The sequence below is a fragment of the Erigeron canadensis genome, chromosome 9, assembly GCF_010389155.1.
Source record: "Erigeron canadensis isolate Cc75 chromosome 9, C_canadensis_v1, whole genome shotgun sequence".
In the NCBI taxonomy this organism is placed as follows: domain Eukaryota; kingdom Viridiplantae; phylum Streptophyta; class Magnoliopsida; order Asterales; family Asteraceae; genus Erigeron; species Erigeron canadensis.
The window spans coordinates 25152325-25224413 of NC_057769.1; the positions used below are offsets into that span (position 1 = coordinate 25152325).

The following is a 72089-nucleotide window of genomic DNA, read 5'->3' on the forward strand; positions in this document are numbered from 1 at the left end:
GAGGCATTTTAAATGGCTGTGACTCTGGAAACGACCAATTTTGAGATCCATAATTCATACGCTCTTCATGTTGAGTCATAGAAAATGTCTTTCTCGGTATTGTTCTAAAATCCACAAAAAAATGACTTATCTGCGGATTAGCTTCTTGATGTAGACGAGCAAACCCTCTTGCTGCGCACATTTATACTTTATTAACAATTTAATATTAATTAATAGTAACTTTTATTGAACAAAAAATATACTTACATAAAATTGTTGGGTAACCCCCCAGGGAGGGTATTGTCCTGGATGTTGTTCCTGACCGGGTTTACCGACTGTTAAGACGGTACGCTCTAGATACCACTACATATAGCCATCTGCAATGGTGATCCCCGGGACTCCCTGGTGGATCCGCTGCTGCCTGTTGTTCCACTGCTCAATATAGTCGGTGTGTTTTTCACCCCAATCGACAACACTACGTCTCCCCTTTCGCAATTTGATAAGGGACTTATGAACAGTTGGTTCCAACAAACCAAAATCTTCTGGAACAGTTTGGATCAACCCAAACTTCCTAGCAACTCTATTTGCTAGATGAACCTCCACCTCATCCCAAAAGACCAAGGGACCCATATATTTCCATATGGTTCGACCAGTCTTACAACTCGGGGGGAGCAGGTTCATGAAATCCTTATACGGAGTCCATTTGAATTGCATTAATAAAACAACATTATAAGATAATGTACTAATTTTTATAACTTTCAAAGTATATTAATTATTACCTGGTCATTGCTGAGCGCATTAAAAAAAGACCGGTACGAACTTAGACAGTGTGCCGGTGTATGAAAATTTGAGTGTTCTCCCAACCACTTGTTTGCTAAAACAGTCTGGTAAGCATACGGACTGTTTATTTCCTCTTTGAATGGTATGACTTGTGGGGCAATGCGTGGGAATCTTTCCCACGCCCAATACTGCAGCAACAACAAAGGCCCATAAATGCCCATTCTATCAGGCTTGGTCGCCTTAGACAAGTTTCTATACAAACAACAAAGGGTTGCTGAACCCCAACTCCTTCGACCTTCTTTGCTCAGGTCGACCAAGTTCCTCAATAAGTTCAAACTAACATCTTTTGTGTTAGCGTCAAGAAAAAGCTCTGAACCAATCAGAGCTAGAATAATCCTTTTAGCCATGCATATGCACTCATGCTCATTTTCCTCATCCAAATTGCTAAAATTAATGGACAAAGCCAAGGTGTTAAAATTGATCCGCCCCTTGCTCACGCTATCACGATCTTCTGAAGGAATAAAACCCAGATATTCCTGACACAGATTGTTCCAATAATCTTCATCTTAGGTTTCTATAACCCATACACCAGTCACCGCAGGTCCCTGTATGGGTAAACCCCATATCACCTGCACATCTTGCAAGGTGACAGTGGCTTCACCAACAGGAAGGTGAAACGTGTTGGTTTCTGGACGCCACCTCTCCACCAACGCGTTGATCAAAGAATGATCAAGTTGGCAAATACCCGCCAGGAGGAGTTGGTAAAACCCAACACTCCTGACATGGACAAGAACTGCCTCGGGCACACCTGCCTGCATCACTTTAGCCAGCCCGCCATCACGTTTTCTGCAACGTGGCACTGTCACATTACGGTCGTGGGAGACGTTGTATGAGTGATGTTCATCTGGAGCTTGTAACCACAACTAGTCTGGGTTTCTAGGAACACAGCTGACTTTAACGGATGCCATTTTTTATTATGTAAATACTGCTTTTGTTGATGATAAAATTGTTTTGAATTTTGCTGTTATGCTTATGAAAATTATATTTGCGTGCTTTGCTATGTGAATCATGTGTATATATAATACTATAGTAGCTCGATGGGTCAAAAATGCATGCGTTTTTTTTTTTTTTTTGTCTTTATTCGAAACCGGCTTTTGAAAAGCCGGTTTCAAACTCACTTTTTTGAAGCCGGTTTTTGAAAAGCCGGTTTCGAGACAACTTTTTTGAACCCGGCTTTTGAAAAGCCGATTTACCCTATTGTATAAATTTTTTTTTCTCGAAAACTTGTTTGACAAAACACCCTTCCCAAATCACTGTTTCAAAAAAAATTTCGTAACTGTTAGCCCGAGCTTTACAAATTACACGGTTGGTCCCCAAGCTTTGGACTAACTTCATTAATTGTACCTGTTTAAGAAAATTACATCAATGATCCCCATGGTTATCACTTGGTTTCATAATCGGTGTAGAACTTGATGTGCATTAGTTTAGTCCATTAAATGGTCACGTGGATGGCATATAATGGGTGATTATGAAATTTTCGTCCTTCATATACTACCCCTATGTTTATGATGGATGGTCGGAAGATGTGACCAGCAAAGTGGATGGAAAACCGAGTTTTATAACGCAAATCAATAAACGCCTAGAAATGTGTCCAGAAAACTGAAGTTGACCCATCAACTCAAATACTTAACTAAATCGGAAATACTCAAAACGGAAAACTTGAACCAATACATAGTTACTTAAATATAGATCAAAACCCAACAACTTAAACACAAACCAAATCCAAAACCAACGAACCAAATTGTACTCGAATCCAAACCCATAATAAGCGAAACCAATCTGGCCGTATTCAACAGAAAACCCATTAAGTAAAGAATAAGACAATCTAACAAATCATAGGGACTAAAAGCACTCGGGTTATGAAATGGATAGAACTTCCCCAACTGAGAAACCTCCCCTTAAATCAAAAGATTTTGTAACATATCTCGAGATTTTCTAAGTTAATAAGGATTAAGAGTTATGCTCATTCAATACTTTAAATTTCCTGACCCGAGTCACCATAATATTGCCCAATATTAGTCGTCATAAAAGTTGATAGAAGACCATTGCTCAAATATTTACACAGCCCTGAATGACCCGAGTCACAAACTCACAATCATGCATGAGTAAAACTCTATCTAAAGGACACTTGATATTAAGCACATGAGATTAAAGTTCGATATAAATGTATAAAAATATTAATGATATGATTAAGCCTGGTAGGCGGGCGAGTCGATTGTTGAAAGATGGAGTCATCGAAAACCAATCAGCTACAATGAAGATGGAGAATTGGTGTTAAGTCAAATAATAGCTCTAAATATATGGTGTATTTTGATCTACATAATTTATGAAAAATACGGGTACATGTACATAGTCGCTTAAGAAAGGAACTAGTACAACCTCATGGGTAATGTTTTCTCACATTGCCCGAATCTCCAGGCCGCATAAAGTAAGGCCAGAGAAATTTCCTTCATATGTTATCATCTTCAAATGAACAGGAACAAATTTCTCATATCGTAGGTTCAAAGTTGAATTAAATTTCCACACAATAACCTCCATCCATCCATCTTCCTCTTTTCTGGAACATGGTTAGATTCATGATGATTATAAAAGCTTGGGGATCTAAAATAGACAATTCCGGCTTCTTTCTTTTTCCAGTAGTGTGGATCCCGTACTATCACCGGACAATGGAGCCCAAAACACTTTTTTGAAAACTTGAACACAAGATAACATGCATATTCTGTATTAGGTTGTAATAATCGACTTTTAATCCTGCACTTGATATGGAGTACTTATTGTGACAACAGCTCAACCACCTCTGCAAATCTGGATGTATATATGATGTATCATGTGATCAAATAAACCTTACAGTGGAAATACATGCCAGGAATCCAAGAAGTAAACCGAATTTCGGTCCATAAAGTGACATGTCTTTAGTGTTTTGTTAGACAACATACGAGAATATAAAGTTTTCAAATGACATATTCAACTATTTGAGTCAATCAAGCTAAATGAACCATTTATAAAGGTCTATGTGGGAAACAGTTAAAAGAAAAATTCACATTATACCAATTAACATAATGAAGTTAGTTCAAAAGGCAAACCTGGATCAGGCTGAGGCTTTCAAATATATAAGCTTTACTTTTGTAGAGATGTACAGAATCTTCTTTGCTGATATATCAATAGAGTATAAACTAGATAGATATTAATAAGGACCTCTTCATATTCGTCATAGTTTTCAACTCCTTTATGCAATTCTTCATAGTCAGTTTCAACCCTGCATGTATGATATATCATCAAAGAATTTATTTAAGGCCAATGAAACCAAACATCTGAGAGGTGATATTTTAGTCATCTACTCATCTGCCTGATTGATGTGTCTTCGGTCCATATAAACATATAAGAACAGGGTTTCAAATGATGATAATAATATGAACAGACTTGATAACAGAGAGAAAACGACCACATATAAATCTTCATTAAAAAATATAACCACTCTTATATATGGGGTTCATATCATTACTCCCGCCACGAAAAAGCATATTTTTGATACAAGGTGTTGCTCCAAGCTATCTTATTCTGAACATACTAAAACCGCAACGCTGGGTGAAACAGATTTCACCACTGCTGTCAGCAAATGGCTGCACACCTACTATCAAAATTTATATGTGAAACCTTTTTGTTACTGAACAAAAAGCCCCGCTATGGTTGATATCATGGTATTCAATCTCAAAGAAAAGCCCATTGTTAAACCTTTGTTACATTGCACTTTGACTGACTTATATCTCCAGCTTTGTCTTTGGGCCCTTACACATCATTTCTACCACCGTTACAAGTACTTAAATGCACAAGATATATAGAATCAACTGGCATAAATTGAGTGAGTTTCATGCCCTTACTCTTTTTTACCATCTCCATGATGCGTGGTCATCATCCGTTGAGTAAGATGATTCTGAACCCGATCAAATCTCCATGTTTGTTGAATTTTTTCCGGAGCATTTAAGAAGTTCTTGCTAATCCTTAAATAACCTTTCAATAAAATTTGTTTCTTACTTTCTTCAGGATGTCAATCTGCTTTTCCATAGGTCACTTTTGGATAGTACAATACCCCAAATACTTACTAAACTTTAATAATTATTAAACTTTCTTATCATTTAACCCATTATTTTACCAAGGTTATAATCAATTACACCATAAACCTTAGTTTTACTTTAGTATTACTTGTAGGACACTTTACCATCAACTTTTTATTTTCCTAATAGAACTCTAATTCTTAGTATCTCTATCTCTATCTTTACTACATTATAAACCATTTATTCCCTGTAGTTTTTTCAACTCGGTAGTTGATAAACCCAAAACCCCTTTCTTTTGTTCACTAATTTAAACATTTTCACATAAAATATCTATAATACCTTTCATGAAATTATTTACAACATACACCTTCAACCTTTAAAATGATTATACCACCCCCTTTTACATCAATCACTTTTACATTGATACCCACACCGCTACCACCACCACCGCCACCATCCGTCGACGCCGCCACCACCCGTTGCCGCCGTCACCACACTGTCGTATCGCGCGGGCATTTGTCTATTCATTTATAAAACAAACAACCTACCGTACCGAATTGGATAATATAAGGCTTATTTAATACCAAGGGTGTGTTGGGTTTGTAGTTGAGTTTTATAATGGGTATGTGAAGATACATGTAATGTATCTAAAGAAACAACTTCAGTTGACAAGCATGAAGATTTGAAAGTGAATGCTTGTATCACTAAGATGGATCTCAAAGATGAAACACAAGGTGATTAAAAGCCTTCAACAATGCGATATGATGTAGTAGAAGTGTATTAGCTAGACATGTAAATAGTGATGAGAGGGTCAAAACTGTAAGTTGATAACATCAGTTAGAGTTGTACATATAGTTGTCTGCTTTATACTATCAGTTCAAAACAAAAGTATGCAAAATTTTCCAGAATTCTCTCTGCACCTTGCATTCTATCAGTATGAGATTGATAAGGCAAAAATTTTGGAATGAGAATTAAACTTAAACCCAGCCCCTTTGATGAGTTTGAAAAATAATCAATTTTATTGGTTTCATAGTTCCTACCCATTTTTTTATTCCAACAAGCAAGGTTTAGATCAAGTGGTTAACACCCTTTTCTTTGGAGACAGAGGTTAAGAGTTTTATGTTTACTCCTTGCAAAGCAGAAGTTCCTTTTCTACTTTAGGTGGAATTTGGAAGCACCTCTTTACTTTAGGTATGTAACATTGTCTACATCTAAACCTCTCCATATATCATCAAAGATGGTAGAGCATTAATTAGATCTATAACCCATGGATACGGTATTGAGAGTTACTATTTTCCATTTTTAGTCCCATATCAACGAACCAAACAATACCTATCACTTTCATTCTCATTTCTTCATTCCAAACCCTCAAACCAAACAATAACATATGATTTGATATCAAATTTCTCATGACTAAAATTCCAATTATATGTATATGTGTATATTTGAGAAATTTACATGGAAAATTAAGGGTAATGAGAAGAATATCAAAAAGCATACCTGGATTGCGGTAATGGTTCAAAGTTAGGAAGCCCCTTATGGGAAGAGTCGGTAAAGGCCTCCTTTACAGAACCCAAATGATCTTTCACTTTATTTACCAGATGTTCCTTCTTTCTTTTCACTTTACTCAGAATACGGTTTTTCTTTGTGTTTATGTTATCTACCAGATGATCTTTCTTTGTGTTCACTTCACTTAGCACATAATCTTTCTTTTAGTACATTTTGCTAAGCAAGTACTGCAATAATAAAGGAAACTAACAATTTAATATATTTAATTCTAGCAATAATAAAGGAAACTAACAAAGAGCACATATCTATTAGTATATCTAGTCTACTTAGTGTACACTAACAATTTAACCATCATCATTTTTTTCGATCTGTTAAAACTAAATCAGGAGTACTTGGTTTTTGTTGCACCTTATCTCTCTTCCTGTTAAATTTCCAGATTTGCTTGAATTGATTAAGCTATCTATTTCATTTTTCACCTGCATAAACATTGTAAAGACCATGTTACATTTAAAAGTGTAAAACATCATAATCTTTCCCACATATGTATGTGTTACAAGCTTCTCATTTTAACTATCATAACTCGTATTTACTTCATGCAACTCTGTCTTCTTGATTTCTTCATCTTTCAATATCTGCACATAATTCGTAGGACTTTTCAATTTAATGAACATGTAATGAAGAACATGATAATGGTGCCCAGATATTTGGTTCAGCATGAAATGAAGTAAAGTAAAAAAAATATATATATATCTGTAATGGGAACTAAAAAGTACTTCAAAGCTAGCACTGTCAATTGCTTCTACTCCCTTTAACTTGTCATCTAGTTTTTCATGTATGGCCTGCAAAATGATTATGAACCAATTTATAAATCTGTAATGTTAAGTATACAAAAAACCCATTCAGAAAGAAAGCGAGTCATTTTAGTCTGTGATCTTGTAAAAGAGGGTTTCAACTAGACTACGGGTTGTTATTCTAGTAGACATAACCTGAAAGTCGCGCAAACCAGATCACTCTATACTTTTTACATTTGCTCAATCTCTAAAGCTAATTCGGAAGCATTTAACCATATTCCGATCTATGTCATATTAACCAATTCACCGACATTAGCCTCCGAAGACATGATCCATAGTAAAGAAGTAGACATGGTACGAATGGGATTGAGAAGGAGCTCTTACCTTTTTGGGGTGCATTATAGGACAGTCCGTGACTACATTTTTCCGTTGGTTGATGCTGCGTATTGCACACTTGTTATATTTGTTTATATAGTGTTAGTTCTATAATGAATTTCAAATGTATAAAAAATCAAAGACTTTTTCAAAACTTGCATCATCAATGGCTTGAAATTCAATTCCTTCAAGGCTTCAACATATACGGTGCTACTTCCACAATAGCATCGTGAAAAGCTTTCTAGTAGAACCCCGAAATCGTTATCATCCTTACAATACAAGAACTCACATAATTCAATCATCATCCAGCCGTCATCTCTCCATGTTGCAAAATGTGCATGTAAGGTTCCATTCCCCTTTTTGTACTTCATATTCACATACACCTGTTTAGCTGGAGTTTTTGTCGAACTACAAAATCTAAAAATGAGATGAACCCTGTAATTGACGCCCGGAGATAAAAATTGTGTTTTTATCTTGATTTGAATAATTTGAAAGGTCCTGCACCAAAGCTACTTTTGGGAACCTGCAGATGGTTTTAGACATTTAATTCAAATACGTCATTTCTCTTAGACCCAAAAAGTAAATGGTTTAAAGACTTCTTTTCTAACATGGGATAGGAGACTGCCTGTTCATACAACACAATAATTACTTTACTTCGTACATTATAAAATGATAAATCTTTCTTAAAAGAATAAAATTAGGGATATATTTTTCCCTTGATTTATTTTGTGATGTATAAATTGTATCCAATATCATAAGTCACATCCCTTACTTTATTTTGACCGATATATATTTAGACATGAATTTTCTTTTACCTTCTATTACTAGATAAGTAACCCCGGTTCAACCCGGGCTTAAAAACTAAAAAATTGTAAAAGAATATATATAATTTTTGTTATCAATATATTATAACTTGATATGAAGATAGTGAATTAACTAACACAATGATACGTAACATAAGAGTACATGTTGCATTAACAAAATATAAGAAGACATTTCATAATATATTATAGAAAAAATTAAAATTTATTTGTTTCAAATAAAAGATTAAAAATTTTAAATAAGCATTAAGTGAGGGGTTTTTTTTTGTTAAATATGACATCATAAATGAAAGAAAAAACTTTTTAAAAAATATGTGATCTTGACACATCATAATCTTTCTAAAAATACTTATAAAAAACAATCCTTCTTTATATAATAATAAAATAATATAAAGATAAAGATTTTACTTGCTAAAATAATTATCAAAGTTCATATTAAAAAGTGTGAACTTAGATTTTACTTGCTAAAATAATTATCAAAGTTCATATTAAAAAGTGTGAATTTTTAGTTCTACACACTTTTTTGTGTGGAGAAATTTATACACACTTTTATTTCTATATATTTTTACACACAAAAAAACGTGACAAAATTTTTAATTTGTTCACACTCATTAAAAGTGTAAACAAATGCAGTATTGTTTGTAGTGCCTATTGCATTAACAAAACATAAAAAGGCATCTCATGATATTATATTAAAAAGAATTTACTTTGTTTCTAATAAAAGAATAAATTTGTAGACATCATAATAAAATAAAACATTTTGAAAATATTTAATGGGCTATTTACTTTTTTGTGTGAAAAAATTTATACACACTTTTATTTCTATATATTTTTACACACAAAAAAGCGTGACAAAATTTTTAATTTGTTCACACTCATTAAAAGTGTGAACAAATGCAGTATTATTTGTAGTGCCTATTGCATTAACAAAACATAAAAAGACATTTCATGATACTATATTAAAAAGAATTTACTTTGTTTCTAATAAAAGAATAAATTTGTAGACATCATAAATAAAATAAAACATTTTGAAGATATTTTATAGGCTATTTATCTTTAAAAAGATTATTAACTAAATATGACATCATAAATAGAATAAAAACATTTTGAAAAAATTTGTTGACATGACACATTATAATTGTTTCTAAAAATAGTTTAAAAAACAATCCTTTTTTATTATATATAAAGATATTACCATTAGTACGAGTGCTTGTTAGTAACATATATACTAACATATCTCAGGATTTTCTAAGTCAAGAACATATCGATAATCCTTTTTTTTCCCACAAAGGATCAAGAGACATGCTCGCTGAACACTTTAAATTTCCCATATACGAGTTACTATAATACCATTATATTGCCCAATTTGCATCCCTAAAGGAGCATGGTTGGATCTTGGTAAACACCCTGGCCTTTGGAGACAGAGGTCATGGATTTGACCGAGAAATTAACTTATTGTGTTGGAGATGATTAGCAATCCCGATTTTTCACAGCCTTTTAGCAGCGGCAACACTAGTTTCAGTCCCGTCTTGATTATGATTCCCTCGAGTACTCTATCATGATTCTATTGAGAGTAAACGAAAGCTTTAACAACAGATAAAAAAAATATTGAAGAATTAATTAAGGTCCTATTAAATCAGTAGGCCTCAATCCTATACACTCATTTAACCCAACCTGTCCTAAAAGAAATCTATTCCTGGGTTTAAGTACAATCCTATGCCTCATAGAATATGGTTCACTTCTACTAATTAACAGGTATCTAATGTGAAAAACATTCCATTTTTTATAAGAATCGTATAAGTATACTTGTTTTTATTCACAAATGTCTTTGTGGTGAATTTTATAAAGAACTCCCAATATATAAAAGAGTTCAGAGCACATTAAATCTAGCTTCTTTGTTTGCAAAATTTTTCAGTTTTTCCAAAAATGTAGCCCCCAGTGGCTCGAGTCACATTCATGCATGAGTAAAACTCTATCACGCATGAGAATAAAGCCCTACCTAAATATATGAAATATATTGATGATTAAGCCTGACAAGGGATGTGTCGATTGTTAGGATGGAGTCATCAAAAACCAATTAGGTAATAATGTAGATTGGAGAACCGTTGTTAAGTCAAATAATAGTTCTAAATGTTGTATTGTGCTTTACAAATACTTTCAAATACGAAGAAAAAAAACATAGCTGCAGAAGAAATTCATAGCAGTTGTCACCGAAGCTCGAAATATTCTTTATTTATGTAGCAGCCAACACCTTTTTTACGATTATTATTTTATAAATTATGCAAAATCCTTATCCTTATATTTTCTAAATGATTCTTGTTTCATCTTTAATAATATAATTGTCTATAAAGATGATTCTCGTTTTATTTTCAGGATAGTATTGAAACAAAAGAAACTCAGGAAGAAATTCTTTGTTGCAAGTACTAGATACCACCAACAGTGTTAAAAGTTATCCATTAGAAAACCTGATACAACATATATAGGCAACTTTGGATCAGCATATTACTTTTCTTTATCATTCAAAAATATGATATGTGACGGTATTAGTCATCTCATAAATAGAATATGCTACAATCAGATACCTTCAAATACTATTCTCCCTTTTCCATTAAAGGCTGTACAAACAATAATGCCACTACACCCTGCAAACATCAGTATCTTCGCGTGCATCTCGACATTTACGTTTACGCACAGTAATCGCCAGCACAGGAGCTTCTATGACATTTGATTTTTTTCGTTTAAATGCTAAGGTTTTGTCTATACAGGTGATCGACACACCAAACTTGAGAGATTGCTTACTTGACACGAAAATCATGTCTGAATACTGTTAAATTTTGAGTGAACTTGTCTCGGTTCTTCGAATCTAGGCTTCTGGAGATGTCAGCCATTAGCTTGTCAAAACACAAGGAAAGTCGTTGATGCTGATCTGCTGGCTGCAATGTCACATATAGAGAACGAATTCAGCTATAACAGAAATTTGTTAAACTCGGGAGCTGAGTTTCCAGACACAAATAATACTAGACATAAAAGTTGAGATTACCAACTTTAGTTTATACATAAGAGTTGCATAATTCACTTTCATGATGTCTTCCATATTTTGCTAGTAGCTAATAAAAACGAAGTCGACAACTATATACATCATGCCCTTTTGTATGGAAGGTGATTCATCATATTCATTGGCAAGTAAAACTGACGTGAAAATGAAGCCGTAAACACGAGTTCAAATTTCAATAGTGATATTGTTGTGTCTTATTGGAAGGTAACTCAGAAGTTATCCCATTAGAAAACTTAATGCATAGACAGAGAGTCAGAGATGAAGGCACAAACCTGTGACCCTAAAATATGAGCTTTCAGATCCGAAAATATCTGCCAATTAAAATGATGGATACTTCAGTTAGAAGCCTCAATCAATACCAAACATACTATAGTGTAGCATATTAAAATGTATTAAAAGGAGAATCTATATACAATCCAACCATTGTTATCTATTAGTTATAAATATAGAAAAAATAAACAAATAAAATGATAATCAGAGGGCATCTTGTCACCTGTTCATTAATCAATATCAAGCTTAGCATTGGTCTGCTGAGGCTCCATTGATTCCCACAATCCTCAAACAAAACAATCTCAAACAAGGTCTTCAGTATCTGTTGGATTAAAAAACAAATAGATGAGATATCCACTCAAGCTAACTGTAAATCATGTAAGGTTTGAGTATATAAGAATCTATATTAAAGACACTTGGATATGAAGCTTTTAGATAACAACGGCATAGGAGCTACACCAAAAAATTTCATGTCATTTTCAGATTCTTTGTAAATGAACATTTGGTCATATCAGATTGGCTCATATTACCAAATGCAATTGTTAAGGTCAATATATCTTACTTCTGGAAACAATGTTGGGCACTCTGCAATATGCCGACCAAGAGTCACTGCAGCGGGTGAAGTTGGTGCCTCCGCAATGGTGATGTTGTTAAAATAAAATGCAGCCAAATTATCTACTGCCGATGCAGCCTGACATATGAAGTATCAAAATTTCATGAAAAACTTGTAAAAAGTTTAGAATAATGTAATTATTGTTACAGATTATGTAAAGAAATATTGCAAAGATGAGTCATCGGTTGGGACAAAAGATAGGCTTCAAACATATACATTCATATATGCTTATCTATGTATGTACCCAAAACAAAGAACCACATTCATATTCTCGTTTTGAACTAATATTATGTTTATATACCATAGCATGTATGCACAAGATTTATGAAAATTGGTACTTCAATGTTAATGAACAACAAAGAATAATTATGTCTTATTTCAGAATGCAAAACTGAAAGGTACGGTGTTCTATTAGATCACTTTCATATAAAAAATGAAGAGGAGCGGTACTACAATATAAAATGTATTTGTTACAAGAATGTGTTGATAGCTCATTATTAACATCATATCTCCTAGAGGCAAACAAATCAGTTAAGGAATATAAGTCGCTTAATAAATACCTGAGTTGAGATACTTGTATCAAGGCCCTTTAACCCAGACTCTAACGAGCCAACTATATGCATGAACATGTTCATATCCAGGTTCAGCATGTAAACAATATGGCTATTGAATAGAACCTCCAAAAACGCATAATATGCCTTTGTAAGCTACAAAATACACATCAAATAAGTTTTAGGGTGATATAAAACCTGAACAAACCATGTGCAGCAAAAATGGTAACTTTTAATCCAATATCAAATATCCAATATCTACAAGTTTCTTTATCGACTAACATTCTAAAAATTTTAGATAAATAAAAATCTACTTATGTCAAGAACACAGGTTTCCCTCCATAACCTTTTTTTTACTTGCGTCAAGAATTTGACACCAACAAAAGATTAACAATTTAGCTATTCAGCTTTTACCAAATAGATCCACATACCTTCCTGTAAGCCAAAATATCAGCCAAGGGAACTGAGACGGTCATCTTTAAAGCAATTTCAAGTGCATCGGCTAGGGCCCTATCTCCATATAGTTCGAACACTCCAAAATTTACATAATTTCCAGCAAGAGCTGTCATTAGTTAAGAGCATTAGTAACAAAATCACATGAAAGTGACCAACACCGTGCCAAAATCCACCAGAGTACAAAGTGTTTGAAACATAAGAAACATGTCAGGGGAAAAAAAAGAACGAGAGAGACATATCCAAAAATATGAACATGCCAGCAGCAACAAAAATCCAAACAGGTATGAAGAATTTCGTTTTTAAAGAATACTAAGTCAGCAAGCGATGCATGAATAAGAAAACATCAGCATAACACATTTACTAAGCCAAAATAGAGCATAAAATCAAAAGCACTAACGCCAAATGCCACAAAATAATACTTGCAACTAAAACCAAGCCAAGAATGATGAGAAACAAATAATCTGAAAAGAATCAATATGCAACACATGAAAATGAAAAGAATCATGCAATCTAGATTGATAATTAATGATGGAATAAACTATATGAAAGATTGTTTACCCCTTGAAAGAATGGTCAATGCAATCCATATCCCCTTGTATTTGAAGGCGTATATATCCGCGACATTGGGCATTGATAAGATCCTTGATCCATATGCCACAAGAAGTTTACTAACTTCTCGGAAAAGAAGTATCCCGTTGGGTGAAGAGGAATCAAAAGTTAAACGTTGAGCCTTGTTCAATACAAATTCAGCCATAAATTTCAGTAATGGGGTAGTGACCTGCAAGATTAAACTTTTGCTCGAGTATCTTTTTAAGAAAAATAGAATGTACATTCTATTGTCCATCAAATTCACAACATAAAGAGGAAGTAATGAGCAATAAACAAATCGTCACATCTCTTGGAAAGTATGCATCCTAGATATACTACACAGTGTATAACTATGTGAATATATGATGCATACATTTATTGTATATGGCAAAAGGTTGTGTACATATCTCAAACCAAATCAATGTTAGGAATATACTTCTATTTACTTGGGTCATATTCCTAGATATTTACTCTTTCGATCCAACGAACCTCTCTCAAAAACTAATAGAATTACTCTCCAAATGTTGATTTCTAATGCAAGATATGAATGTTTTTTCCAATAATGTTCCTTTCATTTCCCATCTCATAGAAAAGTACACATTTCATATAGGGACTTATATGAATATTTTACACGTAGTATATCCCAATAGATTTAGATGGAAGTGACTCGTGAGAATTAAAAAAACAACCTAAGACCAACAATTATTGGTTACGTTGATCGATGAAGGTATTTGTGAAATTACCTCCGGTGTGTCTGCCCAATGTGAGATCCCTTTTAAAAGGATTGGCATGTGAGAAGGATATAACCAGTCAAACAGAAGTCCATAAGTTCTTCGACTGAAATTGATCAAATACAGCGCCATTTATAATCACAATATAACTCAAGATATATATATATATATATATATAGGGGAAGGTTCAGGCGATAACCATTCACATAAGAAAATATGTAATATTAAGTATAACTTGATCTGTTCATATGTGAACGCATTTATTCACATATGCCATTCACATACGAACATGTCAAGTTATGAAGTTATAGTCTAAAGGTTCTCATGGTACTTCCAAATCAAATGGTTCTCACATGAACCTCTTCCTATATATATATATATATATATATATATATGTATACATGAAACTATCTAGTAAAGATAATCCAACCTATTAGTGGCCATTGCAATTCCGCGTAAATCCCTCATCAGTCCAATTAATGCATATTTGACCGTATCAGTGCGAAACATAGCATCAGGAATCGACTCCAAACTGATAAATACCTAGAACCAAAAACATAAACAAAAACTGGAAAATGACAATGGACAATGAAGAAGATATTGTCAGGATAAGAAAAAGAATAAAGACAAGCGTGGTTTGTAGTAACCTAGAACTATCTGTGAATATCTGGATTTGTAGTAACAGAAATATAGAATTATAAACACAATATTGAATACAACATGTAACAAAGGTGTGCTCATGGGTCAAGATATGAAACATACAGGAAAAAAGGACATGTAATACTAGTTATATTTCTGACTATAAATTTACATAGAAGTGCCTGATTTTATACCATGCTCCCCCAACACTAGTTTACTTCCATTGTTGAATTGGTCAAAAAAAAAGTAGCTTTATTGTATTCCTAGTTTGTAAGGTAGTGGGTAGTTTTGAACTCATCATTTTGTATGTATGCAATTACGTCAATGAAAGTGATAGTTTTCTTTGGCTTAATTTTACTCATAATTCTCTTTTAACAAAATTGTTTAGAGAGTAATTTTCCATTGCTAGCCTAAATTGTGGCAGATTTAGGTGGTAAACTTCGAATCTAGTTTTGTAGTCACGTGGTGTAGCTGTGTCATGATTGCAAATTGGAATTGCTCAACGAAAAGATTTGAGGGATGTGTCTGTAACTCGAGTATTCGTAGTAATTTCGCACTTTTGACATTTTGGGGCAGGAACAATCCTATCAATATGTTTCACTTATGTGATTTCCTTCAAATATTAAACAGAAAATAAATAAGCATTGGTTACTCATTAAACAAAAAACAGTGCATCAGCTCACACAGTGACTGGTGGTAAAAATATAGTCAGAATCATATTATTCAAATGAAGCTTGTTAGGAAATAGTTCAAATCCAGACAGAAAAACATAATGATAATAAGAGTGTACCTGTAACAGTGGATCCATAGAAGACTTAAACTTAACAGGACTGTCCTCCATGAAAATTAGCCAGCCAATAGTGTAATAAAATGTAGTCCTACTGCGAGAGCATCTGTATTCATGGAGAAATGGGAAGTGTTCCCTCTGCAAATAAAAATGGCAAATTATAAATGTTTAGTGTGAGAAAAGCACTATCAAGTTATGAAAAGAAATCAAAAGAGTTCTAAAAGGAATCAAGATGAGTTAAGCTGACAGGTAATACTCTACTGCTTATTCACCCAAGCAGCGTATCAAAATTGCATAAATAGATTCATAAATTCATTTTAATTTATTAATTTAAACTATTTTATAATTACAGACATTATAATCAAAACTTTGATCTTATGTCAGATGGATACAATTATTTGTTTGAATGCCTAATTAATTGTTGCAAAAAAACTAACTACATGGTAATGACAAGAAAGAATACTTCAGAGTTGCCCTTTTTCTTATAGATGAGTATATATTATAGAATATCAAATTGCTTCTTTTCAAATTGGTAGAGGTTGCAGAGCTGTAACACCAATGCTGCCTATTAGTGTCCCTAACTAATGGAAGATGTGCAGGCTCTATATGGTTAGGTCGCTTAAGGAAGCCTAAGAAGAAGCTTTGAACGCTATATAAGTATATAACAGGTAGAGAATTACTGTATGATTCGCAACAATAAACTTCACAGTGTCCAACTTCATAAGTAGCTTTCCTGTCATATATCTGCAATAAGATATAATTAACTCACGAACAAGTATAATTCCTACAGACAAAAAAAAAACACACACATATACACATTTCATAAAGATAAATCATGAAATACTAGATAAAATAACTAACCCAGATGCCAGTTCCAAAAAGAGACTTAAGGTGTGGTCAATAACTTCCTCACTCTGTAAGAAAGAATTAATAAGAAACGGTACAAATTTTCAGAGAAGCAACCAAAACGGAGAATTAACTACCTCTGTGTAACACCTGAGGTTTGTTGCAATTTTCCCAACAATCAAATTTAATGCTTGAAGATGATCTTGCAACCCCAGCAGCTCAGATAAACGTCCATAGAGCTGCTGCATCATAAACGGAATGCATTTTAATATAGATATATCATGAAAAACAACCTAGAGCATCCACCAACGGTCACTTGCTTTACTTACCTTAGATGAATGCATAGCTTGGTCACCTACGTAAGACTTTCTGAAGTGTTGAAAGAATGTCAAAATTGCCTGGTCGAGCCTCTGCTTGCTAAGTTCACCGTATCTCTGCAGATATAGATTAATCCATCATCCTCAAATAGAAAGTTATTAAATCTATTAATTACAGCGAAAACATAGATTAAACTTGGTTTCCTAGACCGTGGTAAAATAGAAAGTTATACACATCGAACTCCGATAGCTCCAGTAAGAGATAGTGGTTCAGGATGCAGTTCGCTAGGTCTCCAAAAGTTCATTACAGATGGGGTATGATCGCTCTGGATGTCTTCGATGCAATATACGATATAATGTTGTAAATTTTACCCGATAATTGATTTTATATAATCGAAATGTCCAAAAAGTTTACATCAGTAATACATAAATCAAAATTAAAAGGTTCTGTACAGAACATAGCTCTACTATGATTCAGTACATAACAATCAGAAACGTGGATCATGGGTGTTTTTAATACCATGTGACAATTGCAAATACTTATAATTTTCGTTGGGGGACCAATCTGACTAGTGACTAGATGTGTAGATTATTGTGCACTTAGCTAAATTACCCGACTATGTAATCCACTATCAGTGGTATTTATAATACGCAATACACGAGCGGATAGCTCTGCATCAACAGCCTCTTGGGAATCCGTGCTGTGAAAAAAAAAAAGTGGTCAGTGGACAACAAAGTTTCCCGGTCATGTTAGCAGAACTTTTAATCTAGGACTTAAACTTGGATACCTGCAACCACTACATTGTTTAATCTTTAATATAGCAGCAACAATATGAACTATCCAAGCTAATTTGGCTTCAATGACTGATAATTCATTATTATCACTAATCTGATGCTGTGCTCTTTCCTATTAAGAAACACCGCAACAAAACACATTAAATATCACTAAATAAGTACAAGGAAATATATGAACGGAAAACAATATGCACTAAAGAGTACCGTATACAGTTGCAGGATGGGCTCCACAATATTTATAATAAATAAACTACTCCTTTCATACTGAAATGCAAAAGAGCAACTGATCAAGCTATCAGCTTTTTAGCCGTAATTAGATGATTGCAGATAACAAACATCAAATTTTTATGATAGCTCCTAAACAGATAATACCACCAAGTACATGAGCATTTAGACCTGAAATCTGCATAGATACGGAAAGCAGTCAAGCTGATCTTGAAGAAGCTCTACATTATCAAGAGGATTTTCAGAGAGGTCATCTTGGGGAGTAGCCTACATTTTGGAAATGAATAAATGGAAGCTTGTGGTAATTAAAGAGGAAGACGTAATTTCTCTTTGCAAAACATTAAAATATAATATTCATAGACAATGCACCACATACCTGCACAGAATCAAATCGTGAGGTAATAAAACCTTCACTAATCTTCGGCACAAATTCGTCAAGCAAGCTAGGTGCATCAGCTTTCAAGTAGGGCACAGATGTTACCAACCGTGACCACAGCCCCAAAAGATAGTATACGCTGCTACTAGCCCACTGCAAGGGTCAATCAATACATTGAACTCATGACAAGGTTCAACATACTAACTATGTTGTATTATATCTAAAAACAAGTATAATCTTTAGCTCCAAATATATATGCAGCATTATCACCTAAGAACGTCGTTGAATGATCAATGTACACTGATGTTGTACTTCTTAATCAAATACATAATCCCCATGGCCCTCACGGTTATTATTAATTCAGATTAATATACAATGATGTACTTTTGAACATATGGTTCATGAGTCACTGTTATCTGTTTCCTCACATGTATGCATGAAATTATATAGAAGAAACATGGCTTCGTCTATTAGAATTAATACTTCAAATCCAAAGGAACTATTGGAAGAACTCTGACAATATACTATTTATAACATGCATGAAGAATTCACTACTGAACTAAGTACTAAGGCTAGCAGGGCTCATGTTTACTTCTTAAGAAATAGTTTAAAGAACATTGTTATGTCAACTTCTCAGATTGTTTAAGTTGTAAACACCAAAAGCAACCTGCCATGACTGCAACGATTTTAAAGTAAACTCTGCAACCAAGCGTATCCAATCACTGTAGCCTTCAACATTCACAAGTTCTGATAGCTGCAACCAAAACAACAGATAATATTACCAAGAGAGAACAAATAACAGTTGGCCCAAACAAACAACCCGAGTTCCCAATATGGTGCTACCAATCACAGATGTCATATTCAAATATAAAACCTCTGTAGGTTACTATGATTACTTCTTGCTCTTGCTGTTAAATAGCAGATCACAGATGTGAGTTTCAAGTGCAATAACTATTTTGCTTAGTATGATTACTTTCATAATCTAGATATTAAGAAAGAGTGAGCATGTATGTATGTAACTATCTATCAATATCTATCAATGCTTTCACTAAAAGCATTAAGCACCACCAACCCCTACACCAGTACACCCACCCACAAATCAGATTCAACTCTACCAATCAAAATGTACCACATCACCCTTCCCCACATGATAAAAATGTAAGACATCACCCTTTCTTGCCCTTTCCTACATCATCACCACCGAAACCACCACAAAAAAAATAAAATAAAAAACACCCAAATACCAAAGGGTGCCTGTTGGTATGAGAGACGATCTTTCCTAATCAGATACGCTAATACAAAAACATCATGACATGTGGCATCCACTTATTCTCACTACTTCTCTTATCTCTTGGATTTGCCTAGTGTCATGCTTTTGTTACTAAATATGAGGATGTTTTACGTGGATGTACCATTAGTACACTATTACTTGTGTAAATATAACGTAAACATAATATACGGGTCAGTTCATTTGGTTTCCCCGATTTCAGCCCTTAGATCAATATGGATGCTCAAGAACTCAAAACAGTGCAAAACATGTGAAAAAAAAAACGTGAAAAGTTTGGGTTTTTTCACATGTGAAAATACATAGCACACATACATGTGAGTGTGTGTTGAGATTCATTAAAAAGCAGACATAATCAAGGTGCTCATTTTTTTGTTTTATGCCCTCACTTGTTATTTACGTGTATAATGTGTAACTGGTAGAAGAAATCAAATCCAGGAAGGATATGAGCCCTAAAACCATCCATGATGCTAATCGACAAGATGCTTCCCAAAAGATAACTTGCTACAGGATCCTATTTATAATAAAGTTTGAACCATACCATCAACTCAGGCCACTTAAAGTATGACCTAAATGTCTCACCACTAGAACGTAATATCACATGGCAAATATAAAAAGAGTTACATTGTAGAAGCTTGGAAAGAAAAACAAGCAGTTATTTACAAATCAGAGGTTTAATCAATAAACCATTCTTTTTCTTGTTGGGCAAGCATGTTATTTCAGAAAAATTTATTAAGAATATATGATATCTCATCAATTGAAATAATTACAGTAGTATCTTTACTAATAGTTTGAATAAAGACATGTACATGTATGTAAGGCTAACACTTAAAGACATGAAGAAACTCAACACGACAACACTGGTAATTCAGAAAAGGAGTTATTAAAAATGCAAACAGTTACATAAATCACCTGATAGTTAACTCTAAACCGTCCAAGAAGACGACAATATTCATGGTAATTATCATGATCAGCAAGACCTGGGTCAGAAGTCATAAACAAACTTTTAGATCATGTTAGTCACAGAACATAAAGGTCAGAATAAAACAGGAAAAGGAGGATGATATGCACACCAAAGTTATAGCCTTATAGATAACATATCTTGAAGCCATATAATATAAATATCATATATTAGTAACCAATTCAAAGTTTGGGTCACACAAGATTTTAAATATTAAAATATACTTGAAGCAGACATTTAGCAGAACACTTCACCTAGTTGTACTGAGTCTTCAACCATGAGTACCAATGATATTCCTTCTTTAAGGAAAACATTTCAGCATTATTTACTAAATCAAACGTGCTACAGTTGGCAACTCCACCCTCCTATTAAGGGCTTATTGTGACAATAGCTCTAATATTATATCATAGTATTACTAAAATTGTTGGGCAGCAAGTGCCTCAATATGCAAGGCCAAATGAAAAGAGACATTCACAGGGAATCTTAAGTAAAGTCTAGAGTAAAGAAAAAAAAAGAAGATTGGCTCCCCAAAATTAATTCCCTGTGCAAGGGTTGAGAAGGTAAGTCTAACTATAAAGTCTTCCTGTTGCGTTTATTCTCAGTACAAAAGAGGTCAGAACTCTTCAAGAGAAAAAACAATAAAGTCTTTTTCTGAAGTCAACCCAATATATATATACACATACAACAAAAAAAATAAAAAATATACACATACACATAAATGCATACATATGTGTATGTATGTATGTACGTATGCTCCTTGCCCTTATAGAATTGAGGCAATTGACAGATACAAGAGATCTCTTGGTATGAAAAACTAAACCACTAGTAGTTTATATGTGGGACAACTGGCATCACTAGACTTCAATTAGAAGTATAAAAGAGAACCATGTACCTTGACCTGCTTGTAAGATCTCTTTGGTTCCAGTCATTAAATGTGCTAGAAATTTAGAACGTGCGGCATCATTTGAAAACAGAGAGCGCCTTACTGAAGCCAATCTTACTAAGCATTCCAGGGCCTATAAATACATAATAGATTAAGGATGCTTCCATATATTATGCTGACGAGTAACGAAAAAAGATATCAGGCTGATGGATGGCAGTATGTTTCCAAATGCACTTCATTTATAATAATTTTCTTCTTGGCTGACGACAAGCAAAAGATTAAGAATTTCTAGATTCTACTTTAAATATCAATAACGTTCACATAATGACAGTGAACAATATTTTAAGTATTAACATTCACGGTCAATGCAACATTCTTTTGACATCATGACATTTCATAATGTATAAAAAAAGATAAAAGTAATGTAGGGTATGGGGATATGGAGTAAAAGACATTACTTCAGCTAAGTTTGAACCGTCATAGAACAAAACAAGCTTTGGTGCTTATGCTTACTACTTTATGCCCATATCAGGAATCTATGGCAATTGCAAGCGAAGGCAGCGAGCCATGCACTAGTAATGAGAATTTGGAAGGAAGATGAATCTATCAGTTGCCAAGTTGCAAATGGGGGGCGATATAAGGCAAGTGTTGAACAAGTACAACAAAGTAAAGAAAACAAAAAAAAAAACACAGAACAAAAGCCCAAAGTGCAATATAGCTAATATAGTGGAGCTTAGACGGATTTCTTAGTGAAAAAATAACATCTTAGGATTTTTTACAAAAGATTCAAGAACTCCTTCATGCATTTGATTCTAAAAGATCAGATGTAAGGTCTGGCTACTCTACAATTGGTTTAAAGTAAACTGCACGCAAAATTTAGGTCCCGTATACCACTGACTCTCATAAATTTTATTTAGCAACCCCAACTGTTGATTACATTTTATGAAATAAATGTAGTATAAGGCAGCAGATGAAAGAATACTATTTGTACTGTAAAGTCTTAGGAAAACTTTCACCGCTAATATTAGTCAATTTGAGTCTTCAGTCAGATTTATATGGATAGATAATGAATGAACGTATCAGCTCTCTCCATCATATATGTTCCTCTTCTCCATTTTAATGAAATATCAAGTACATAAACATCTCCCCAGGCTTGCATTATATTGCAAGATCTACATATATGGCACACTGCTACCAGAGAAAAAATTAATAGAAAGTGATACTAATTAATGAGGTTGGATTAACTGTTGGTTAATAAAAACTATTATTGGCAGGAAAGACTTTCAAGGCACACATCACAGCTATTGAATTTGCAATCTTGGATTCCAGCACAACCGAGCCCTAATAGATGTCCATTCAACCTTTTATATAAACACACAAACACATTCCAATGTAATGTGTGCAAATCCTTATATCATATTGGTCGTTCCAACGGATTGGCACATTGGATGGTTCATGTGCTCATTTTCCATTTTGAATAATAATAATTACATCTTGTGGGTCATAGATGATAGTTTTACAAGATTTCCCATAAAATCATGTACACATTAAAAGCAGGGTTATGATACTAATCAAGAGGCCCATTGGGTTGGGCCAGACAAGAGGGCGCATATTATTATTATTATTAATAATTTAGTATCTTGTGCACCAAGTTAGGGTAAGTTGTCAGCTTGGTTAAATAAGGTCATTAGGTCACCGTTTCGAGTATGGAGATTATTATTATTGTTCTTAGGAACTAGGGATGCTAGGGCATTAATCCAGATAGAGCCACTAGGGCATTAATCCAGATTATCTATCGATTGTCTTCCCTTTTAATTATTTTCTGTTTTATTCTTATTGTGTTGCTACTTTCAGGTCTGATACACATCAGGTTATCACTATTCCTGCAAAGAAAGCTCAAGTTCATCTTCTATTGAATTCTCACAATGTAGGGAACTGAACTGGAAACCCGAGCATGTTTCAAGCAATGGAATAGCTAATGCTGGTGGGAAAAGAAAGAAAAGCAAGCATGCAGAAACTCACTTTATGGCAAAAGCCTATACCAGTTGCAAAATCATTTATTTTCACTTTTCCATTTGAAAGTCATACTGAAAAGTATGAACTCCCCGTGTTCCATTTCCCATTCCTAAATTCAGTTTATAAATGACCATATCCCCTTTACCAAATAAGTCATTTTTCATGACTTTTTAGATTTACAGAGATGGTGAAATAACGCTAGGAAGTTCAGAATTAAATAGAACCAATTATCAGCATATACAAACATGGTGAGAACAAACTCAAATAGCAATGGTATGAAGTTCAGAATACAACCAGAATCACCTAAGAAGTTATGAGATGCATTCTATAGATGAAAACAGTGACTCACCTCTTTAGATAAAGGAGGCTTAGTGATTGCATAGTAATCAAAAAAAATTTGTAGTGTCGAAGGATCTTCTAAAAGCGGCTTCCACCCAGATGGAATCTACAAATTCACCAGAAGTTTTATTTGTTCGATTAATGGCAAAGCACTAAATTGGATATATATCTTTGAGGATATATACAGTCAACTTGTTTTGCTTCATATATGAATAAAAAGTATACTAATACCTGAACAGTACCGAACTCGTCCGAGCTTTCATCAATTGACGATGCAATAAAATCAAATGACAGACATTTCAATGCCAGAGACAGTGCCAACTCTTGCAAGCGACTGCCAACTGCAGGCGAAAAATCAACGTTTAGAATGACAATATAAATAAAACCAGTAAGATATCTACCAGGAGTAAAGCAGAAAATTACTATCATATTACCATCACTTTTCAGCTGTTGCAGGGATGTAAGAGATATTTGGAAAATTTGAAAAAGAGATTGATCCCTAAAGTTGCAAGAAACTCTTCGATGATGTGTAGAAGGCAACCCCGGATTTGGCTGTATAGTAAGCAGGGAAACAGTTGGGAATGGGGGATATGAAGACTGATAATGATGATCACAAAAGACTGGAAATTCAATAATGTATCAACCTTATCTAGCAAAACGTTGTACATTACATTATGCCATGAAGTGATCATAGGGCAGAAACATATTAACCAACCTGATTCATCTCGGAAACAAGCTGATTTAGTATCTTTAAACCAATTGAAACATGACCCGGTGATGCCTGCCGAACACAACAATTATGTAAGAGAAGTATGCAAAGCATTGAATTCATGCGCGTAAACTTAAGATTATATTGCATGAACAAAAAGTGAACTTGCATCCAACTAGAGCAACTCTTTTACAAGAGCAACTCTTTTACAAAAGCAACTTATCAGCTATACTCTATGTTATGGATAGCGGTGCTATAGCGGTTAGGGATCCTCAGGTAAAATAGAGGTCCCACTATTATCGGCCCTATTTTACCGATATCGGTCCTATAACGATAGCAGTGCTGTAGCGTTTATTTATTGTTTTTTTATTTTTTTGGCCCAAACTTCAAGAAACAGTACGTTTTGCAAGTATTAACACTAATGTTTCAAATATGGACACTTTTAAACTTGACTTTTCATATCTATATTAAGTATTACGTACTGATTATTATATGTATATAGTATTATTAAAATTACCGCTATCTCACCCCTATTCCACCGCAATAACCAATATCTTGACCGACATTTGATTATGGACCGCTATAACTACTATACTTATATCGTATTTTCTTGAGAGTTGAGATTAATTCAAGATAGCAATATAATCTTAATGTGCACAAGAGCCAGGCTTCAACAGTGACGAGTGACTATTCTGGAGCAATTCCTACTGCACTCTTGAGTCTTAACTTAATGCTAATTTAAGCTCCCAACTCTTAACCTGTACAGCTTATGAAGATAAATTCTAATCCACATCTAAAAAAAACTTTCTAGCTTTCTTGAACAGAACAGGAGAATTAGAAACAAAAAAAAAACAACGCTATTGTTTGTTATATGCTAATCTAAAAGAATAATGGAGACTGATCTTTAAATCTTCAGATTCTTAATTCTTCATAACTTTCTAATAGCTTGAAAGTTTTGCCAAGCTTAAAACCTGACTAGAAACCAACTGCCCTTCACCATATATGATATAAACTAAAACTTATAGTTCTTCATTTAGATTACTTTCCATTTGTATGTTAAGTGACTTGTAACATGGTTCCCAAAATAAATAGAAAAAGATAAAGCATAAAAAGATAAAGGAAAACTTTGTGCCCAAAGGACTATGAAGAACATGAGAAAAGAGACTTCATGGAGCAGGTAATATAATACCTGGATCAAAAAATTTGTGGAGTCTTTGACAGCATCTCTGAACCTATCATCGTCAAACCAACCGAACTTGGTCACCCGACACAAGAGCTGGACTAGAGATCCGATTACATACGGCTGCAGTTCGTGTCCCCTTTTTGCCAAATAGGTAATAATGTAGTTCCCTTCATCAGACGTTCGCATGATTCATATGAGAAGTCAGAATAGAAAAAAGCTTTTTTTTCATTGGCAATTAGGTACAGATATAAGATAATGTTTAGCAATAGGGGAGCATCACAACTTCTAGCATATATGAACAAGCATAAAGATAACCATGCCGGTTGGTGAACCACATGAAGATATTATTAATATTAAGAAGAGCTTGTATAAAGCAGCTATAAGATGTATGTTGATCTACCAACTAGAAAACACAAGCGCCAACCAAGGTTCATAGAAGAATTACGTAGATCAAGACGTAGTTGCAAGGATAGGGTATGCTCGGTCACTTGCTTCAATAGACTTGAACTAGCCAGCATTAATGCATAAGGAGTTGAAGCATTGTCAAGTATGTACTGACATTGTGAAATATAATCAGTATTTGCTGAAAAGCACTTTAGAGTATTCTCAGCATGAGCTCGTTCAACGGAGTCTTGTGAATTGTAAAGTCTCTCACACAAAGCTTCCAATTGTGCTAAGCTCTCCATTCTTGTTTGGAATTAATGATCAGATTTCACTTGTCAAGAACCAGCAATTATCCAATTTAGGTCTACAAAACGACAAGCAGAGGTCATGCATCCGGATAGAGAACTATACAAACATATAAGACTCAGTTGAATACTTAAGGTAATGGCATGAATTAATAACTAAAAGGACAACATCGGGTCGCAAAAACATAAACTACAGCATATGACGTCCAACCACATATTATATTATAACACATAGATATATGATATCATTACATTGTTCATCATACAATGAAGCATCTTTCATCATCAAACTACTTCCTATTACACGTGAAAGGTCAAAAAGAAAAAGAAAAAAGTACATATATATAGGCTATGGATAGAACTCCATGATATTAAACCATGAGCCAATGGTCACCAATCCTTGCTATACTGAATACTGCAACAATCCTGTAAAAAGAAAATAATCAGCAACAAAACTAAAAAAAATTTCACTTTTCTTATATCGTTTCTTCGACCTCTATTTTCCAGTCTAATACGCTATCGTGGAAACGAACTAAAAAAGACGCATTTACGCAATCAAAAACTAGGACCAAAACCAACTGCTTGAAATCTTAACTAACCATTAAACTAAGACCGTAAGAAACTATAACAAAAAAATGTAAATTTAAATCCTTTTAATCTTCTGACAAACAAATACACCATGATATGAAACTTTTTAACATATTTAAGCATCGAAAATCTCATAGTTACACGATGCAGTTGAATACAACAACACAGCAGTAAAGACCTCAATCAATAATCTTTCTTTGCTGATATTATATATATATATATATGTATGTATGTATATATGTTTTGTGATCTTCATATTGCAGTCATGGATTCTCAACATCATAAAAATCGAGCTGAATAAATCGTCGAAATGAAGATCAAAGTAACTATCTTTGATAAAAATGCAAAATGCATAATGCAAATCAAGATCAAACTAAAATCAAAGTTAAAATGACGTCATTTTCCGATTTCAATTCCTTCAAACTTTATTATTCTTAATCACATTACGTCTAGTAGGAATGATAAGTAAAAGAAAAATCTTTATAAAAAAAATCAATTACAAAACCCTAGAAAATCCAAAATAAAGAAGAAGAAAGAAAGAAAGAACCGGTGATTGAGGGCGGCGGTGGTTGATTGCGGCTAGGGTGTATGCGGTCGTCGCTGTAGATGGAGGTTCGCCTGAAGTGGATGGCGGCGGTTGACTGCCGTGGTGTTATATATAATATATGTATGTATGTAGAGATAAGGCTATGAGATCTCAAATTGTTGAGTTGATGATGATGATGAATGAATTTTCAGGATAATAATATTTATAGGATTCAAATCGAAATCGAAGTATATCTAAAGATATAGATAGAATAGATACAGATGATATATATATAGATGATATATATGTATGTAGAGTCGTAGAGAGATGTACTAGCAGTAGTATTATATATTTAGATTTAGATAAATAAAATAAAAATAAAGTAATAGATGTAACAGAGAAGAGGTGGGTTACGACTAACAATATACAAAGAAGAGAAGACGAGAGAAAGAGATGAGTTTGGTTTGGTTGGGGTTGTTAGTTAGTGAGAAGCCCAAAAAAGAAAGGGAAAACAGAGAAGAAATGTGATGTTAATTTCTCACAGGACTTAAACCGATGGCCCAAAACCATCCACCATGTGCTTCTTAATTATTACATCCACAAATTTACCTCCTTAAATATCAATTCTTCATGTGATTTTACAAAAAGTAATCAGCTTTTAACATGGACAACTAAGTATCAAAAACCTTTGATTGATTACATAATCAAGTTTATAAATAGAATCAACTAGTAATTTGTACCATAGCATTGTCGTGTAAGACGATTTTACACGATATAGTTTTGGATTACTTCAATACATAGTAGTGTACACTAGAGAGCCCTTTCACCCTTAATGCCTAGTAGGAGGAGAAGCTCCCAACTAAACCGCCCAAAGGGGCGACATTTAATTGGGATAAAACTCTGCCTCCTCTGCGGGACTCAAACCTGCTTCACTGAATGACTTTATTTGTGAAATATCTTAGAATGTTCTTCTCATGTCTCGAAGTCAAGACCTCCAGCATGAAAAGTCGGTGTTCAACCATTGAGCTATCGGGGGAAGTACACAAATTCTTAAGAAAAGACAACAAAATATGAAACAATAACTAAAACAACATATAAGAACTATATGAATAATACTATGTAAATAAGGTAGAAAAAAACAATAAGCATATTAATGCAAATAATAATAATCTGACGAAAGTGATGTAATATATTGTCTTGATTTAAATGTTACATAAATATAAGACGTAACGATGCAAATGTTAAAAGATATAAACTTTATGACATAAAAATGAAAATAAGCAAAACTTAAAAAGTATTGTATAATTCATGCACATAAAAATATACTTTGTTAAAAGGTAAAAAAAATAAGATATTTAGTGGGTAAAAGTAAAAATTAACAAAAACAAAATAAAAATTAAAAAGTTACATATAAAATGCTTGTATAGTTAAAGAAAAAAAAAGTTATAAGCTATACTTGCACTATTTGCTTCCAAAGTTGTAAAAAAACCTGTTGTTTTTTAGTATGTATATAATTCAACAACTTAATTAAGTATTTAGTATTTTCTCTAAGGACTTTGGTTAAACACCGTCCTAAGAGCTTTAGTTAAGGTTTTTTAAATAGTTCTAAATTTACTATAAATTTTAAAGGTGAGCTTTTGATATACATTTAATATTTTCCTTTCTTTAATATTATATATGTAACAATGTCAATTTACAAATTAGGATGATGGCCTTGTATACGGTATGCAACCATGGTTTGGCTCATACCGCATAATAACATTGTTGCCGACCTCATGATGTGGGCACCGACTTTCTTTAACGGTATAGATGTGTAACTGTTAAATTGGTTAACGGCTTAATTTTCAAATTTGTATTTGCTTTAAATATTACTCAGAAGGATGCCACCCCAATAATCCTAAGCATAACCCGTCAAGGAATCAATGAATCACGAATCCAATAGTCAAGCCCGAATCCTAGCAAATGTCATGCAAATCATCCATCACGTTTTTGATTAACTTGATTACCGGAGGAGTGTACTAAAACGTGTCAACATAAAGTTGGTGAGTTCGTAGGTTTTAACATTAAAATCATAGCGCCAGGATAACAACCGTTAACGGTACATAAGAGTTAGGATACTTACATCATCAGTAAACCCACTTTATGGGTGCACATCAACACGTTCATCACATGATATCATAACGACTTATCCATACGTTTACACAACATAGCATCAACGTTACATTACAACAAAACGATTCAAACACATCCGACAATATCGTTAACAACAACGTTATGCCACTAATGTGGGCTTTATCATTATGCCACAATCGTGGACTTAATCGTTATTCCACTATTGTGGACTTAATCGTTATGCCACTATTGTGAACTTAATCGTTATCACCATCACATACAATACACATGCAAAACATTAATACATTAACGAGGAAATACTATCATACAAATTCCTATGTCTCGTTCCATATCAAAGTGTTTCAAATCAACCGACTATTGGAACCACGTTAAATGTGACCGTCACTGATCATTTATCATTCGTGATATGATAATTGACGATAACTGAAATCCCTATGTCTAGTAAATATACGATGGGCGTATTTACTCTTAAAGACATATTATAGGATTTCCCATTAAATAACTGGAACTACGGGGACTTATATTGTACATAATAAACACCAGAGGCTAAAGTTGTAAATGCTCTCTCTATAAATAGAGAGGCATGTACAACATTCTAAGGCTAATCTTGCACCCTCTTTGTGTGTTTTTCTCTCCAATACTCATACCTATCTTTAATCAATCATCTCGTTCTGGGAACCCGACATCAATGGCAAACATTCTTGCTATCACAGGGTCCTCTAGATCGTCAGGTACACATTATTATTATCATATTTTCATTATGTTTACAATACGAATCATATTAATTTTAACATGTGACATCAGAGCAAAAATCTATTGATCTCATGATTCGTATTATTATGTTTGTCCGGAAAATATGATCGGCAATTAAAAGTCCTTTCCGTTTTCTTATGCCATCACGAAACAAATTTTTGTTCAAGCAATAACATATATTAATTAATTATTGGTTTCTGTGATGATTATCACATGAATGATAATTTAATTTAAATATTGATGAATTAATATACATTACATGATTGACATCTATGTTTCAGCGGCTGCGAATGAAAGAAAAACTAAAGGTATTATAATTGTTTATAATACCTTATTAATGTTAATTATGTTTCGCATCATCTTATTCAAGTATTACATATATGTCGAACTTCTAATCGTCGGGTTTGAATCTTTATCTTAATTTTAATGGTTGATTCTTTATTGAATTCGATATTATTGTAAGTTGATTTTGATTTAGTCTTTATTGAATTCGACATTATTTCAAGTCGATTTTGATTTAGTCTTTATTGAATTCGACATTATTTTAAGTCGATTTTGATTTAGTTTTTATTGAATTCGACCTTATTTCATTATTAAATCCGACCTTAATTACTGATTTTGATTTAGACCTCATTGAATTCGACGTTAATCTAAGTCGATTTTGATTTAGTCTTTATTGAATTCGACCTTAATTATCAATTTTAATTTAGTCTTTATTGAATTCAACCTTATTGAGTTGATTTTGATTTAGACTTTATTGAATTCGACCTTATTTCATTATTAAATTCGACCTCATTTTAAGATTTTGATTTAGTCTTTATTGAATTCAACCTTATTTGAAGTTGATTTTGATTTAGACTTTATTGAATTCGACCTTATTTCATTATTGAGTTCGACTTCATTTTAAGATTTTGATTTAGTCTTTATTGAATTCAACCTTATTTTAAATTGATTTTGATTTAGTGTTTATTGAATTCGACATTATTTCAAGATTGAGTTCGACCTAAATCTAGTCTATTTCGACCTGAAACATGTCTAACCAGACTTTACATGTCATAACATGTCGAGTTCAATTTTAATTTATTTATTGAAGTTCGACTTATTTATCTAACTTTGATTTATTTATCAAAATTCGACTTACTAATCAATCTCTTCTGTTGAATTCAACTTACCTTGTCAATTTCTTTTAATTGTTGAATCTTAATTACTTGTTGAATTGTCGAGTACGATTTCATCTCAAAATTTTATGGAAAATTTTGTAACTCAAATTTCGAAAATAATTTTTTCTAAAACATTTTTTTACCATAACACTCAAAGGGAAAATAAAAAAAAATTAATAAAAAAAAATTCAATAATGAAGTTTGATTTGGTCGCCAGAGGCTGCCGCCCCTTGGACCCCGTAACTTAGGGGCTTCGCACTAATATACATGGTCTCATTATTTGTGCTCAAAGGTCAAATGTGATTCTCATGTTGTGCTTTTTTTTCCTATTGCATAATGAACACTAAGTATATTAATTCTGCCCAAAGGTGATTTAATATGCTTTGTGTACCCAAAAGGACTATTTTCATACATAATATACACGATTCTTAATTTTGTGCCCAAAGGTCAAAAGATAAGCGTTGTGTTGCATGACCCTAATGCTCATATACACTTAGATATTAGTTACTTCTGCCCAAAGGTGATGTAAAATCTAAGTAGAGCCTTATTTTAACATATTGTTTTGGTGTTTACAATACGCTTACCATATCACTAGCTTCATTACTATAATAATGGTCATAGTCTCATTACTATAAGGAACATTACTATTAGGTATTACTTTAGTTCCACTACTTTAAGAGGCATTATTTAGTCTGCTTTAGATAGTTAATCTTGTCACTATATAAACATTACTACTAGGCCTACTTATTTTAGGCAATACTATAATAATCTTCTATTGCTTGTATCATAAATTGATATCCTCCTTATCTCCACTCTAGTACCTAACTTAGGCATTGAGCCACTTACCACTACAAACTTTGTTTCATGCAAAGATTAATTACCTCTACCTCTGAAGACTCTAGACTTTGACTATGTCATTCGCCATAATGAACCCACTGCTATTACTGCAAACTCTTCCGCAGCTCAGAAAGCGAATTTTTTAAAAAGTGGGATAGGGCGAATCGTTTGTCACTAACGATGGTCAAAAACTCCATTAATCTCAGTATCCGAGGAGCTATCACTTCAAGTAAACGTCTAAGATGCACGCGAGTAGCTTAAAAAACAAAGGAAATAGCAGTGTTCGTGAACACATAATGAAGATGACTGGCATGACTCATAAGGTTAAGAGTCCTAAAATGGAAATCTCTGACAATTTTCTTGTACACTTTATAATGAACTCATTGCTTGCTTGTTTTGACACCTTCAAAATTAACTATAACTCTATGAAGGATAAACCGTCAATGAGTGAATTAATCGCAATGTGTGTGCAAGAAAATGGTCGCCTCAAGTTGGGCCAACCATGAAGTTGTTTATCTAACTATTACTACCAATTCCAATAAGAGGAAGGGTAATAATAGTAATAAGATTGCAAATAAAGTTCAAAATGCTTATCATGGTGCAGTTGCCTCTAGCTCTAAGTTCTTGACGAGCAATCCTAACTATCAAAAGGCACAGTCAGAAAGATTGCCATAATATCAAGAAATGGCTAGCTAAGAAAGGTAACTTAATGTAATATTTGATTCCTTTACTATTGATGTTCAAATTAATACATGGTGGGATGACTCTCGGTCATAATTTCTCACAGTCTTTGGTGTCTCCTAATATTGATGACATAACTAAAACAAAAACAAAATCACCTAAACAATTAGAGAATTCCTCAATGTTGTGGCATAAACGACCTGGTCACATCTCACGAGATTGCATAACACAACTCGTAAAGGATGGAATCTTACATTCTCTTGACTTTAGTGATTTTTGAAATATGTATTCAGTGCCTCAAAGGCAAAATGGCTAAAGGGAATAAGAAATGAACCACCAGAAGTCTTAACTTGTTGGAAATAATTCACACTGATATTAGTGGCCCATATCCCGCTTTCATTACAGGACATACATCATTTATTACATTTATTGATGATTATTCACGTTACATGCACCTATATCTGATTAAGGAAAAGTCTGAATCCTTAAAAACTTTTATTGATTTTAAAACTTTAGTTGAAAATCAACTTGATCGTAAAATAAAAGTTGTAAGATCAGATAGAGGAGGTGAGTATTATGGTTGACATATTGATGTTGGTCAAGCCGCTGGTCCTTTCCATGACTTTTGTAAGGATCATGACATAATTGATCAATACACCATGTCTGGTTCTCCTCAACAAAATGGTGTTGCTGAAAGGAGAAATAGAACCCTAATGGACATGGTGAGAAGTATGTTTGCCAACACTACTTACCTACTTTCCTTTGGACTAAGGCCTTAAAAACAGTCGTCCATATAATCAATAGAGTTCCTTCTAAATCTATCCCTAAAACTCCTCATGAGATCTGGACGGGTAAGAAACCGAGTCTTAAATATATGAAAGTATGGGGCTATCCTGCCGAAGCTAAAGTCTATAACCCTAATTTAAAGAAACTTGATCCTAAAACTATTACATGTTTCTTTATCGGTTATCCGGGTCACTCAAAAGGTTATCGGTTTTACTGTCCTTCCCACACTACTCGCGTCACTGACACGCAGCATGCCACGTTCCTAGAGAACTCAGAGATAAGTGAGAGCACGACAAATCTAACTTCGATATGCAAGAAGTACAAGAAGCGAGGGGAACCACTCATCGGTTATTATCACTCCTCTAATAATTCCTCTTGTACCCAATGCTGCTCCTAATATCATTGATCCACCTTGTCCTAAACAAAATCCTCCTAACCAGGATACTACTAATGCTGAAGCATCTTTCTTACTAAACCTGAAAATCAACTCTGAAGATCTTCTAGGTCATGCAGGCCACAAATTTTGATAATTCTTAATTATTTCATTGGAGTTGAGGATATTGGAAAGCTTACCGATCATACCTCTTATTGAGAAGCCATTAACAGCGATCAGACCACTTAGTGGAATGAAGTCATGATATAAGAGCTTAATTTCATGCAGCATAATGACGTTTGGGATTTGGTTGAATTTCCTGAAGCATCCAAACCTGTAGGTTGTAAATGGATCTTCAAGAACAAATTAGACCCGAATGGAAACGTCAAACACTATAAGGCCAAACTAATTGCGAAAGGCTTTAATCAAAAGGAAGGAATCGATTATGAAGAGACTTTTTCTCTTGTCTCTCATAAAGATTCCTTAAGGATCGTCATGACATTCGTAGCTCATTATGATTTAGAGTTACATTAGATGAACTTAAGACTACTTTCCTGAATGGAAACTTGCAATAAGACATTATACATGCAGCAACCTGAAGGATTTATTCCAGAAGGTAAAAAGCACATGGTATGCAAGTTGAATAACTCCATATTTGGGTTGAATCAAGCATTACTAAAATTGGTACCATCAAAAAGTGATATTTCATGTTTAAGGACATGGAAGGTAGCGTCTACAGCATGCAGAAATGGTCGGCCTAAGATTAAGGGTGTCACTACTTCACTAACCGAATCAAGAACAACAAACTCAGTCCAAAATTCTAAATCCTTAACCATAACATGGACTCATTCGACAATCCCCTTGGGTTGTCGGTAAGTCTGATCGGCTAACCGAGTGCTCATGTTGGCGGGTTTTAGCAGACAAATGGTAAGTTTCTCATAAATCACAGTAGGCATAACATTAATACTTAACCCTAAATCAGCTAATGCACCCGAAAAATATTCATTATTAATAGTGCAAGGGATAAGAAAACTTCTTGGATCCTCAAATGCTTGCGGTAGCTGTGTCCCGTCATCCCGTGTCGGGATTCTGACTTTCTTCAAATCTGTTCGAATCATCTCCATCCTTGATTTCACATTTGGATGTGAGTAGGGTACCGAGGTCTCCTTCTGAAAATGAAGCTTCGCGCGAATCTGAACTGACGAACTCCTGAGCGGCGATGGACATCTCTGAGCGGCGCTGGTTGGCAACCTGGAGGCTCCCAGCGGTGCTGGTTTGCACCTGGAGGGTCACTAGCGGCGCTGGTGGTTATCCTCAGCGGCGCTGGTTGCTCCTGGACAGATTCCAGAATTGCGTTTTTGTCCGTTTTGTCTCCAATTTGCTTCCGTATGACCTGTACCTGATTGGAACTTTCACAAGAACTATTAGAAACCACAGTAGAGTCATTACCTTCGGTGAACACGGCATTCACATTCTCATTTCGTCCGATTGGTGGTTGGTACTTTTGACTTGAGCTAGGGTTTGAGTTTGAGCTTCCTTGCATGACTAGTCTTGGCGTCGGACTGTTCTCCTTCCTTGTATTCTGCTCATTCCATCTATCTATCTTTCTTTTAAGCTAGAAATACCGGGATTTCTTTGGAATAGTCCTCGTTGAAAGCCTCCTCGGTATTGGTTTTGAACAAAGTTGACTTGCTCGGTAGCCTCTTCTTCACAATCTTCAGTATAGTACATTCCTCCACAATTGTTGCACCCGTGTGCAATCACCTTGAGGTCTTTGTCCATAATGTCCAACCTATCTTCAAAAGTAGAAAAACGGTTAGATAGCTTTAAGTTCATGAATTACCTCATTGTCGAAGCTGCTTTCAATGCTAGCCATGGTCTTTCTCGGCCTCCTTTATCGATCCTTATCATCCATATCTCGAGCTAAGCTAGCTGGCACCATATCCTCCATCATTTTGTATGCGGCATTTGTAGTCTTGTACAGAAAGTTACCACCGCCAGCTAGGTCTAAATCCTTTTGGGAACTCTTGGTTAAACCATAGAAAAAGATTTCCATGATCTCGTCCTTGCTAAGTCCATTCCTGTGACAGTTTCTGATCATTTCCCTAAGCCTTTTCCATGCATCAACTAGTGATTCTCCCTCGTCTTGCTTAAAAGCCTTGATGTCTCGAAGCATTTTCCTAGCTAAACTCGGGGGAAAGAATCGCGAGACAAACTCTTCGCGAAGTTGATTCCATGAAGTGATGGTACCTTCATCGAGCTCATCGAACCAAGCACGTGCCTCTCCGGTGAGAGACGACGGAAATAAGCTAAGTTGCATGTTGTCATCGGTGACATTTCCTCCGTATTTGAACATTTTGCACAAACTGGTGAACTTCCTTACATGCTTATGGGGGTCGGATTTGGCTCGAACGTCATATTGGTTATCCTGAATTAACTTAAGGTGGTGTCCTTTGACTGAAAACGAGTCTCCTAAGTTTGGTAAGACTATGGCCGATCCCGGTGTTGGTGCTACGACCCTCGTCCTTTCCATCATGGGTCGGTCAAATTCGTCTACTACACCTCTAGGGGAGTTTGGTTGAGATAGTGTCGGGTGATCCTATGGGGTCTTCTAAGTCGAAAAGATTTGCTAAATTATCTACGGGTGTGGAGTTGGATCTGTTGAGCCTTCTCCTACGTCTGAGTCTACTTAGGCTTGTCGAAACACGTCTTAAAACTGTTCCTGATCTAAAATGCATCAACTAGCTAAATATCCTACAAAACTCAAGAAAAAAGATCAACGCACCAATATAAAGCTAAAAATGAAAAGCTAAATTAAACTACTTAAACTAAAAATGAAAAATAAAATATTTTTGGATTTTTGATTTTTAGGAAATTGAAAATACGAATTAACTAAGCTAACCCTAATTTTAACCTAATTTGACCTAATTCACTACTTAACCCTAATTTGACCTAAAATGAAATACTGAAAAGTAACTACTTCGTGCCGAAACACAAAGCAGGTTCGAATTATACTAATAAACTAAGAATGCGTCGCGTCCCCGGTAACGGCGCCAAAAAGACTTGATGCTGGTGATTTTTTATGTCTTTTAAATTTATAATATTGTACAAGTAATTATCTTAAAATACACCACACTAACGAGCAGAGATCCCGATCAATGCAGTATAGTCTAGTGATAAGCTACATGATCATTCGCAGGGACGCGTTGCGTTACCTAATCTAGTAATATGTGTAATTCTAGTTTGTTTTGAGGGTTTGTCACTAACTCCTAATAAAATATTACCTAACAGTAACTATCCGGAATTACCGGCACAGGCCGTGTCAGAAGACGAAACGTAAATCAAATTAGGAAAAAAAAAAGCAGATAACAGTAATAAAATTAAAATACTTGTTTGGCATCTTCGATCTGATGGTACGACCAAATACTATCCTACTAGTTTGTTAGACTGTTGGAAACTTCATCACGACTCAGATTCTCGTTAGATTCACTTCGCCTAATTAATAGTGTTGTCGCTAGACTCACACTACCCTATAAACAAATTCTCGCTAGATTCATTGTTTAAGCATTAATGACTTAAAGTTTGTGTTACTAATTCATCTTTTAATTACCCAGCTCTTAAGCCATGGCTAGATATAATTCTCTCCGGTAACCACAGTGCTCATTTCCAAGTCAAAGGATCGCGTTTGACATTGTTAAGCTTCATGTTCAATTCATCCTAGTTACAATGGTTCTGGATTTCTCGGTTACAAGTGAATAACTTTTTACTTCTAGTTATAGACTGACTAATTGTTTTCTGTCCTAGCATATTAGTCCTAGTGTATGATCATAGACAACCATCAGAATTAAACTAATATGTTCAGATATAAAACCAATAGCAACATGAATTACTAATAAACATGGATCTATGATAAACAGTAAAACACATTCCAACGGAATCTAAACAAACACAGTAAAACAATAAGCGTCTACATGATCACATTGATCCAAACAAATATACAGCCTACTAGCCTAGCATTATTAAAGGAATAACAAAGTCTGTAAAGATAAAAGACATTGTTTGATAATATAAAGTAAATAGAAATGATAAATCTAGACCGAGGATGAAGATCGGAAGGCGTTAGAAGCTCCAAAACCTTCTTGGAATCTGCAAAGTCAACCTAGGGTTGTTGCTAGGCGTCTAGGGCTGCTGAATCGGCTCTCTCTTAAGGTTTTAATGGTTAGTTCGACTTAAATAGGTGTTTAAGTCGGTTTTTGTTGTGTGCCGACCAGCAACGCTGGTTGTGGGTTCTAATGGGCTAGCGGCGCTGGTCTTCAGGGAGCGACGTTGGAGGCTTGGCCAGCGGCCTTGGTGGCTGTTGTTCCTTCTTTTGCGTCTTCATTTGACTCCTGAATCACATCCGTGTGTCTTGTAACTTCATAGGACTCCTTCGTGAGTCACTTGATGTCATTTACCCTATCTCGCATCTTCAGTGAACCTGCATAATCATACGATTCATTAAGTACCAATAGTTCCGGATTAATAACTCATTTAAGCATTGACGCTCATCAATTCCCTTCCGGTCAGAGGGCTATGGAGCAAGTTTACGCCATTGTATCGGAGCTGTTTGTGTTGACGGTGGATGATTCTCCATAGAAGAGAAGCTGACCACCTTAAGTGTTTTGGGGGTGAAGAGAACATCTATTCATCCCATCATGAGGACCTCTATTTGTAAGGGTAACTCATCTTTGGAAATAAGTTAGGTTTAGGGTTTTTCCTTGATGTTTAGGAAAAGATTCGTATGACATTTTTAAGGGATTTACATGCCTTATAATTAATATAATTAAATAAATTATAATAGTAAAATATATGGAAACGTACCTTTTCGTTAGGAGGAAGAAAATAAGAGATTTCCTCCATATTTGGCGGAGCTTCGTTCTGTGGAATGAGCTTCGTAATTCTGAAGGAGGTGAGCTCCGTAATTCTGACGGAGGTGAGCTCCGTATTTCTAACGGAGGTAAGCTCCGTTCTGACGGAGGTGAGCTCCGTATTTCTGGCAAAAAACATCCTTAAGCAGCATTCATAATAGCAGATTTACATACGGAGGTAGAGCTCCGGAGTGGTATATCATCAGTAGGGTTCTAGCCTCTTTGCGTCAGCAATTTGTATGTATGTGTGTGATCTATTGTGATCGTGCCTTTGAAGGCTTTGGAGTTCTCCTTTTCTAGGGGAGAATAATCTTGGAGAAGTCAAGCCTCTTTAGGGTTTTCCAAAGTCTTCGACAGTAAGTGCCCAGGAGGATTCTTTCCTTCTTTATCATGTATAATGGATATGATCAAATACTGATATTATAGGAGAGCATATATCAGCTTTTTATCTACCGCGGGAGGCTTTGTTACGGAGTGACTACTATCTCGTAGTGTATTTGTAACACCCGCCACTTTGACTGGTCAACGCTAGCGAACTTGCAAAACAAAAATTAGTTAAATTCAAGTAAATAAATTTTTGTAATGAAAAGGTAAGCATGTGAATAGTCATTAGGAACGTAATTTCAAAATATGTTTGATTTTGTTGAGGAAATATTTGAACGAGTCTCGTGTCAAAAGTTTTAACTAAGCGAATAAATTATCGGGAGTAACTGGAACTAGTCGCGGGAGTATTAGTGGGGAACAAAACCTTCCCTCCATCCTTTCTTCCCCTCATTTCTCACACCCTCTTCTCTCTCTACTCATTCTTTTTCTCTCTTTTCTCTCTATTATCCAAGAACACTCTCATCATCATTTTTCATCCTCTTTTCTTCTTTAAATTTCAGATTTCTTCATCATCATAATAAGTAAAATTGACTAGTAACTTGTATAATAATAGCTAATGGTTTCAAGGGTTCAAGTTTTCCATTTTATCAAGTGTGTTTTTCCTTTCTTTGTCTCAAATTCGGATTTCAACTCAAGATAACGATTCGGCATGTAAATTTACTTTCTACGTACTTAGTTTATGTGGTATTAAGTCTTGGATATGTAGATTACATAACACTTAGTCAATTTTTTTGAGTTGTTGATAATAACTAGTAACTTAAGCTTTCAAAAGAGGGGTTTTTGATTTTGGAAGTGGGTTTTGGTTTAGAGTTGATATTATAGCTTGTTTATACTTATAATGCATTGTGGTAAAGTTTAAAGCTTCAATTTTGACGTTCGGTTCATCAAATTCATGTTTAAAATTCGTAGCTGAGATTTAACGCCCGTTACAGGCGGTAACGGCCGTTAAGGACTGTTTTCGTCAACATTTTACAACGTTTATAACTTTTGAACCGTAAGTCCGTTTTTGACGATTCAAGCGGCCACAGAAGCGTAAATGAGTCTACTTTCCAATGGTATAGGCCTCTGAGTTCAAAACATAGTTTGAACAAATCGTAAGTGTTGATAAAGAAACAGTGGTCAAGTCCCGATGGGTCATTTTGAAACAAAACGTAATGATTCCACCTTGGTTGGATCAAAGCCTTATAAAATGGATATAATAAAGCTTTTATAGTAATATTAGGTCAATATTTAGGAGACCTTAACTTTGAGATGCTTTATGATTAATGTGATACGTGTATGATAGGTTTTCGCTATCGTGGGCATCAGTTTTACTTCCTTTCATCTTGGGATTGTATTGTACGCGTCAGGTAAGTTCCGTAGCTCCCTACTCAATTGAGATTCGGGTTGAAAAGTGTACACATACGTGCTTATTTGATTGTTTGGTTAATTTGATTGACGACTTATTGTTTGATTGAATGATGGATAGTTTTGATTGATTATTTGATTGATGGATAATTTTGATTGATTGTTTGATTGATGGATAGTTCTGATTGATTGTTTGATTTATGGATGGCCTTGATTGATTGTTAAATCGACGGATGGTCTTGATTGATTGAATGATGGATTGATTGACACATTTGGTTAATTATTTACATAATTGTGATATGTATGGTTCTATTTAGGGTAGTTGTACATACATGGAAGTCGATTATACCTTCAAAGGGTTTGAGATGTGGTGGGAAGGCTGCGGGTGACCCTATATATAAGCATCAAGAACTTGTTGAAAGTAAAATCCTCCTAAGTGTATGTACGTATCATTTTGGTTGGTTTGAATGTACTTGTGAATGAGACACACCCCCAAGAAATGGGAAACGTGAGCGGGAACGTACGCACCTCTTTTGTATAGGAAACGTGTGCGAGGTCGTTCGCTCCCCGGGGAACTTAAACATGCGTATGAAATGTTATGGTTGTTGATGAGACGAATGAGTACATCCGAGTGTGTAGATGTATGCACTTGTGTTGAATTGATGAGACACACACTCCCCAAGCTATGGGAAACGTGAGCGAGAACGTACACATCCCTTTTGTATGGGAAACGTGTGCGAGGTTGTTCGCTCCCCGGGAAGTTTTACACTTTTGATGATTGTTGAGAGACACAAGATATACACTCATGCATTGCTTGATCATGTCGCATGCACATATACTCTATGCATCCTTATTGCTTCGCATACTCATTGATGATGATATTACTTATGCATAATTGTGACATGCATTCCTCATTCTTGATGATATATTATTGGCTTGTTATGTGTCGAGGTTTACTATCAGTTTACCTATCTTGATTGACTTTGTGTTTTATGGAGGTTACTTGTAAGACATTACTTACTTCTTCTTATACATATTGTGATTGTTGTCGATGGTTCTTTGTGAACCATTACTACGAACTCACCAACCTAGTGTTGACTTTGTTTAGTACACCTTTTAGGTTATCAAGTGAATGCATGGCATGATGTTTGATTGATTGATGCTTGTTCTTGAGCATGGACTTACATGGATCCAGGATTCATTTGCCCCTTATTTTGCGTTATGCATTTTGTGCTTGATTGCTGAGGTTGGATTCTCCGAATCCCTTTCTTTTCCATATAGTTCATGTTTTACGATAATTCCATGCATATGCTATATCTTTTCGGTAATATTTCGATCCTAGCTCGGGGTGTTACAGTATTAATGCTGCTTCGTATGACAAGTGTTGCGTACAACTGGGAGGGTATATCATCATTCACCACAAAGAATCACTACTCACATCATGACCATCAAATAAATCAAACAATAACAATATAAACAACAACATTAAACCATATTCCACGTGTTGGTATCAACATCACCAAGTTGTCAGAGACGTAACCCAAGGCAACTTCAACACATAGCAACCACCACGACGCAACCCATTGAATTGTCGGGGACACAATCCAATACAACCACATGGCTCTATCAACACACATCGGGACGCAACCAGCTAAATTGTTACAAATGTAACCCAAAACAATCTCAATACATTGCAACCACCAGGACGCAACCCATTGGATTGTCAGAGACGCAACCTAAGACAACCACATGCATCTATCAACACACACCGAGACACAACTCTCTAAATTGTTAGGGATGTAACCCAAAACAATCTCAACACATAGCAACCACCGGGACGCAACCCGTCAGATTGTTGCGGACGCAACCCAAGACAACCACATGGCTCTATGAATACACACCAAGAATCACCATATTAAATATATTAACATCCATTATATACAATTAAGCACCAGTCAAACCTCGGTTTTGATATGCCCTTTAAGTATTGACAGGGTATGTATACAGGTGATACCATCGTCTTTCTCTCCACCCAATTAACACCCATTAAGCATACCAGATACCTACTAACCCTAATTATATAAGCACATCAACAAGTATCATATGCAACCTCCAAAGATCAACTAAGCATATGTTACAACAACATATACATTCAACAACATTCGTACTGTTACCACCAAGATACATGTCTATTCATTAACATGTGATAACACAAATACATATGCACGTAATATTAATACAAGCTTAATCTCTGACATAACACATTAGCACATAGTAAGTATCTTTCTACCCACAAGGCATGCAAATAGTAGGGGTGAGACGAGCAACTCTAAGCTTCAAAGATTGATGAGCGCAATACCAAACCCAATGACGATCACAACATATTACATAACAACAATTCATTTTACAGTATCCCAAATGGTAAGGTCTAACTAGCGACATGGTGTCACAACCCCAAAGAAAGCTTGAGTAAATTCCCGCAACCCATTGGCACCCAACCAACCAAGTACGGAAGTTAAACGATGCGAAAAGATGGATTCCACATAGTGAGCCTCACCAGAAACCTACTGGGGCGCACCAAAACAACCTTGATCACACACCAGAAATTTGGTGGGGCGCACTAAAACAACCTGGCCATAAAAATGAACCAAGTGGGTAGCACTGGAAACCTATGAGCCTCACTGACCCAGATCCAAACCAAAAACCGGTTTTGACATCAAAATCGACCAGCCTAGGAGCCAAATCGAGTTTCCAAACTTTACCACAATTGAAATCAAGTATAACCATACATGAAAAGCAACTTTTTTCACAAACTCACTCCCTAAATTATAAACCCCTCTTTCAAAACCTAATTCAACTAGTTTCACCCAAAACCTCAAGATTCGACAAATAAATGATGAAATCTAGTTACCCACGACATAAAACAACATAATCTACGTATGTAGGAAGTAAATTTACATACCAAAACTCACTTAAAGCTACAAATCCGAATTTGAGACAAAAAGGAGGATGAACTCTCGAATCTTGGAACCCTTTTAAGATTATTATTATTATTACACAAATTAATAGTTAATCTCCTTACCAAGATGATAATTAAATCCAAAAATTCAAGAAGAAAAAGAGAAAGAAAGTGTTCTTCCACTTTCTAGAGAGGTGAAGAAGAGAATGAGAGTGTAAAGAGAGAAAAGGAAGGGATAAATGATAAGAAAGGGAAAGGTGGGGAGGTTTTGTTCTACCCGGATACTTTCACGACTAGTTTCAGTTTCTCCCGAGAAATGATTCGTTTGGCTAAAACTTTTAACTCAAGACTTTCTCAAATATTTATCTGACACAATAAAACATATTTTAAAGTTACGTTCCTAATGTCTATTCACATGCCTACCTCTTCTTTACAAAGTTAATTTATCAATGTTTGAATCGCTTCAAATTTAATAGTCCTGTAATGTTGACTAGCCCAAACGGCAAGTGTTTTATTGGATGTCCCTTGTCACTTCGCATATACTGCCCTTGCCATGCTACTAGACATTTCCTCCAACTTCAATGCATGAAATCTATGCTACCAAGCATACCGGGAAACCATGAACCTCAGAATGTTTAGCAATTATCCGTTTGATATCTGCTTCTGTTGGCTTTCTCAAGTACTCATCGCGATAAAGTTGTATCATACACTTACAGAACTGATCTAAACACTGTTATCCTGTATCTTGCGCCATTTGCAAGTATTGATCTAAAGCATCAACCTTAGCACTATACGCTAGTTGGCGTATGGCAGAAGTTTACTTCTGAAAAATATTAAAACCAGGATGACCACAAGCATCTATCGCGCCTTTGGGAGAAACGCTAAATGTTTTGGTAGCGGTTGAATGCTGTGAAAGGAGCTTTTATCTCGCACTATGCGAAGAAACATCTCCTTTCGCATTTGAAATCTTCTACGAAACATGTCGGGTGAGTAAGTTAGTTCAGGCGCAAAGTAATGCTCGTATAAAAGCTTTGCAGCACCAATACGATCCCGATGGATCGCCATTCTTGTTAACTTGACTCTTGAACTTGACGCTTCTTGACTATGTTTTTCTTCTTCGTCAAAAATAACATCAAGACAAGCGCCTATGACCTCAGGATTGAAAACTAAATTCACTTGCGTAACAGCCTTATGGATTGGGTCGTAATCTTCGCTAGAGGATGAGGAACTTGACTTTTTTGTGGTGGAGTGTGATTGAAATGCTTTAAAAATGATAGAAATAGGTATATTTAGATTGTTGTGATTTGAAATGGCAGTGTAAATGGGGTATAAATAGAAGTAGGAAACTTAAAAAATAAATAAAGAGGATCGACTAGCCGTTGGTTTTTAAAAAAGTGGTTGAAATTATTATTTTTTTATTCCCCAACGGTTCAAACAAATTCGAGCCCCACATGCCAGCTTGAACGCACGTCCGAAAATGGAACAAACCCCTCCGACGCCGCCTTTGATGCACCTCGTGCTACTAGCGTCTTCCGCCTCATGCCTTGGATGGGTAGTTTGGGTAGATCAAGTTCTTTTTAAGAAAATAAAATGGTCATAAGCTTTACAAGGTATAAGGTAGTTAAGATTAAGATAGTTTGGAAACTCAGTATACCAAGGAGCCCTTATGGGTCACATCCATGGCCAATGTTCAAACTCACAATCATATATACAATTAATTATTAAGAATCAGAGTTTATTTAGTGAGATAAAATTATCAAAATGTATACAAAAACAGAATTAAGTACCACAATAAAAATTGAAACAAATAACAGGAACCGTGCAACGTTTTTATTAGCCAAATGAACCAACTAAAATGAACTCAAAATCATTGTCTGTCTTCTACCTTGGATGGACCTTCTTTTTCTTCTTCATATGACAGTTACTGTTGTTAAGGCTCGATATGCACCCGAGTTTCCTCTTCATTTCTTTCCAAACATTTGTTTTCTCCTTTTCTGTCTTTATTTTCCTCAACTGTCCTTTATGAATTTCCTTTCTCATCACAAGACATTCTTTCTCCAATTCCATCACTTTACTACTCATTTTCAACAATTCTCCCTTCACTTCCTCCTCCTCCTCATTGACCTCCGTTGACTTTGACATTTTTGACCCGTCCACGGATCCTGCCACCTCTTTTTTGATGGTTTCTCGCAGGTGCAACTGCCCAACAAACAACACTTGTACCGACACACGAACAGGAAGCCTGTCATTTCTTGCTGCATGCTCACAGGCCTCTGGTGACATCTTGTTGCAATCCAAAACAGAACAGATTTCTTCTTTTTCAGCATCCGTTAAGTATCTGTGTTTCTTTAAGTAAATATCTATAGCTCGATATATCCCGTCTGAGGTTCTTTGTGTTCCTTCTGATGCTGCAAGTGACATTTCAGTAAGTGACATAAACGAGTGCTTTTTCAAATCAATTTCGTGTGCTACTTCACTTAAGAAATCTTCAAGAAGATCAGCCACAATGTAGAGCCCAGATTGATCTTGCCCGGTGAAATTTTTGTAAAAATGTTTCAAGATTCTTCTGATACATTCAGTATCATACTTTTCATCTCTAGAATAGCCTCGAGATGGTATTAGCAAGTCATTAACCGTTGCTAAATCTAATTGTCTCCCGATTCTTACTTCAAACCCTTCTCTGCAGCTAGCATTAGCTTCTAAATCAATTGTGTACTGCAGCATTTCGGATAGTAATGCACAAGGGAGGATTGCTCTATCATGAGGTAATAGTTTTTCAATAGTTTCAATGGCAACTCTTTTTGAGTTTGAAGAACCACCTTCAGAAGAAGATGTGTCTTCATCAGAGTCTTTTCGGTCAAAAAAGACCCATCGTTTAGCATATTGATAAAGATTCGATGCAATGTAGTTTGAACCCATTTTGCATTGAATCATACCGCAAATTATAGGCTCATAAAATTGAAGATGAAGTTCTGTCAAACTTAGTGAATCAGACTTCCAATCAAGAGCAAAGAGTTGCCTCTTAGCATTCGGCCTGTAAAAATCCTGATCATCATCGTCATCATCTTCAAAAACCGGATTCCTGATTGGTTCACCAAGTAGAAGAGGATCATCAAGAGCTTTGTTGATGATTGCATCCATGCAACCATCAATTAAACCAAGTTTTGCTGCTTGTTGAAGAACGATGTCATTATCTATCGCTTTTAATGATCTTAATGATTCATTCCAGCCTGTAATGACTTCATGTTCAAAGAAAGATAATGCCTTGTTTAATAGATTGTGGGGGCTGTGGGTATCGGTCATACCCAAGTAGCAAGCCAAACAAGATATAGGAATGACATTCTCTGGGGTGATGTTGATTTGATAACCATAGCAGAATCTTCCCATGATTTCAAAGATATTTGGGGACGTAGGAATATCACAAAGAAGATGAGAAAGATCTTCATCAGGATTTTCCTTAAATAGCTTGCAAAGTTTTGATGATTTTGCAGCAAGAAGATCCTGCAGCCCATAGGACAAAAAAATAGTGACTTTATTAAGGTCAAACAAAATAGTCTTTAAGACTCGTTTTATGTCAATTTGTCCATGTTTTTTCCATATATTATATTGCTACACTAAACTGTATAGCATATAAGGTACTCGGATGGTGTTGGGTTTTGTGGATTTGTAAAACATCATACTAATTTTCTAAACAAATAATGACATAATTGACCTAAAAAGTCATAATGTATCAAAAATGAATGATTTGACAATTCGCAAAGGTGGAGTGGTTTACCCTGTTTAAGTTGAATGGCATTCCGCATACCAGGATCTGGACATCCTTCGAAAAAGAATATCTTGACATCTTCTGAAAATCATACAAAAATATTGTTAGAACACTGACACAAAATGAAATTTAAATTAAGAAAAATGAATAGAACTGATGCAATTATAGTAGTTTCTGATGAAGAAAGACACCCTTTCTAGCATTCTTGTTACAAAAAGTGATGCACTAAATAACCATCAATAAGTCAAAATAGAATGTCAAAGGCAAGCATTTGTATAAATATGTACATATGAAATATGATATTACACATACATGTCACAAAATCAAAACTTGGCATTATCAAAAATTCAAAAAAATACACTTCTGATCCCAAGAATGAGTTTTGCCATCTTAACCTATAATCATGGTCTAAAAGTTAATAACAATAGCTAAACTCAAATAAAGCTGATTTGTCATTCTAAAAGTCACAAATAGAAGATCAACTTTTTTCTATTAAAACACATCTACGTTTACATTTACACTATACTCAAATACGAACATGAAAGGACAAAAGTATCACATACACTAGCTCATGATCTGATAGTTTTTTTATTTAACAAGAAAACGATATTTTTGTATATCATTACAACATGCCTTTGGCCTAGATATATCGAGTACATATACATTACCAATTTACCATCTAAGCCTCGTGTTGAGCTATATGATACTTAAACTTTTAATTTGTTAAAAAAAAACCCATTAAATCTGTACGGCTGTACCCGCATCAATCAACAACAACAAAAGAATGAGTCAATCTCATATTTGGACTCTTCCATAAACAAACATTTTGGTTTTCAAAATCTTAATAACAATACAAAAATAGTCATCATATAATGTTTTTTTCTTTGAACTGCAATAATTTTATTGTAAATAAAAAAGGCTAGTAAGAAACTTACAATAATCTGAAGAAAATCGAGCTTTAAAGTGTAGTTAGTATTTTTGTGTTTTGTTTTCAAAGAGAGAATTATGGTTTCTAAATTTAAACGTTGAAGTGATGTAATTATGCACATAGTGCATTATTATTAATATTAATTTTCTACATAATAAGAGTGGAAGTGAAGGAAAAAATCATATATTTTGAGGATATTAAGGAAAGTCGTTATTCAAACACGACTCATTCAATTATATCATGTGTTTCTAGCTAGTAATGTAGCCCGTATAACAGCTTCTTTTGTCACGTGGACCAGTAACAATATTTGATTTAAATTTTGTTTCTGAAATCTCGTTAAATATATATTTTTTAATTTAATATCGAACTTGTCTTTGAATAATAATTAGCTGACCTCTAAAAATATATTAATAAAAGAATTATTATTATCTATAATCTTTTATAAAATAAACTGACTCTCTATAATAGAAAATTTAACATTTTTTTTTAATATTCTCAAACTACCCTAAGTAACCCTAACAAATATATTTAGAATGATTAATTTTGCACCTTATTATATTTTGTATCTAATCATCAATTAATATTTAGAATGATAACCACGGTTAGATGTCTCATCGTCGTATCCATGAAAGTATCCTAAACAGCATGTATTACTGTTACAACATCTCACGCGTTATAACTTGTTGTTGCTGTAACGCGCGGGCACCTTTTTAGATTTAAAAAGGTATTCAACTTACTCCTTATTAATCTTAAAACTTTCATAAAAAAAAACCTTATTAATCACACCATCGCAATGTGAGGAGTGAGATTCGAAACCAAATAGATTCATCCAAACTCAAAGACCATAACAATGGATTACCAACCCTATTGACTTATTAAAAGAATTATTAGTATGTTCTTGTTCACTACAAGAAATTCGGTTTTTCGGATGACAAATGTCGTCCCCAAATATCCCGTTTTTCATACCCTAATACTTTTGGGGACGATATTTACGATGACATGGATCGTCGTCTGTGAATGTCGTCCCCAAATGTCCCGTTTTTCATACCCAAATACTTTGGGGACGACATTTACAACGACAACATGGATCGTCGTCTGTGAACTTTGGTCACCTAAGGGTGGAGGGAGCCGAAAGGCTCAGCCTTTTCATCTCCCTTCAAATAAACAATTAAATTACTCCACCTCATTTCAACCCTCCAACCTTTTTTTAACCTTTTTTTAGTGGCAACCGAAACTCTCAACCTTTTTTTCACATTTTAATAATTTATCCTTAACATTATAAATTTTATATAACTAACCCTTTTTAATTTATATCTTTTATTAATAACCAAATATTACATAACACTTAAAAACATTACATTTTAAAAGTAAAAACACACACATACGTAATAAAAACACACAATGCATAACTTAAAAAAAAAAAAAAAAACATAACTACTATTCATTCTCATCATCGTTGATTGACATATTTCCTAATCCACGGTAAACGCGTTCCTTGAGCCACCATTTGTCGTGTTCCGGGCATTTGACTTCATCAGTTGTTTTGTCTTCCTCGCAATTGTCGTGGTACGATTTGGCACAAGTGCATTGGTCACCCAACATGTGACCCGCCTGAAAAACATCATCGACCACCCCCTTGACCCTCTTGATCTCATCCTGCAGAAACAAAAAATATGTCTCTTCGTGCTTCGAGACCTTGCGGCCTGGTGCTTCTATAATAGCAACATGTTGCTCGCATTGTTGTCTTTTCTTGCGTAGGTAACCCAGGACCCTGGAGAGATCAGTTTGAAGGATGGTGTCCTCTTTGATATCAGTCATGATTCGTGTTTTCATCTCATCTTCAGTCAGATGAGGTCGGTGACCATTGTGTTTTGATGATGAGGACGCCATTTGGTTAGAATGAGTGAGTGACTTTGTAAAAGAATGAAATTTAGAGTTGTTGATGAATCTAAATTGTGCTGTAAGTTTCTATTTATAGAGTGACAATCCAGGTAGCCGTTTAGGGACTATAAGTGTAAATGTTTTTGAATTCAAACGTTACAGGGACTAATGGTGTAAATATTTTGAATTCAAACGTTACAGGGACTAGTGGTGTAAAAATTTTGAATTTTGAATGTTGGAGAAGCGTCTTTGTAATCTACCTATAAATACTGGGACCTTATAAAAGATTTCTGATCAAAACTCAAACTTCTATATATCTGAAATGGCTTCTTCATCAAATGCCCCTAACCGAAAACCACCAATGACTGTCGATCAAGTGAATGACAGTATCATGGCTGTTATCCTCGACCACCGAATGTTCAAAGAGGAACTTGTTGCCGTTGGTCGAAAACTAAAAGCGAAGAGACAATGGTGTAAAAAAGAAGTCGATTATATACAAACCGGGCATTGTACTAATCTTGAGTGTCAATACTTTAATTATTTGCATGGTAAGATCGAAAAAATTGAAAAATTTATGGAAGAACTTGCTGATGCGGTCATCAACTTGAACCATTTGATCATAAATGTCGAAGTAGTTTACGAACAAAAAAAATGAGTGTTTAATATGTTGTAATATTAAGTACTTTTAAATTAGTTTAAGTAGTTTTAATTATGTTGTAATGTACTATTTTAATAGATAAAATGTCATTTTAGGAATTTATATGGAGTGTGTGTTGTGTTTTTGAAAGTTTAAATGAGTAATATAAATAAGAAAATTAAAAAAAAAATAACTTTCATCAACTTGTCACTTTAGGTCCCTGGCTCCATCTTTCTTCCACCTTTAGTCCCCTCCAACGGTCACTATAGGTTTCAAAATTTGGCACCTTTAGTCCTTGATGACATACGCCTTCTTCAACCTCTCATGAGCTCCTAGCTCACGCCCTCCAACTCGCGGCAAACTCGCGCAGGTGGCAACCAGAACTCGCTCATCCCTCCGCATCTCGCTTCCATCTCGCGGCCAACTCCCATTCGGCTCCCTCCCCTCTAATGTTTTTGGGATGATATTTGTGAAGACACAAAATGGGCCCCATACATAGAAAGAAAAGTGGAAAAGTAATTAAATTATAAAAACATTTAGGGACATCTTAAAAAAAATTTTATAAAAAAAACATTATAATTTAAATTAAATTTGTAAATTAAAAAACATTTGGAGATAAAGTGTATGGTCTGTAAAAGTGATACATATATTAATATATTATTTCTTGATTATTATTTATACTCATAGATCACATTATCAATATATCTAATTATAACAATTAAAATAAACTTGTGTCGCTTAAAGATTTTGTTAAAGAATCTTTCAATCATGTTTTAATCAAATTAGCAATTTTATGCGTTCAATGGTTTAATATTGTTGGATACTTAGCTAGTTAACGTTATGTATATCCTCTTTTCACTTGGAATTTGGAAGTTACCCCATGGGTGTAACTTAAATGGAAGGAAAATAAAAAAGAACGAATTACATTTTTTGTCCCTGTGTTATCATATCATTTACAACTTTGATACAAATATGTGAAAAGTGATGAAACGTATCCCTGTGATATCACAACTGTTGCAATTTTGGTTCAAAAGTAACGTGCCATTAGAATTCCCCACCATCAGATTAAATCAAAAACATCAATCACAGTTATATTTATCATCAAATTTAACTCACAAAATCATTCAAACTCTAAAAACCAAAAAATTAAATCTTAAAAAAATAATCCAATAATATTAGCAATAAGAACTAAGCTCTAAATAAGTCTTCATAGAATCATCATTTGTGTGTAAAAAATTCTAAAAATAAACAACTCAAATTCCGTATATCATCATCTCGGAATGCCGACAACCAAATAAAAAATCCTTTACCAAGACCAATCCTACGAACAAAATAAATTCTTGGTTACCCAAACCAAACTAAATTTCACAATCACCTATGATGTAGTATTTAGTTTGTCCTATCTAATTTATCAAAAAAATTTCCCGTTCACCGTATCATTCTTTCTTTTTTCTCTCTAGCAACTTAATCTAATCTTAACTCTACATTCACCATACTATCGTAGCAACACAATCTTATCTTAAAGCACCCATACCTTAACAATAACATGTGTGATTGAATCTATTTGTACTAATATTCGAGAAGACGAGTGGTGGCTAACGTGATTGGATTTGGGGATGAGAAGTTTCGGAAAGAGTAGTAAGTGATGCTGGTGGACGGAGGTCTTGGCAGCAATTGGCGGTTCGTTCCGATTTAGGGTTTCAAATGGTGGCAACCAGTGGTGGTGGTGTTGCTCCGTTGATGATGATAATATAAGATGAAACATAGATATATGACCAAAGAAGAAGGTGTGGAAGTCGCGTTTGTTTCACAGAATTTGATGGAATCTGATGGAATTGGAATTGAAATTGAATTTCATTCCTTAGTGTGTTTGATTGTTCAAAGAAGGAGGAATCTCATTCCGTAGGAATGCAAACATTCCATCATTTGATGGAATCTCCATTCCATGGGGATGGAAGAAGGAATTTCATTCCTTCCGTTACTTGAATTCTCAAAAAATCAAAAACATTTCGTCAAATTCCATTCCTTCAGATTCCAATTCCTTCGAAAGATTTGATTCCTTCCAAAAACATTATGTGAACCAAACACGCCGAAGTTTCCATGTTGTGAATTTGACGCTCACGATGTGATTACTTATCTACCCACGGTTTCATTTATCCGGCAAAGATTTCCGGTGAGTTCTGGTAGTATTGTTTTTCCAACGAGGATTTCCAACAACCCATAACCCTATCCGATTGGGTGAGTTTTTGGTTCCCACTACATTTAGTGTTTAAGAATAAATAAAGAAGTATATATTTAAGAACAGAGGTAAATAACATAAGGAAGAAAAGTATATAGATCTAGATGGGTATTAGTTTTTGTGTTTAGCTGTTAAATTTAATTAGATATAGATATATATAAAGTTAGAATTTGTTAAATTTTTTTGTGTGCAGAAATGGTTCTATGAGCAATAAATTGACGAAACTACCCCCATGTGACAAGCACATGGGGCATTAACGGCTGAATTCTAACGGTATGTTACTTTTGGACCAAAATTGCAACAAGTATAATATCACAGGGATACGATTCACAACTTTTCATATATTTGTATCAAAGTTGCAAATGATATGATAACACTAGGAACAAAAATGCAAATCATTCAATAAAAAATGTCTTCTTAAGCAGAAACTGATCGAAACCCCCACTTGCACGATTCGTTATTCACAACACTAGATGTTAGTTCAAATATATGTGATTTCGTTGATAAGAAGTTTTAGTGAAAAAAGTATACTTTTAATCATAAAGAAAGTGACATGATGTTGTTGCCTCCTAAAAACCATCTACTTTGATGCCTACAAAACTCACTACATTGTTACAAACTCTCCGACAATCCTATTACTTCCACCGAGAATCCGAGAATATCTCTACTATTAACATATTGCTTAACTAGGTTACAGTAAAACCTCTATAAATTAATAATGTTGGACTATGATATTTTATTAAATTATTGAGATATTATTATATCGATAAATTAATAAATTATTAATTTAAAGATGTTTATGTATCACTTTTAAAATTTTCATATCTAATGTATATTCACACATTAAATGACACAAGAGTCCAAAACAAATTGCTTTCAACGATAAAACTCGTTTCATTAATTCAATCGGCTCAAGTAATTTAAACGATGTAAACTATAAAGAAGACATTTGTGAGCTTGATTACGGGTATGCATTATTAGCACAAAACGGATGTGAATGAGTTGCGGGATTATCCTGGTGAAAATAATGAATGTTATGAGGTTCAAAGCATTGAAGAACTTGTGATGGACTCTGTTCAAAATCTAGTAGATAATGAAGTTGAGGATGATACATTAATTTAGAAATCAATCACTCAGAAATAAGCATTATAAGCGGCTAACAACTCTTCACACCTTTTGTTGCGACAATGTCTCAACTCTTAAGTGCAATGTAGAAATTTAAGGATAAATTCAACATAGATTTAAAGTAAAAAAAAGACAAGTGACTATAGATTCATTTTTTACTAAACAATATTAAAATTTTGGAATATTTAAGGAATTATTAATTTATAGTTTTGATAGGACCTATATATTTACCTTGGGGTTTCAAAATAATTATTATTTTATTATTTTATTATTTGGTGTCTAATTTTGTACTGGTCCCAAGTTGGGACCGGACAAATTATTAGTTTTATTGATGTTATTAATTTATCGAGTATTAATTTATAGAGGTTCTAGTGTATTACTAATGGGGTTAGATAGTGAGAACGTTGTTAATACTAATTTATTACATACAAAAAAATGAGTATTTATGTATTAAAAACCACCTTTTAAATTTTCACATAACAAAATATAATCTTTTAATGCATTCAAATAACTTATAAAACTCAAAAAAAAAAAAAATCTCATATCGCTAACTGTAATAAAATTATTATTTTATATTTGTCATAATAATGTCGAGTTGTTCATAAATCTATATATAATCGTTCATACATAATTGAATGTTAATGATAATTTTCGAAAGTTGCAACTTATTATAATCGACAAACATTATACATTTATATTGGCATCTCTATTGTTAAGAAAATCACAATATATATATACCAATAAACTAAAACAGGAATGACATATTCTTGATACGATACGTGGCGTAATTTTTGATCGATACATGTCCTTTTAATTTATTTATTTTATTAAATTAGCTTTTTTTAAATTGTATATAGATTCAATTTTTTTATTAGACTTGGAATTAAAATCTAACTCTTAGAGTATACATACAAAACACGATATAACTTTATTTAATTGATCGTTTTGTCATTATTAAATTATTTTTTTCTTAATTTTTCAACTCTTATTACTTATATTACCTATAATATTAAGTTATTAACATGAATACTTCAAAATTTTGATTTTACGATTCGAAATCATAAGGTTATTTGTCATCATCTACTATGCTTACAAGTTCTGATTTTGATGTGATTGTAAAATTTAAGGTAAAATCTATTACTATAACTAAACATATATTACATTTATAATTACTGTTTATAATAATTTAGATCCGATTATCGGTTTACTTTAACCACAATTTAATTTATACTCATTAATCATGTATTGGTATATTCGAACTTCTTATGATACAACCTATATAACTACCGTATATCGTATGATAGAGTATCAAAGAATAGTATACTATATATACTTGTTACGTATGTAAGTTGGCTTTTTTATATAAATTGTTCAAAGGTGGTTAAATTACTTAAACTTTAAATATGTAATATATATGATAAACAGTAATCAACTATATATATATCTTAATGAACACTTATATAAATTGCTGTAATTAATACATTATTTATAGATGTAGGTATGAAAATTCAAATATTTCTTACACAAAAACAAAAAAAAATTATTCATAATTTATGATAGAAAATGTTAAAGGAAGCTTTTAAGGTTTCATTTAACGTGTATAAAAAATTTTTACCTTTTTCATATCAAAACCAACGCTTTGAATTTTATGGTAATTGTACAACTATTTAATGCACATTAATAAAGACTTTCGTTTAGAGAAACCGTTTAAAATATACATATAACAATTTTTTCACTAACTTGTTTCTTTACAAATTAAAATATAGTAACGTATAAAATTACATTATCTTCTCAACCATTGACTCTCCCAATCTCCCATAGGATGGGTACTATGCTAATTATTTTTTAAGTTTTGATGTGTTTAACAACTCTAGACATAGATCAACTTTCCATGATCAAATTAGTCTATCCAAGTTCCGATTGTATCTACTTTTGTTCGTATGTTAGCAGCAATTCAATAATACAAATTTGATGGTCTTCAGCCTCTTTGACAAAATCTATTCAAACAAATAGGGTTAAGTTATAGCGAAAGTTGAAAATGTATCAAAAGTTAACAAAAGATATAGCAAAAGTTATAAAAATATATTAATGGAACCTACGAACAACCAATGAGGAATTATCATGATAGAGTTTACAAGTCGTTCTACTGCTTCACCTAGCAGCAAGGCACTTGTATTGCTCTCCCACAACCCTCTGTTTATGGTTTACGTCGCTCCCATTTTGCTCGTCATTGTTACGGGAAACACTTTTGTTTTCTTTTCCTGGTTACTAAAATGTATCAGTTCACATGTATATGTTGTCTCTTGCCTGCCCATGGATTCAACAACAGTTCGAAAGATTAACCTATTCGGGAATCACCAGATCTATGATTATTTCCAACTCCCCGAAACATTTCATCATATATACATAAGGTGCAAAGGTATATATATATATATATATACTCCAAATAAGGTTTAGGGTTTAAGGTTTAGAGTATATATTATGGGTCTATTTCATTCAAATATGGAGGTTTGGCCCGACAACGACTCTAAACTGTGCGGAATTGATTTGAAAACAGCGTGAAAAGTGAATTGAACTGATATTTTTTTTGAATTGGAGGTGTGTATTATGGTAATAAGTTATATTAAGGAAAAGTGAATGTAGGTTTATCTCACACACAATTTAGGTAAAACACTTTCATACAAAGTGAATAAATTTTATTTTCTTATTAAACATATATTAATGAAGAAAAAATGTAAGGGATTTTTCATACAAAATGAGTGTGTGACAACTCATATTCAACCCGGTCTTATCATATTTGTTATATGGGAGTAATTATTATTTGTCTAAAACATAGTATAATCTTTTACTAGTATTTAATATTGAAAATGATTAATCTTCTTAACAAAATAGTTAAAAATCATCTTAACTATTACTAGTATATGATAGCATGTGCAAACATAGAAGGATAATAATTGAAAAGAGATTTAGTGTAATCTACATATCTCAATTTCATGATGTTAAGAGTTTAAGCTAATTTTTAAGGGGGAGGGAGTGGTCGCGGGGAAAGAGGAGTGGGGCCGCGCGGGCACACTGAGGCCGGCGGTTCACTGCAGGAGAGAGAGAGAGAAAATGGGAGAAGAACCCCGATGTGGGGAAGGAAGAAAGAGAAAGGGAGAAAGGAGAGAGAGAGGCCGTAATTGGTTGGTCAAAGCCGTGGGGCCCCCCACCAACAGGGTCTCATGACCGTTACTTTAAAAAAAAAAAATTATTTTATTTTATTTAATCTTTTACTCAATAAAACAAACACCACTTCACCATTTTTATACAACAAAACACCATTCTTCTCCATTTTATCTCCTCTTTATTTCAAATTATATATCAAAACTCTATACCTTTTATAAAAAAAGAAAAACATGTCATCCGATTCTTCTTCGTCGGAGGATTTAAATTATCCTACTTCTTCCGACGAATCCACGAGTAGTTCTTTGCAATTTTTGCTTAAAGCACACAAATATCTTCAAGACACTGCAAGCGCTAATGAATTCCGACCCCGTTAAAGTGTAGATCGTCGGCGTGATATTGGTCTTCAAACTCTAATGAACGATTGGTTTGTTGAAGAACCAAAGTATGACGAAGCTTATTTTCGTCGCAAGTTTCGTATGGATAAAAGTATGTTTTTATCCATAGTAGACGACATTGAAGCAAACTTCCCATATTTTTAAGAAGAATACGACGCTCGAGGCAAGAGAAGTTTCTTGACCATATCTTAATGAGTAGTTTGTTTTTTTAGTATGTCGTAATGTTTTAATTTTTAAGTATGTCGTAATGTTTATTTTTTATGCAAGTCTTTTTTTTAGTATGTTGTAATGTGTTTTTAATATTTTTAATAAAATGTGATGTTTTATGAATGATTAATGTTGTTATTTTATATAGTTTTTAAAATTATATAGTATTAAAATTAAAATGAAAAATAAATGAAATAGTATTAAAAATAAATGAAAAAGAAATGATAAGGTGGAGAGGGGGAAGATGAAGAAAAGTGACGCCAGTGATTTGGGGAAGATGAGGAAAGAATAGGGTAAAATGAAATGACAAGATTTTATTAGTTAGTGTTGGGGGAAGAGACCACTCCCTCCCCCCTAAGGGTATGTTCTTGAGTTTTTTCTAAAAGGCAAAGGAAAGGATTATGAAGAATATTAAAATTTTTTGTGTTCTTTAGTTTTATTTAAAAGAAGAAGAAAAAAGAAAGGAAAAGATATGGAAGGAGAATTCAATAGATTTTGTTAAGGATATTTTCTTCTCAATTTTGGGATGATTTGAAAGGAAAGAAAATTTACTCTTTCTCTTTCATTCATCTCTCTTCTCTTCTTCTCTCTTCCTTCATAAAAAAAACTCAAGAACACAGACTAAAAGATATATTTTTTTCATTTAATATTGAATAGATATCTTGTTTTAATTGTTATTATATTATATTCTTCAAAGTTTTATCATAAAAGTCAACGTTTTAAATTTAAGATTAAGAGAAACAAATTATTCATCTAAATAAATGTACTTTTCTGATTTTCTTTGAACGGCAAATGTACACTAAATTTAAAGTATTTTAAATAATCTTAAATTATCATATGTCTCTTAAATTAGCTCAAGGGATATTGAAGTCTTTACAAATGTACCTATGTTAAATCACTTATTACTTTATCATAAAAATTCTTGTTATAAAGATGTTGATTTTTGTAATCAAATCTTAATATAAAATTTTTTGTGATAACCATAAAACTAAAACAATCATCTATATGAAGTGAAGGAAGTAAACTCTTTGACTCGTCTCAAATTTCTTGGTATGATGAATTACCAATTTTTCCTGGTGTTAACAATTTTTATCATTCTCAATATCTACTTTGTACAATCTTCAAATTTAAATGCAATCAACATGTGGGAGCCATATAGACTTAGAGATTATAGACAATGAAATTGAAGATCTTGTTGTTCATTGTCATTCAAATGATAATGATTTCGGCAATGAAACAATGACTATAAACTCTGAAATCCATTGGAACTTTCGTATGAATTTTAGTGAAAAAACTACATTTTTCTGTCGATTTCACTGGATGACGCCGGACCATCTTATATACAAGGAGACCGAGTTTTATGTTTTTGATATGCATGTTGTAGACGATTGTGGCAACAATTTGTTCAAGAAGAATAGATGTTTTTGGTAAGTTAGACAAGATGGTTTCTATTTTGCAAAACATAAGCCATCTGGTTGGAATTTTAAGCGTACATGGTAACAAAAAAATCTTTATGAATAGTTGTTATATTTGAATCGAATTGTTTTTGTTTTTCATTATATACACCGAGCTCCATTAAGCATATATATATAAATATCTCAAAAATCAAAATTGATGTCTTATATCATTTTACAAGAGCCGGTCTTGAATTCAAGAGCCCAAAACGAGTGTGGAAATTAAAAAAACCTATAACACTTAACTAATTCAAATATATTAACAGGGGCGGTATCATGAGTTGAGCAACTGGCCTTGAAAATTTAAATTTTGTCATGAATTTATTTTATCATAATCTTGTATTGATTTTTTATTTTTGCTACTCTTGAATAATATTTTTCCCATTAGTTTTTAAATATTGCCCTTTGGATTTTTTTTTCCAGATACAACCAACGAATATATATAAACAAAAAGTTCTGTTACGACTAGCTAGTGTTATATAAAAAAAATTGATTTGATGCCTCTTGAAAAAATGACCAAAACAGACCAATTATGGCTTGAGTTTCCCCGGCCCATCTCGATCCCCAGGCCGTCTGCCGGTCTGAGTACATTACGAATTATTATACGAAATTACAAATATATTCCTTGTGTACTATATATCTCTTTAATGCTGTTGATTAGATTAGTTAGCTTTGTTAGTTTGTATATATAATAACGCGCCCCGTATCCCGACCAGCATTTTTAGTATTTTGACCAGCCAGATTTTGCAACGAGGGTCGCTGCAAAAACCCATGCCACGTCAGCATTCCACTAAGCCCGCTTTAAATGGTTTGTTCGACTTTACTCCACTTATTGCAGCGAGGGTCGCTGCAATAAGTTAAACCGGAATGAATTCGAATAAAAACCGATCCACCCATCCATTCCATCATTTTCCTTCCTCCACCCATCCATTCCATCATTTTCTTACACTTTTTCTTCCGATTTTGTTTAACAAAATTTAACAAATCCATCCACCAAAACACCTCCGACTACTAACAATCCAGTCCCCTTAGTATAACAATCCGGGTATCATGAAGTGTCGGGGTCATCACCCCCGCCAGCCACCACCGGGCAGTACCGCCAGCCGCCACCGCCGTCCACCGCCACCCATCACCGTCTGTCTTACAGGGAAGTAGTATTAGCAGCGACATCTGGACTTTTAAGTGCCCCCATTATTTCCCGTCCGCCGTTTGATTATCCGGCTATCCTCCCCCAAATTCCGGCCGGTCGTCCTCCCCCAAATTTTCTGACCATTTCAAATCCTGGTATGTATTTTATGCTTTTTGATTTTTATTATATGTGTTTTTGATAGTTAATTTGTTATATTGGTATGTTAGTATAGTTTTTGTATATATATTAGTTTTGTTAATTTGTTAGGATTATTAGTTGTTTATAGGATTTTATAGGTTTGTTAGTATATTGGTATGTTATTATTAGTTTTGTTAGTTTTGTTAATTAGTTAGTTTTGTTAGAATATTGGTATGTTAGTATAGTTTTTGTATATATATTAGTTTTGTTAATTTGTTAGTTTTGTTAGGATTATTAGTTGTTTATAGGATTTTAATAGGTTTGTTAGTATAGTTAGTTTTGATTTGTTGATAATTTAGTGATTTGTTAGGAGCCACTAATTTGTTTTGTTAGTGATTTTTTAGAATATATATCGTTAAATGCAAAATTACGTAGATTAAAATTTGTTAAAAAATTGATTAAAATAAATAGGTAAGATTGTGATCAAAATATATGTATTGAACTAAATACCCAAGATTATGTAAAAAAATTGATTAAAAAAAACGACTTAAAACTTATAAAAAATTAGTTTAACAAAAATATAGATAAAACTATATATAAAGATTAAGTTAAAAAGTATGACGTGTACAAAATTTAGTTAAAAAGTTAAAAATATATTATAGAACTAAGTTACCAAGATTATGTAAAAATTTTGATTAAATAAATTACTTAAGACGTAATAAAAATTAGTTCAACAAAAATATAGATAAAACTAATTATAAAAATTAAGTTCAAAAGTATGACGTATAAAAAATAAAGTTAAAAAGTTAATATATTGATTTGTTAGAAATTAAGTTAAAAAATTGATTAAAATAAATGACGTATTAAAAATTAAGTTAATATATTGATTTGTTAGAAATTAAGTTAAAAAGTTAATATAAAAAATTAAGTTAAAAACTAATTAAAAATGACGTAGATTAAAATTTGTTAAAAAATTGATTAAAATAAATAGCTAAGATTATGTTAAAAATATATGTATTGAACTAAATATCCAAAATTATGTAAAAATTTAAATTAAAAATTTTGATTAAATAAACTACTTAAGACGTATTAAAAATTACTATAAAGTTAAAATTAAAAGTATAAAAGTAAATTTATATTGTATAAACGGAGTTCTAAAAATTATTATAAAGTAAAAAAGATATATATAAAAGTAATAAAATTTGTGATAATTTTGTTATATGATTTGTATTTTGCGAAAAACGTACAATATGATTTGTATTTTGCAGTATAGATGGCGACTTCCATCGCGGTGATGGTGGCAATGAGGACCCACGTAGACCATGGTGGAAGATTACATGGGGCTGCAAAGGCAGCGGCGGTAAGGAATTTGGTTTTTTATAATTCATATTTTAATTTAATATTTTTTTACTAACTTGTCTTTTTAGAATTTGGTTCTTTATAATTCATATTTTAATTTAATATTTTTTTACTAACTTGTCTTTTTAATTTTTGCTAGCCCCACGAAAGGAAAAAGGAGGGGGCCCTGTCAGAATTTAAATCTGGAGGCCGAGTTCGCGAAAAAAGGCTGTATGTCGATCGACTTTGACACCAGCAACTTAAAAACGTGGCAGGCGATCGGCCCAAACTATTCTATGTATAAGAGCCTCATTGGCACATTGGTCCGCCACATCCCTCAGACATACGACTCCTGGGACCATGTGCCTGCTGAAAGAAAGGAGTTTATCATCCCGAATCTGAACATAAAATATTATTAATTTTTAACTTCTTCTTTGATGTTTGTATCAATTTTTAATTTCGCTAACTTTTACTTTTATAAACTTCTTCTTTGATGTTTGTATCAATTTTTAATTTCGCTAACTTTTACTTTTATTAATTGCAGACTTGGTTCAAATTGGACCACTTTATTCAGATTCCTAACTCCGAGGATCCTATCAGGCGGGGGTTCAGGCAGTGTGTTGATAGGGACTGCTCAGATCAGTATCGGTTCCGAAAGAGCCAGTTCAAGAGAGCCCACTTTTCTAAAAAGGGGGGCCTGGATGCAGTTCCCCAGTTGGAACAAGTTGTTCCCCCAAAGGATATGTCACAGGAGGACTGGAGAGCTTTGTTAGGGTATTACCAGAGGGAGGACCGGGTCAAGAAGTCGGCGAAAAACAACACGAACAGGGGCAAGCAAGTTCTTGCGGGGACCCATGGTCGTAAGTCTTACTCTCAGTACGTCCACCAGGAGAAGGTTAGTTATGAATTATATATGTATTAAATATATATACTTGTGTTTAAAAGTATAAGTTAAATAATGTATATTTTTTATGATATATATGTATTAAATACATATACTTGTGTTTAAAAGTATAAATTAAAGAATGTATATTTCTTATGATAAATTGATGTGTTTACAGGTTGAAAAAAACCAGGACGTCGACTTGGTGGATTTGTTCGAGATTAAGCACAGGAAGAAGAAGGATAAAAAATGGGAACACCTGATGGCTGAAGAAATACATGTAAGTGTCTCTCTTTTCGGATTTTATATTTTTTAGTATTAAATGTTAATTAATCAACCTTATGTATAATTTAACGTTTTTTACAGTCTCAGCTCAAGAAGAAGAAAGAGGAGGCTGAACAGGACCCCGTTCCAATACCAGATCCTGACATTGTCATGGAGGTACGGGGACCCCGGGCGGGGCATCGTCGAGGCATAGGGCGGGTCATCAGGCAGATGGGTACCCACGCGTATGATTATATGCATCTTACAGAGGGACAACCACGTGCATCATTCGACTTGAACATGGACCCACCTCAGCCTAGCCAGACGTCCTCCTTATTTGAGGAATTATTTAACTATTCTAGTTATGCACATGCTCCTTTTCCTCCTCAGCCGTCCCAGCAGTTGCCCACAGCCCCTCAATACTCAACCGGATCGTATCATGTCAATTTGGATGACGATGATGATGATGATGAGAGCGATGATGCTCATCATTAGTATATGTGTTTATCTTTTCGGATGTGCTGATGATGATGCTCATAATAAACCAAAAAAACGTAAAAAAAATGCCTAATCTATATAAATAAATACGTCAACTATTATTAGTAATAGAATACGTCAACGATATCTAGTACTTATCATAATAAAAACATCAAAGATAGCTATAGAATACGTCAACTATTTTTGACGAAAAATAATTACAATATTTGTGCATTTACCAAAAAAAAAAAAATCTATTGCCTATATTTCAATAAACTTACTCCAATGCATGTACGCAGCTAGATGGCAGGCACATGGAAGGCCACAACTAATCCACACCTTACACCCGCACTTTTTCAAGTCTTTTCCGATCTCATTTTTTAATCTTTTAATTTCATCGACCATTATATCAAGAGCTGTCACAGATACAACACAAAGCAGGTCTTTCAAACATGGGTAGTTGTGTTTACCAGCTCTATAAATCCTGCTTTCCTCCAGTTGGCCCTTGATTTCTGTATCTTGTCCGAGGAGGGTATCATTAACACATTGAATTATTCTTTGAAATGTACATCTCCCCTGCAACTCGGACTTGAGGAGTGAATGCTCAGCCTCAACTCTGTTGGTATTGTAGTTACGGTAGTTGAGGTGCTGATCGACCCAAAAGGACACAAACTTTTCCTTGTACGAGGAAAGCCACTTCTTCTGCAGGTACTTGTAAACCTCTGTCAATTTAACATTTGATTAGCTTGTGTGGGTATATGTGATTTACCAAAAATTAGAAAATAAAAAACTTCAAAAGCACTTCACTTACTGTCTAAACGGGGACCCATCTTCTCTTTTAAATATGATAAATTGTTGGTGTACTCTTCTAGTGTGCGGGACTCGTAAAGTTTTTTCCACCATCCGTAAAAAGGCCCCCATTTCCCTTCCCCTTTTAACGATGGCATGCTAAATTTGTCTATGTTCCTCCATATGTGCACTCTACATAGTAAATGGTATGCTTCAGGCATAACGGTTTTGCATGCTTTCATTAGCGCCAGATCCCGGTCCGTGAGTACCACGTGCACAGCAAAGCCTTCACCTAACGTCGACTTCAAACACTCCAACACCCATTTATAATTATGCTCTTGTTCGCTTATGATAAACGCATATGATATGCTAAAGGTCTTGTTTGTTGGAGTGACACCAACGATCTCGACCAACGGCATGTTGTACATATTAGTTTTGTACGTGGCGTCTATTTGGATAACATAAGGAAATGCACGCCACAACTTAAATGATGTCGGATGTATAAAAAACAGATTCTCCAACCGACCAGATACACTATTTGTTGTATGATAATACAAGTAATTATGCTCTTTAAGCAAACTAAACATAACCTGTTTCATTTGAACAATATGGCGTACATATGTCGTTTCAGATACTCTATCATAGTAAATAAATAAAAAGATATGTAAATTTGATATAATATACCTGCATTGGAGTATTCCCATGTTTTTCGGCCGCCTTCTTCCGCATAGCTTTTTGGAAATTGTAAATGTCATCACTGCGGGTCAAGTTTCCAGGAAAATTTTCTTTCAATAGCTTTAACATCTTCCAGAAATAATCTCTCCTCTTCAGTCAACCTTCTTGCGTACGCGTAACCCTCCAGATTCTCAGCTGGATAGTGATTATGTGTGTCGTCTACAACGGTTATCCTCCAACCATCATCAGTCAAACGACCGATTAATCTAAAGGGGCACTGACATTTAAGTGTCTTTTTAACGAGCCCGCCTATCCTATCATCCATTTTCCCAGAAAGATTACAGACTATCGTCACTTTATTTTTTACACGAGCTAAGTTGGAATTGGTTCGTCGTTTGATTAACACATAACCAAGCTGCAATCCTGTACTTTTGGCCTAGTTGAACAATTCTTCGTGTGAATCGAACACCTAAATTAGTTTTTTTTTAAAAATTATCATTAATTTGTATACTTATAAATATCTAACATTTTAAATATGCAATAAATATAACAACGAAACACAAATTAAATAGTACTAAAATATAAATATTTTAATGATATTTGCCTAAATTAGGTTTTTTTTTTTAAAAATTATCATTAATTTGTATACTTATAAATATCTAACATTTTAAAATTGCAATATCTAACATTTTAAAATTGCAATAAATTTAACAATGAAACACAAATTAAATAGTACTAAAATATAAATATTTTAATGATATTTGCCTAAATTAGTTTTTTTTTTTAAATTATCATTAATTTGTATACTAATAAATATCTAACATTTTAAATATGCAATAAATTTAACAACAAAACACAAATTAAATACTACTAAAATATAAACTAATAATGATATTTGCCTGATCGGTGTGGAAAATCCTAGCGTCGTAGTCAAAATGAGGGGCAGCCTCTGGTATCTCAAATTCTTCATCAGGTTCTTCTAAGTGAAGCTCAAAACCTTCCGCACCCATTTCGCCCCATATACTTTCAAAATCCATGTGAAATAATGATAAACTATAATAATACTAAAGATCTACAATTTATAGTATAGAGTCTGCCATATATTGAAAATCTAATGTATATCTATATATCTATATCTATATATATAAATGAAAACAATATAGAAGAAATATAGAACTATAACTATAGAACTATAGAAGAAACATATATATATTGAAAACTATAACTATAGTAATAATAATACTGAAAGATAGATAGAAGAAATATAGAACGAAAATGACGCTACGAGTTTATATATATAGAATTGTCCGTACACTGTGGACTTGATGGTCCACAGTGGACTTTTGTTTTAATCACTTAAAATGACCACACTTTTTGCAGCGAGGGTCGCTGCAAAAAGTCCATCGTACATAACCGTACACTTTGGACTTGATGGTCCACAGTGGACTTTTGTTTTATCCACTTATTGCAGCGACCCTCGCTAAAGTGGATAAAACAAAAGTCCACTGTGGACCATCAAGTCCACAGTGTACGGTTACGTACGATGGACTTTTTGCAGCGATCCTCGCTGCAAAAAGTGTGGTCATTTTACTAAAAAACTGGTCGGGTCACCAGGCGCCTATAATAATCCAGTAACTTTATTGTAAATTAAATACGAAGGTTGAAGGTGTGATGGTAGTTAGAGTTGACAATTTGCATGAGGTTACACTTGCAAAATTATAAACAATTCTGTACCTCTTCAACTAACATACTTTTCGGTATAATTGCAATATGTGTGATTCCAACCATATTCATTATGCATTTCTATTTATAAATGTTTTAATAAAAATGAAGAGAAATATAAATAAAATCGTTAATCGTTTGTTTAATGAGATGACGATGTACACTAGTGTGTTAAGTTATTATTTAAGGAAAAAATAAAAATTAAATATATATGGAGATTTTGGCAACGGCCACTCATGAAGGGTTGTCTTGGTTTGACGAACGACGGTGGCTAGTGGTGGCCGACCTATGAGGTGTGTGAGTCGATTATGGTTATATAAAATAAAACTACATCGATAGTCCAATTATCTTCAAAAGGTTTAACCAATGATCAAATAAACATCAGCCTATTAGGTGCATTAAGTCCCTCACATGATTCTTTTTCATTAATATGTCAAATTTATTTTATTTTATTTTATTTTTTTTAAAAACAGCTTGTTAGTTTATTAGTGGTTCGAACCCTAGTAGTGACATCCAAGTGGACAGTATGCTAGCGGTTAGAGCCCAAATCACTAACGGATCAAATTATTTCACATGACTAATGGCTAGCCACGCTCAGTGGCGGTACCACATGGGGCAAAAGGGGGCAAATGCCCCTCTCAAACTTTAGACTTTGTCATGTATTTTTAATTTTTTTTCATCGATTTTCAAAAATTTCCTAAGGGTTTTTAATATTTTGACCAGCTTCTTTATATTTTTTCGGATTTTTTAATTTTTCTCTTGTGAGATTTTTTTTTACCACCTCTAGCCACGCTATATATGAACAACGGCTAGCCATGCCACATGGCACCCCCTATCACTTGGCCTTAGGAGGCTATTGTGGTTCTTCATTTTTCCGGTTGTATGGTGAGGAATTTTTCCAATGATAAATCAACCTACTTGGTGTGCTTAAAGATGTGTCTAATTATAAGATGATGATATGTGAAAAAATCAGGGGGCAAGATTAGGAAAGAGAATTAGTGGAATCCACATGTCAAATCCTTAAGGTTTTAGGCATATCTTTAAGCACACCAATTAAGTTGATTAATCATTTCCTTAAATAAAATAATTAATTTCCGGAAAATGTTGAGTCTCTCCAACATCTTAGAAATGACGACACATATCCTCTTGTTCTACGCTATTCATTATTTTAGATGTCTAATAGAGGTATGCCATCGGGTTGTAATGAAGTATACATGGATATATATGTAAACGTAGAGGCGTAGGTTGAGACTTGAGAGTTGAGACTAATTCAATAAATACGATGTTCTTGTGGTAGGGTAGAACATTTTTTATGCAAGTTTATCATAAGGGTGATATATGTTAGTTTTGGTAAACTTTGTAAGAGAATAAAAGACCAAGATGTTTGAAAATATAAAAAGGACAACTTCTAAAGTATAATACAGGATTGACAATATAAAAAAAAAATAACAACTCGACCGACTTATAAAATTTAGAGCATTTACATTTACAAACATTTTTAAAACGAATGATTAAAAACATATGTAACATATGATGTGGACCAATCAATAAAGAAAAAGAAAAAAAAAAGAGAAAAAAATCACTTGATTTGATTGATGCAAATTTTGTTTGTAAGTTATTGTTTTATAAATTATTATTTGTAAAATATTTGTAAATTTAACATTTCTCTAAAATTTACGGGTGGAAAACTGGAAATCTAATGGATACATGTTATCTATATCTATATATTAAGACTGGATAGTCCAGATCTTATATAACCATCTTCTTTTCATGACAAACAAGCATTTTGCATATGTGATAATATTTGCATATGTGATAATATTCAGATTACTTTTCGTTTAACTTACTATTAATTATATTCTAGCTTATCCTATTTTGATCCTAATCACCAATTTATTAATAATTATGATGTTAACTAAATATCCAAATACCAATTTTAAATTTTTAAAAGTAAAACACAGATCCCATGCCCATTGTTTTGTTTATATAAAGTATTAGATTTTAATACTACATTTATATAAAATTAATTTAATATTTTTTTAAAAAAATCATCAACTAATCTTTATATATATATATATATATAAGTGAGAATATTTTAGGTTTTATGTAGCATTACTTTTTCTTTGACAAATATACTAAGATTTTTACTTTTCCCATTTCCTTTTTTCATATTTAGTGTTTTTTATGTCATGTAAATTTATAAATATTATTTCTATGAAATAATAAATGAATAAATAGTATTAAGTCAAATATGTTAACACATATAATAATTACTAGTGCTCAGGCTCGTCCGATGGACGGGTAGTCTGAAAATATATCAATCAAAGTTAAAAAATTGTAATTCAAGTATATTAAATTGATACCGAATAAAATTGAAATAACCAAAAATAAAACATAAAACGATTAAAATAAGGCAAAAAGTTGAAAAACTAATGCGTAATAAAGTAATCTTTTGGGGAAGACCGAAATAACTATAAATAAAACATAAAATGATTAAAATAAGACAAAAAGTTGAAGAAATAAATAGTGATTCGAGATTACTTTTTATTTTCAACTTTAGTTTAATCAATACGAAAACTAAAAAGAAATAAATGAAAATTAACTCTATATAAATAGTGATTCCAGTTTACCTTTTTTTTCAACTTTAGTTAATTAAAAATTTGCAACAAAGTATATAATTTGAAAAATACAGACCAATTCATCAATATAGACCATCTCGAACGTTTTGATTTTCTTCGGGTTGTTCCACTCCGAAACAGTCCATACATGCACAATACGAAGTCGTAGATGATGGAGCATGTATTGGCTTAAGATCTTAAAGATGAATTAATGTTGTCTTATTTTTTTTTATTTTTGAAGAAGAATACATAATAAACATATAATGAACAACAAAATAAATTAAAAAGGATAATAATAACAATAATATATAATTCAATGTTAAATAATAAAAATAATGATTAAATATAAAGAAAGTATATAAATAAAAAACTCTTTTGGTAGTTGATCGTAGCTCTTTTTTTTTTGCCTTTTTTATTGGGGAGGGGGGGGGGGTTAGAATATGTGAGAGTTTTTCTAGGTTGTATATATATAAAGATGATAAAATAATAATACTTTTTGGGAGTTTTTTTATTAATAATATTAAGGTCGGCCTTAATAAATATAACTATCAAATAAATATTAAAAAAATATAAGTTTAACAAGGAGGGGAGATTAGGCTCAAGGAGGGAGATTAGAAGTGCCAAATGTACCTCAACCTTCTCTTTTAGTTATATTACTAGATTTTAATCCTGTGTCAAATACACGGGTTTATGATATTATAAACATTGGATTATTAACAAAATTTAAATATATGCCAGCAGAAAAATCTTATAAATTAGAAGGAAAATTTTAGGCAACAAACAATTCTAGAAGTTCAAATTATAAAAATGTAATTAAAATTAAAAATAAAGTTGTGCAATAGTTTGAACATTAATAACATGCATCTTCCTTCATTAGTTGCAATACTTTTTTATGGACAACATTTTTTGTAGTGTTTTTTATCTTCTCATTTTTGTCGCATATCAACACATTTTTGTAGTGTTGTGCAATATACAACTGTGCTTGGGTGGAAAATGGACGCTATAAATACAAACCAACTAGGGGTGTTCATATTGCGGTCCAAACCGAAAAAACTGAGGAACCGAGATCATCGGTCTGGTCCACGGTTCTGTAATTCCTTGTCATTCGGTTCTCGGTCTGGTCCATGTTTAACCCGAGAAAACCTTCGGTTTGGACCGACCCAAGATATATGATATCTATAATTCAAAATATTCAAAATCTAAATTTAAATTGGATTTTAGTTTAGCATAATCTTATCAGTTTATGATTGATTGATTGTCTGTATGCATCCATGCTCATCCAATTTACAATACATTATTAACTACGATATATAAATATTACAATTGTTAAACAATGGTTTGCATAACTGATGCACATTAAGTCATTGACATGGTTGATGGCTCGTTTGCTATTTGAAACACTGTATAATAGCCATACGATTATATGAGAAGAAATTCATGTTTACATAACATTATGATAATACCATATATTCATACTATATTCAGCTTTTGTTTGGTGGTGAACTACAGAACTTTTTCGTAGACATGGCAAAAGTTAAAGCCCAAGACTTGGTCCTTGGTCCAACCTTTTAGACCCGTAAACCGAGTGTAAACCGAGTGTAAACCGAGCATGGACTGAACCGAAGCCACTGGTCCGGTCCTTGGCTCTACATTTCCACCCAAACGGTTCTCGGTTCGGTCCTGTATAAGTTTGGTTCGGTCCGGTTTTTGGACCGTGAACACCCCTAAAACCAACAATTGATAAAGATTGGCCTTGACTTTTGTTAATTGTCATTGTGAAAGAAACCACCAACGTGAATTGTCTTCTATGAAACCTGAACGAGATTCTTTTAGATGTTATTAGCTTCATTATTGCGACACGAATTTTGGACCCGATGTTATTGCCAGGTTTCACTTCCGCTTCAATCACATGGTCTCCTAATTATGTTATCCTCAATCTGGGGATGTTTATGAAATCTCCCTTCGTATCCTTCATGTGTGAGGATATTTATAAATTCTAATCCATTGCAACACCCCACTATTTTTAAAGTAATAGAAAATTAACCTTTTTTGTAGTTTTAACATTTAATAAATTTCCTAGTATTTTATTTTAAGATAAGGGGTTAATTTAGTTGGAACTTTAGTGGCTAGTTGGTATAATACCC

At 33.6% G+C, this 72089-nt stretch overlaps 2 protein-coding genes and 1 long non-coding RNA gene across 4 annotated transcripts; all 3 read right to left on the reverse strand.

The window, feature by feature from the left end:
- Positions 1–10823: 10823 nt before the first annotated feature.
- On the reverse strand, positions 10824–26837 carry LOC122581200 (exportin-7). Of its 2 annotated transcripts, none has more exons than XM_043753372.1 (28): positions 26438–26837; positions 25999–26159; positions 24816–24881; positions 24535–24652; positions 24332–24441; positions 24111–24206; positions 21755–21878; positions 20814–20881; positions 19284–19370; positions 18617–18769; positions 18412–18507; positions 18220–18279; positions 18009–18127; positions 17834–17921; positions 17233–17337; positions 17041–17142; positions 16919–16971; positions 16738–16801; positions 16061–16195; positions 15062–15174; positions 14644–14737; positions 13871–14090; positions 13288–13418; positions 12866–13012; positions 12255–12383; positions 11916–12014; positions 11695–11733; positions 10824–11300 (listed from the first exon to the last, which is right to left on the reverse strand). In XM_043753372.1, the coding sequence occupies exons 1-28, from the start codon at positions 26676–26678 to the stop codon at positions 11163–11165; spliced, it is 3156 nt and encodes a 1051-aa protein (XP_043609307.1). In that variant the 5' UTR covers positions 26679–26837; the 3' UTR covers positions 10824–11162. The 2 variants fall into 2 exon arrangements, with proteins under 2 accessions (XP_043609307.1, XP_043609306.1); XM_043753371.1 differs by having other exon boundaries at positions 17041–17145.
- A 44-nt stretch (positions 26838–26881) lies between these two features.
- On the reverse strand, positions 26882–28295 carry LOC122581202. Its single transcript, XR_006320982.1, has 2 exons — positions 27817–28295; positions 26882–27107 (listed from the first exon to the last, which is right to left on the reverse strand). It is a non-coding gene; the product is annotated as an uncharacterized LOC122581202 (long non-coding RNA).
- Positions 28296–45938: 17643 nt separating this feature from the next.
- On the reverse strand, positions 45939–47959 carry LOC122580835 (BTB/POZ domain-containing protein At5g17580-like). The gene is made up of 2 exons (XM_043752990.1): positions 47891–47959; positions 45939–47616 (listed from the first exon to the last, which is right to left on the reverse strand). Exons 1-2 carry the CDS (start codon positions 47957–47959, stop codon positions 45997–45999), a joined length of 1689 nt encoding a protein of 562 aa, XP_043608925.1. The 3' UTR covers positions 45939–45996.
- Positions 47960–72089: the final 24130 nt, after the last annotated feature.

What these genes read in the sequence shown, in the direction of transcription:
- LOC122581200 (XM_043753371.1), bottom strand. Translation starts at nt 26,678, where the DNA reads ATGGAGAGCTTAGCACAATTGGAAGCTTTGTGTGAGAGACTTTACAAT. An exon ending in GATCTTACAAGCAGGTCAAG is followed by an intron (nt 20,882 to 21,754) that starts GTACATGGTTCT and finishes CTTCTGACCCAG; the next exon opens with GTCTTGCTGATCATGATAAT. An exon ending in CTCATATTTTAGGGTCACAG is followed by an intron (nt 11,301 to 11,694) that starts GTTTGTGCCTTC and finishes GTGACATTGCAG; the next exon opens with CCAGCAGATCAGCATCAACG.
- LOC122580835 (XM_043752990.1), bottom strand. Translation starts at nt 47,959, where the DNA reads ATGTCAAGATATTCTTTTTCGAAGGATGTCCAGATCCTGGTATGCGGA. An exon ending in TGCCATTCAACTTAAACAGG is followed by an intron (nt 47,617 to 47,890) that starts GTAAACCACTCC and finishes TATGGGCTGCAG; the next exon opens with GATCTTCTTGCTGCAAAATC.